The sequence below is a fragment of the Haliotis asinina genome, chromosome 6 (assembly GCF_037392515.1).
Source record: "Haliotis asinina isolate JCU_RB_2024 chromosome 6, JCU_Hal_asi_v2, whole genome shotgun sequence".
In the NCBI taxonomy this organism is placed as follows: domain Eukaryota; kingdom Metazoa; phylum Mollusca; class Gastropoda; order Lepetellida; family Haliotidae; genus Haliotis; species Haliotis asinina.
Window position 1 is genome coordinate 21,029,763 of NC_090285.1, and position 60,948 is coordinate 21,090,710.

Here is a 60,948-nt window from a genome sequence, read left to right on the forward strand (position 1 = left end):
TCAATGTTAGAATCAAATCAATCCTCTTATTGAAAGAAATTCCTACATAGACCATGATAGAGTCGTCTCCGTAACAATTATGTTACTGTACCATGAGTCGCACATGACACTGTCATTAGCTTCGCAACACAGGCAATATTTCATCCTTTAATTGCAAACAAAAGTTGAATTCATCACATGTCACCGTGTTCCTTTAAATACCATCTTCAAATCTAGGGCTGTGACAGATTCACTTCTCAGAGCTATAGTTCTCAAACAGTTGTTGGGATGGATTTAGGATATTCTTCCTTAACCGCTCGTCATTTTACAGCCCTCTGACGGGAAAGGACACACTTGGACTTCCTTAACAAATGGGCAACACTATTCTGAGATAATCCACTCTTTATCATGCTAGTGGCCTGCCATTTCTGCATGTGTGACAGATACAGTGTTGAGGTGGCATTGTCACAAGAGATAGTGGGACACGCTTCCTTCAGTTTTATAGTCTAGAATGTATGCGTGGTGCATGATGCATATGTGTTATGTAAAGGGTACATTTTGCTCACTATGGTGTCAGCATAAGTGCTTTCCAGTCTTTCCAACTTTTATGTAGTGTTGTTTCCACTATAAATTCCACTTGGGGCATTCTTAATTTCTATTTTTGAAGAAAATAGAGGAATATTAAAAGAACAAATAGTCTACTATTAAAACAACTTCAGATACAAACATACTTTGAATGAAATGGGACCCAAGTCTCATATCAAGGTGTAAATATGAAACATTAACAGTGATGAATAAATATTAAATGTACATGCCAGAAATAACAGTTACAGTTGAATACGCGTATTTATTACAAATGTAATATTAACACTGCATCATGTTGATTTTTCCTGCTACTATGGAGAATATAACAATCACTAAGAATTCACCATCTTTATTGTTTTTGCTTCCTTCAGATGGCTGTTTGCTGGCGATTAATTGACTTTGATGCCACAGACCCACCCCCATGGGTGAAGGAAAAGGGTGCATCTGGAGTTCCACCAGTCAAAGAAATGATTGAAGATATCATAGTCTTTCAAAAGCGGTGGCAAGATCTGTCAAAAGAGGATCGACAGGAAAGTTTAAAGGATTTTGTTCCCACTTTTATTAACCATGTATGTGTTGAGGAAGACCTTGGTCTTCAGAACAAATCTGACACAATGACTCTTTTTCACAGAATGCAAAATGGTTTCATGGAATTTAAAGCCAAACCAGATGAAGAAAAAATAGGGCAACGCAAGTTTTCTGAATCAAATTCTGTGAGTAAGAAGAGGAGAGAAACAGCTAATTTGTTCAAAGCATGGAGGCATTTGTCAAAGTTAGATTGTACTAAGTTACCAGACAAAGATTCCCTTGCTGGGCTGGTGGACATTGAAGTCTGTATCCTAAAAACACATAAGATTATTATGGATGGTTTAGTGGACAAGGAAAACATGACTCCAGGTGGAAGCTTCAGCTGTAGGAAACGGCACACCACATACAAAGGGGAAAAACACAACTATCCTGAATTTGAGACTCCTGAAAGAGCAACGGAGGCAGTACAACTTATTTGTGACCGGTACAATGCTTTAATAAATGGAATAAAAAACCTGAAAGATCCTTGTGATAGGATGTATAAAATGTTTAAGTGTGCTGCATGGCTGTTGTTTAATCTAGTGTCTCTGCACCCATTTAGTGATGGTAATGGCCGCCTGTGTCGTCTGCTCTGCAGTTACGCATTGAATGTATCTACACCCTTTCCAAGTCCAATATACAATGTGTACAGTCCAACAGAGAAAAGCGATTACATAGACAGTATTGTCAGTGCCCGGAAAAGAAAACCTCAGTACCCCATGGAACTGACAACGTTGATAATAGAGTCAAATTGGTTTGCTTGGAAGGCTGTTTTCAATAGGAATGATACTTAAAGTGAAGATGCTGGTAATGAGAAAAAGCTTGTTGCTGAAGAGACAGAATATGCAGAGGGGCCAGTGCCTGCAACAGTTGAAAGTGACCCTGATTCAAGGACCTTTCAAGACAGTAATCTTTCTGGTTGCACTCGATGGTGGAGAAATTTCTACCGTCTGCAGTTATCTTAGTTATGCTAAATCCAGTGGTGCATTTTTCAGTTTTCAAATTTGCCCTGTTTGTGATCCTGGACCTTTCAGCCCAATAATGCACTACACATGAAGTAAATGTTGATGTAGAAAATATGGCAGCAAACTAGTCTGACAAAATGTAAACCATTCTATCATTGTTTGCTGTTAGATGATGCAGATTAAATCTGGTCGTAATAAGAATGTTAAAGGATAAACTTAACCTCAGTCAACGGACTTCTAAAGTCCGTTTGATTCATACTTTTACAATTACCAAAAACGTATTGTTGAGAAGTAGTAGAGGGCTGAATTTAAGAGATATTAACTTGGTTGCACGAGGTGCAACCTTGGATTAAAATGTTGTACCAGCCAAATTCAAATCCTGGTTGTTTTATTGGTATATGTAATGAAAGAAATATGCTACTGAATTATTTAGATGTTTTCCCAATAAGAAAATGACACCTTGTGCAAGTTAGAATAATAACTAGGTTTCATTTTCATTGTAATAGTGGATTGCACCAATTCAAGTATCAAAGCAATAAATTGAACCATGTTGTGTAATAAAAGTTATCATGCTTGTGGTGTAGTTTGATATTCTTCTTGCAATAATTTAATTCCAAAGATGGCAATACTCAGTGTTCATTAGTTGAAATTTGGAACAGCTTTTGTTCATAGTAATGAGTTGTTATGAAATTTGATTATATATTACTGCCTTCGGCTATTGTGATATTATATCAGAGCCTTGGGTTATTGTGATCTCATATCAGTGCCTAAGGTTATTGTGATTCTGTAGTATTGCCTTTGTCTATTGTGCTTCTGTGTGACAGTTTTAGGATACTGTTAATTAAGAAATACAGTTCATTCTACCACCATGTATAGTGTATTAAAGACACAAACTTCCTCGTGCTTTAACAATATAATAGTTCAGGGCGAAAGTGTGCTTTATTACACTATACATTGTGGTAGGACGAAATGTGTTTCTTTTCTAAGATGTGCCATTTAATCATTTCTAAGCCTAATTTTGATTGATCTATGGCAGAAAACAAACGACGGTGTCTGTTACCTAACTTAAGAATCCGCACACAGAGCTAACTGACGCGCTGTTCTGACGTGTCAGCCCCCTACATTAAGACAAACATTACTAGAAAAAAAAACAATGAAAAGTTTGGTGAAGGTTTATGTTCAGGTTAAATATCTTCTCTAGATCATTTTAATTACAATCTGTGTCTCTCTTAAACCATACAAGGCAAAATGACCTCCTCATTTCTACTACCAAGGAAAGTTTAGATCAGTACATTCAGCTGAAGCGGACTAGTCATGCGACATTCCACGATTGCATTGTGGGAATGTAAACATTGCAAACATTACCGTGTCTCTGTAAAGTTTTTAGTCGAACTACAAGTCATTTTAAAAATCCTTCGGAAAACAAACATAATGTTTCCACCAGTGATGTTAGCTGTGTCATGCAACTGCTAACCAAGAAACGGTATGCGGCGATGCAGTTTACTGTGGGAGGTTGTACGAGGCGATGGCACCTGACATCCATCGTGATGTCGGTTACATTGTGACGTAATGCAAAAAAAGTTTGATTACGACACAATACGAGGGGGCAGACTGGAATGGCGCAGCAACGTCAACACATTGTGACGTAACGCAAAAAGTGCACATTATCGTCTGATAAAGTATTGTTGGCCCTTTTGATCTTTCACAGAAGCATCATAGAATCTACATTAGTGCCATAGGTTATTGTGGTTCTATATGGTTGTATGACTGAAATATTGCTGATGTGACGATATTTACTGGTTTACTATGTTATTATCTGTGGTTATTGTGATTTTATATTAGTGCCCTAGGTTATTGTGGTTTAAGAACATGTGAAACATTGTTATTGACAACATGAAGCCACCCGTGAAGGTCCCAGGGTAGAATAGGCCTTCAGCAACCCATGCTTGCCATAAAAGGCGACTATGCTTGTCGCTGGAGGCGACTAACGGGAACGGGAGGTCAGACTTGGTTGACACATCATCAGTTCCCAATTGCGCAGATCGATGCTCATGTTGATGATCACTGTATTGTCTGGTCTAGTCTCAATTATTTACAGAAAGCCGCCATATAGCTTGATTATTGCTGAGTGCGGCGTAAAGCTAAACTAACTCACTCACTCACTCACTCACTATTGTGATTTCAGAAATACTGTTTGCTCTACCACTATGTCTAGTGTATACTGTAATATCGCACACTTTCTCCCTTTAACTATTATAGTTAAAGTAAGAGGAAGCTTGAGTCCCAAGTGCTTGAACGTTATAGCTCAGGGCAAAAGTGTGCTTTATTACACTGTACATGGTTATTTTCACAGATGCCAGGCTTAATTCTTTCTAAAGATAATTTCCATTAATCTAAGGCAGAAAACAAACGACATTGTGGGTAAACTAAATTAAGAATCCTCACACAGGGCCAACTGACACTCTGTTCTTTTCACGTGTCTGCCACCCTACGTTAAGACGTTCTCTCAATTACTTTAATTTTATCTGTGATTACCTAAACCATATAGGGCAGAATGAACATCATACTTCTACTAGCAGTGTAAGTCTAGATCAGTACATTCAAATGAAGCTGAACAGTACAGCAACATGCCACAGTTGCATTGTGGGAATGTGAACATTTCGATCATCACTGTTTCGCTGTAAAATCAGGAGTCAAACTATGAGGCATTTTGTCTGTCGGAAAACTTAAACATAATATTTCCACCAGTGACCTTAGCTAAGCAACGTAACTGCAAACCCAGAAATGGGATGCAACAGAGTAGTATACTGTAGGGGGCTGTACAAGGCAATGACAACTGACATGCATTAAGTCATCAGTTATATTATGACGTTACGCAAAAGTGTTCAATTACAAGGGGGCAGATTCGGGTGGTGCAGTGACACCAACATATTGTGACAATGCAAAAAGTGCACATGATGCAGGTTTTATGAGCTTGTTATCTCTGAGAAAAAATACCTTACCTGAACAAACATGATGAAAGCTTGAAATATGTGAGACATCATTTTGTCAATAATGATCTATTGACACAAGTAAAACTTCAGGAGGGTGAAATGTGCCTTCTTTGTATAAACTGAAATTTAGTACTTTTCCCCCTAAAAGACATCCATATGACTTTTTATCATGAAAGATCATTGTCAAGCTTTGGTCACTTCATTGTACCAGTATCCGCTGGTTCAGCATGAATTCATACCTGTGGTTTACAGGTCATTGGCCAGTGTCACTACTTGTGTTCTCCCCAAATTAGGATTGTTGGTCAACATTCTGTGATACTTTTGAACCAACATTAACACAACTGACTCCAGACAAAAATTAGAGGGAGAACACAAAGCCTTGTCTATCTGTATAAGTTTAATACATTTTTTCAGACAAAATTCATGGACATATTTCCTGAAATCTAAAACTTAAGTGTCAAATAATATTTTTTTAAAATGTTACGTTCTATTAGCTAAAGTTTGTGAGCTACATCTAATTATGTAATTTGTAAATACCTTCAACACCGCTGTTTACTGTAATTCACCCAAACCTCTATTTCGCATGTTTAAACTTGGTCGCTGTGACTTTAAGATTTGTACTTTTAACAATGTACAGGCATAAGTGATATGTATGTCTGGTAAATTATGTATATAATAACATGTAACTATGGTAACTGCCTTATGCTGAAGGATTCGTTTAGGGTGTAGGATGTAGGTAGCTATATGGTTTAAAAATTAATGTAAAATCGTAACTTGCTCATTGTCACGCAGGTCAATGCATTCACATGTTTATCACAGCAGGGAAACTGGATCACAAATAAATTGCAAACATCAAACAAAGAATATGTGATCAGTGTCAGAATTGTGTGTATAATCACATGAAAATCTATACATATGAGGCAAAAAAGTAGGGAAATGTGGGAATAGTCAATACGTACCTTCTCATCCATATGGTACTTACAACTGGATGATGAACTTATCTCCAGAGGAAAATCCTATTAAATCTAATGGGTAAATGTCTACAGTGATGGTGGTCAGGTAAAAGCACTTCAGTTTGACACATGCATCTCATGAGTTCATCAACTAATGTCCTGGTGACTCGACTTTGAGTGGACCAATGGAGCAGATAAACATTCATGACATTCACTCAACTGTGTGGTCCAGACTATGGCATTATATAATCTAATGAGTCAGACAGAGTGTTACATGGGCTTTTATGACTTCCCAGACATGTTCATTGGGGTAAAGGTCAGGATTGAGTACCAGCCCTGACATGGATGTTTTGCAATGTCAGTTATCTAGGTGTTTATGTCACTGAAACTCTTGATTCAACAGAGTTGTTCTAACCTGAGTGTTTGGTTCCAAGAAAACAATTTGTGTCTGCATGTTGACATGAGTACTTCAGTAAAGCTCCTTAACCTAGAAGAAGGCTTCCACAGAAGTTTTATATGAGCGCAATGGCAAATCAGTCAGTTGAGTGAGTGAATTTAGTCTTATGATGCTTTTAGCAACATTCCAGTAAAATCACAGTTAGGGACACCAGAAATGGGCTCCATACATTGTACATATGACAACTGACTGAATGCCTTGGGCCGCAGCTTTGGGCAGACTCGCATTTACGTGTTTCGTTTCCATTAAAAGAGAATAACACTTTATATGATCAGAGTTCATTTAATAAAATATGCAAACACAACAAAACATGACATCACAGATGTGAGGCTTTAAAGTGCCACTAGCAGAATACTGGACGGATTTGTCTGAAAGAACATATACTATAGGTCTAAGCATTACAAAAAACAATAAACTATAAATATGAACGGTATATTTACAAAGCTAAATCACATAATCAAAATGAGATGAATACAAATTGCAATCTCGACAGTACAATTTGTGTTTATTCACAGTATTTATTCAGAGTTATGTTAACAAATGAAACAATGTTGGCGAAACAGACCTTTGTGCTGCGAGTGACCTTCCATATCAATAACGATACTGGATCACTCATGCCTAATCTTTTAACAAGGGAAATAACTCTAACTATTCATTTATTCTTGTTAATCAATAATATTCAAAAGTTATTCAGTCAAAAATTAATCTGAAATATTAAAATCACAGCATTATGTTTTGTATATATGTAAAGTTCATTTGAACACGTAAATTCAGCTGCACCTGCACCTGCACTCTATGTTCAATGATGTGTTAATATTGTGTACTGTGGGTAACTTACATGACAAACAACATTTTGTTCACCGATTTATTTCATTTCATGTGATGCACGTTCAGATTATATTTCCCAATCTTTCCTATCGAAATAAGCAATGCAAAGAAATATAGGAAAAATAGTCAAAAACTAACTAAATACATGAACTATAAATAGGCTATAATTATATAAAAATATAGCATCGAAAACAGAAGCAGCTTAAGGCCACATATCACAGATGGTAATTGGGTACAGATAGGAAACACATATGCCTTCAAACAAATTATTTCGGCTATGCCTCCTTATTTACACCTGCAACAGTGCAGTCGTTTCCATACTGTATGAGATTAGCGTTGCCGAGTTTGGGGAATTCTGTTGTCGACTGATCACGATGTTATTGTCAAGGAGCCCATGCCATCACTATTTTGTTGAAAGCAACAAAAACGCCTTTGTTGGGTTTGCTGGAAAACAAAATAATTTAACAAATTGAAATCGCTTATTGGTTATTGCGATTATAATGTTCATTGTGGAAAGTAAGTTGAGGACTACCAAAGGGATCAAATACGAAATTGAACATCAACCCCAAACAATCTTCTTGTTTGTTGCATCTTCGCATTTCGTCATTATCTGATATTTCAATGGAAATAGGGGAGGTGGGGTAGCCTAGTGGTTAAAGCGTTTGCTCGTCATGCCGAAGACGCGGGTTCGATTCCCCACATGGGTACAATGTGTGAGGCCCATTTTCTGATGACCCTCGCCATGATATCGCTGGAATATTGCTAAAAGCAGCGTAAAACCAAACTCACTCACTCACTCACTCACTCACTTCAATGGAAATATAATACAAAGGAGTTAAGAGTTAGGGCACTCGTATATCAGGTTTGCTCATCTGAAATTTTCAGTTTGCATGTACAAACTGGCAGAGCATCGCTGCTGTAACCACTGTTTAGGTACTGGAGAGGTATGTAGAAGTTGGTATTCAAGCGTAAGACAATATTATGGATGCCTGCTTCTTTGGGCTTTTCCTTGTCTTGCCATTTACTTGACAAAGAGGCATAGAAAAGCCCAGAAACATTGTGTATAAAATAAAGAAGTTGGCCTCCATTGTCTTATACTTAACCGCTGTTTGTTTCAGTTTGTTGAGTTGAACAAATATTTGAAGTTTATCAATAACTTAAAAAGTATGGTTATCTTCGAAAACAAAATAAAAAAAGTATTCAATAGTCATCGGAATTTGTCCAGCATGGCTGAGAGCATGTTATTATTTTCACTTGTGTATAACCTGTTCATGACATCCCTATATATTAGTGAGTGAGTGAGTTGTTTTATGCCACACTCAACAATACTTCAGCTCTATGGCAGCGATCTGTAAATAATCGAGTCTGGACCAAACAATCCAGTGATCAACAGCATGAGCATTGATATATGCAAACAGGATACGATGATATGTGTCAACTCAGTCTGCAAGCTTGACCACCCAATCCATTTAGTCACTCTTATGAAGATCAATTCTAACCCGCATCTTCATGGATACCCTGGACATTTAACTGTGAACAGATTCAGTGGATTAATTATCTAGCATACGAAAAGATGGGAATCTTCTTCATCAGCTGGTACTTCTGGACAATACTATGACCAAGGGATATTACAGTCACCACCCTCAACATATGAGCATACATACCATTTGAAATAACGGATTGCTTCAAACGTGCCATCATGTTTTCCCTCTGCAAACAGAAAATATATTTCTGACTTTCTTTGAAATGGCACAATAATACATGCACAAGTCAGGCATGCTAATGTGAATTAAACAACTCAACACAAATAGATCTGGTAAACTGTACAACAGACCACTGCTTGAAACTGGGTTCATCATGGGTCGTATTTCTTCATACAGTGGAAGCTGTCTTACTCGGACCCTCAGTAAACTCGGTTTTCTATATAATTCGGACTAAATTGTTGGTCACTGGAGAAGTTAACTAAGTTATCATTACATATGGGCTAACTTCGGACTTCATGTAACTCGGATTTCAGACTGAAATCTCCACCCTTCAAGGTAATTATGAAAACATCGCTAATTAACTCAGACTAGGACTGCCTGAGCCGGAAGTGGTTTTTAGTTGCCGATTCAAATGGATTATCAGGTGTGATGATAACCAGTTAACAAAAGGAATTCACAAAGCAGTTCAGCAAGCTGACATGACTCATTCAGTGTCATTCTTACATCATGCGATTTTGTCATAACTTCCATACAAGGGCATTACCCTACAAAATAGCGAGTAACACGAAAACATGGCACGTCACTTCTAGCGCTCAAAATGTATGTTGCTTTGGAAACCAGCGGACAACAGAACATTCTAACAATGAATTTATAAAAGGTGAGGTGATATTTATTTACAGAATTACAGATTTTGGTTATCTACTGATACGCAATAAAGTTCATGATCATTACCCCTATAACCCCGAAAACACGTTACACTATGGTAGTTGTCCTTCATCATAAAAGTACCGTGCATTTGTATCTCCTGGTGAAGGGAGCTAACTCTTGACTCTCACCAGTCTAATTCGGACTCCTCGTAATTCGGACACAAAAGTCAGTCCCAGTCAAGTCCGAATTAGACAGCTTCCACTGTATATTCATTCAGTCCTGAAAATCACTTCTTTCCAACCAATAACTTACAACAATACCGTCCAAGAACGAAAATAAATACAATAGTTACTGCCTTTCAAGTTTTCTATGGACTGTTTACACAGGTACTTGGTGCACTTAATAAAAAATTTCCTCAATTATCAATTTGGGGATGAAGGTTAAAATAAAATCGTCACGTTAAAAATTTAATGCTTAGAGGTTTCCTAAATTATAGGAAGAACATAAAGTGAGTGAGTGAGTGAGTTTAGTTTTACGCCACACTCAGCAATATTCCAGCTATATGGGGGCGGTCTGTGAATAATCGAGTTTGGACCAGACACTCCAGTCACCAACAACATGAGCATCAATCTGCACAATTGGGAACCGATGACATGTGTCAACCAAGTCAGCAAGTCTGACCACCCTATCCCATTAGTCGCCTCTTACGACAAGCATAGTCGCCTTTTATGGCAAGCATGGGTTGCTGAAGGCCGATTCTACCCCGGGATGGTCACGGGTCCCTGAACATAGATGCCAAGGTCATGTCCAAACATTTTGGGAACTTTCTCATGGCATGAAGGTAGGACTTAGACTTAGAGAACCTTGGGTACCACTGTATCATGCCGCTAGGTTTGTTTATTTGGCTGGATGTATGTAATTGAACTAAAAGGTTGTGGAACATTACTCACACATCAACCACTGGCATGTCTGTCTCAGATATGATTGTGTACTGGCATCAATACTATTGCTAGAAAAATAAGTGGGGCGGTGGGGTGGCCTGGTGGTAAAGGCATTCACTTGTCACACCGAGGACCTGCGTTCGATTCCTGCATGGGCACAACGTGGTGAGACCCATTTCTGGTGTTGCCTGACGTGATATTGTTGGAATATTGCTAAAACTAGCTTAACACTAAACACACTCATTCACTCACTTTCTAGAATATCAATAACTGAATACTCAGTTTAAAATTACAGGTACCCACCCTCCTTATCAAGCTCCACACCGAGGTAGACATCACTGCGGCCAGGAAGATGGCCAATGAACTTGACCGTTCCCTGGCTGAGCTTGCCACCCTGACGAGAGAACTTGACTACATCATCCAGTTTCATGTCGCCTGGACTGAGCGGGGCAAACGGACGCATACCTTGGGTCAGGGAGCTGCAGCAGAGTAGCATATCATCATTATCTCAATAGTCCCACTTACCAAACAGTAGTAGCAACAGTCAAATTCTCCACACAAAGAAATATTCTAAAATATTTTAAAAAACCCATAAACATGCCTCAGCTATTTCACGGAATGTACAATGGATGAATCAACATGATCAAGGAATATAAGATGGGTCAATATCTGATGAGAATGCTTTACACCTACAAGTTGAAAATGATGCACTAAAATGGCACTAATACCCACCAATGTAAGTTGATTTCTATCAGAATATAAACACTATTTTCATCTTATTTATCCCATCCCCAGTTGTCAAGGGTATTTTTACTCTGTGCCAACAGACTCTCTAATTTGCCACCTTACCTTTGTGTCAGAAGTGATGGCACCACATCTATTGCTTGCAGCCACGAGCAGATAATTTATTTTCCATTCGAGATAGTAATTTCATTTGTAAGCTATTTTTAGTGTCATTCCACAAAAAAACAGGTTTAACACAAAGGTATGATGGAGAATAGCTGAAGGATACTCTGCAAAATGGAGATACAATTCCCTAGATATGCGAGGATGACATCCGTGTAATACCTTGATAGTGACACAATATTTCCCATCATGCCCTTGTTATGTTGAGTAGCAATCGGCTGAGGTGTGACACTCCGGAATCCAGCAGAGTTTTGTGCAGGTGCATTCTGGGACAACCTCTCACTGCTAGCTGAGATTCTCATCTGTACGGCGGGAGTTGTGCGAGAAGGACTACCAGTTGGGGTACGACGAGCTACCCAGTCACCTGAGAAAAAAATTGCCACTGATAATCTGAATCCCTGTTCATCATTAGGATAACTAGGATGCATGAGTGAGTGAGTGAATGTGAGTGAGTCAGTCAGTCAGATTGTTTTTTTGGTGCTGTTAGCAACATTCCAGCAACATCATGGTGACACTCTGACACCAGACATGGGTTTCACATTATGTGCCCAAGAGAGGAATCTAACGTGGGTCTTCAGCATGATGAGAGAACGCTTTAACCACTTGACCAGCCCACCACCACTCATAAGTGAGGAACTTGGGGTTTCATTCTGTTTCCAAACTCATGGACATGATATGAGTTTTACTACACATTAAAAGTGTGTGTGAAAGATAAACGATGCTGTTTACAAATGGTGAAATCCATGAGGAATCCTTGTACTGGTATGGTTCTGAATGAACGAGGACAAAGACAACCTAACAGCCACCAATCTGAAGCCTGAGTGAAATGTTTTGACCATCTGGTAGGCTCAGTCTATTATCATTAATATTGTCATCAATACTGCCTTGATGTATTAGTTGCCATCATGGGCATGACGGTCATCATTCATGGTAATCCTGAGCCTGTGTATGGGCTCTGTTATTGTATATTATTTAAAGACTCATATGCTGAAACTAACGCCAAGATCAAGGGGTAGGTTACTCGGTTTAGCAGGCTTAACGTGTGCAACAGTCTGAAATAATTAGCATGCTGCAATGCATTTCTTCAGTTAGAAGAAATGTTAGAAAAGTACTGGACTGCTCTGTTTCCATCTTGTCCAAACCCAGCCATTAGACTCAATATGTTTGATATAGCGTTGCTTCATCTCCATGTCGGGGCGGTGAGGTAGCCTGGTGGTTAAAGAATTCGCTCTTCAAGCAAAAGACTCAGGTTTCAGAATCCCCACATGTGTACAATGTGTGAAGTCAATTTATGGTGTCCCCCGCTATGATATTGCTAGAATATTACTAAAGAGGGGAAAAACTGTACTAAGTCAGTTTCTCCAAGTCAGAACTGTTCAGTGAGTAAGATGTGATCTAGGCCTCACTTGACCAACTGCAACAGCTATATAACAGTGGGAGGTGCCCCAAATGAGCTAATCACACAATCTGCCATTTGGAACATCTACATTAAGCAACTTTGACCACTAAGCTACCCCTATGCTCACACTCCAAAACACAGTCCACCGGAAACCATAAGCACATTCTCATGCAACACTGAGACATTTCATCAAAACAAAACTTTAACTTGTGCCATAGTAACTCAATATTTTGAATCAGTTTCATAAATCTTCCTGGCCACTGTGAACAAAGATAATGCTGTTTGGTAACTTACATGTGAACATTTACATTCGGTTCATTATTTACTCTTGCAGCAACCATAAAAACACTGGTACTTGTGAATGACATATAGCATGACAAGTCTGAATGGCATGGGGGCATTGGTGTAGCCTAGTGGTAAAAGCTTTGTTTGTCACGCAGAAAATCCAGGTTTAATTACCAAACTGGGCACAATGTGTGAAGCCCATTTCTGATGTCCCCTTCTGATGCGATATAAAAAGTTTTAACTCACTCTGAATGACATGCAACATGACACATGGATTCAAATGAAACAGGATCTTAATTCCACAAATGCACAATCACAAACATGAAACAATTACAAACACATAACAGTGTTAGCAACACAAGCTGTGACATAATAACCGCACCAGTCATCCTACTAAACATGGTCCCGCCAATCACACACACAACACCGATAAATATCTACCTAGGACCTGTGTCTACCTGTTGTGGACCAGTTATTGTGAAAACAGGCACTGACTATTGACTGAGACTTATCACACAATCCAATCTACCTAGTGATATCGAGTGTGAGCCTTATGTACATATAAGGTTGACCAGGCAGTGCCATGTAGGTCAGGACTGGCAGTAAGGGCCAGGCTAATGCTTAGACAGAAGGTGTTGTGAGGAAACAAGTATTGCTCTGAAACTGAGACAAGTGAAGGAAAGGTACAGTCATTTGAGGCAGTGTCCGACTGAAGTCAGTTGTGTTTCCACACATAAGTACAATGTGTGAAGTCCATTTCTGGTTTCCCTTGCCATGTTATTGGTAGAATATTGCAAAAAGCGGGATAAACCTAAACTACACTCACTCGATAAGTAATACTAGTGACTGGTTGTATGTGTGAAGGAGTTTGTAGAGCAATGTCAGTAAGTACATTCTGTAATGATGACACAATGTATCAAGGCATCAATAACAGACGAAACATTAGGAATATAACCAAATAGCAAGGGATGGACTATGTTAGAACAATGGGTCCTATTCATATAAACATACAGTATTATCATTGTTAATTTATGTCACATATACACTTTACAACATACAAAGATTTAACCTAAATTCTGTTCTAGTCTTTTACTAAATGGTATTGACACTCAAGGTTTATCTGAATAGACTACTAACTTAAATTAGACGTCCTTATACTGAAAAATAGGACAGGATATTGAGTAGGTTTCAAGACTTATAAATGGTGTTGATATTACATCATTTATGCAATATGACATGAGAAAAATCATTAAAAACTGCAGTGAGTCATGATATGGAGCACAAACAACCTCTACTGTTTACAGTAGATCTACTGTTTAGAGTTGAGCTATTGTACATTTAGGAGATAAACATCATGTGTTGGCCAATTTCTGGGTGTTATTGAGTATTTGAACCACGGGAATGCATTTGGAACCGATGGCATCAGGCATCAGGTTTCAAATGAAATATTCCTGTGCTTCATATACTCAATAACACCCAGAAATACATCCTCGATATCTCCAGGGTATACGTTCCGAAAAGTCTCCACTATACCCTGGATGCATCTACGGCTCATCCCGATAAATTTATTACCTCCCTTGGCTGGCTTTTTATCCAATCAGGTGTCTACGCTGGGAAGTTGAGCGAACCAATCACAACTCACTTTCGCTTTTTAACCGATTAAATTTGGCAAACAAACCATGCGTAGGTTCTCTGAAAGAGGTAGATGGATTTCTTGCATATGTTTTAAAAAAGGTTTCGGACTTATAAAGTTGCATGTATGATTTCCCCAAATTGTGAGTCGCACGCCGAGCAAACATTCGCAGTTGCAACTGCTACCTTTGTTGACACTGGCAAGTTCGGTTATAACGGCGACCACTCTGATTGGCTACTGTGAGAAAGCGGAGCCAGCAAAGGGAGGTAATAAAATTATCGGGCCGACCCGTAGATGCGTCCAGGGTATAGGGGAGACTTTTCGGAACGTATACACTGGAGATATCGAGGATGCCAGAAATAGGCCAACACATGATGTTTATCGACACTGTAAACAAAAAAGTAAACCAAAGGGTTTTACTGTCTGCACTTGTTTACATCAAGTACAGGTGCAACAGTGAAGTGTCATCAGTTGGCCGTTTCAGATGGTTCTTACGGTAGCATCTGGAGCTGGTCATTTGTGGCGTCATTTTTACTTTACATCACAATATGCTTTGAATGACGTCACCACTGCTGATGACACAACAAAAGAATTGTTTGCGATGTTCTACATGTCAATACAACGCGAATAGTCTTTCAGTCTCCGGGAATCGAATACCATTTGATCATGTTTTTCAACCAATCAGATTACAGAACACAATGACTTTTGGTTTACAATTGTTTTTAACCAAAATACATGCCCAGGTAAACTCTTCATGACAATCTTTTTTGGCTTGTAGAAGTACTACATATGGTACTACATACCACCAGAAAAGCAACATTTTCCTTTCAGTTCAGAATCCAAGTATGGCTTTGTATCTAGGTTCAAGATGATGGATTAGGGATTTGGATTAAGGAACATTATCTTACAGATTAGGTCGAATCCGTTACGTTAGCAAATTGGGATTAACAAGATCAAGGCAGAAGTTAAGCAAATACTTTTTCTTACACCTGTGGAATCAAAGTTCTTGTTTGTTTTTCCTTGGAGATTGATAACATAAAATTAATATGTACAACTTTCTTGAAAGCAATTCCTTCATAAGTTACTGATTTTTTTCTGTGTTTGATTGACGTTCTTTGATCTCTAGTTAGCATAATCATGACAAATGCATCTAAAGTTCAATAACACATAATGTCTTTAGCCCTGTTGCTAGTGCAGTGACACCTAGTAGCAGGTGTTTGTGCCAGAGACCAGAGGTGATTACTGTGATTGTGTGAAGAAAACTCACATTGTATTCCTTTCAGAGCATACTTTTACCTTTCTCATTCGCCACAAATCCTTTTTCTGTTAATTTTTCTACCCACTGATTCTTCAAATGTATCCAAACCCCAGGGATTGGGAAAGGCAGGGACTATATGCCATTTTGCACATTAGAATGAACAATATTTGTGAACATAGTCAGCGAACACTGTTCTGACATCAGAGGGAACGATGATAACTTTTTCAATGGGTCCTAATCACATATGCGTACAGACTATTGGGAAATATGTACAGTAGGAAAAACAAAACTACAGGTGAACAAATACAGGGAAGGAGAGCTGACACAGGCATTCTACCTGACATCATCTTTAGCCAGGAGATCACGCTGTCCTTTAGGAAATCCACTGAAGCAGCACAATAAACACAGCAAAGATGTCAGTAGAACGCAACCAAAATATGCAAAAATATTTGGGATCAAGTTTCCATAAAGTAAAAAGAAAATCTGAATGAAATAAAAAAGTGATTCTAAAACTGTTTACTTGTCCCAGTTCAGAATATCCTGAGCCTTCAATAGCTATCAAAAAAATCTGTATCCTAAATTTGTTAGTTGCTGTTTAGATCATAACAATTTATTTCGCCCAAAACCCCTTTTCACACTCAAGCTGCAAACATTTTCACAGCTATATAAACAGTCAGAAAATATACAAATGTAATGTATATGATTTTTTTTAAAAATCGGGGGTGTGGTTTTAAGGAAAATTATTTATATCTTAATTTTGCTCAACGATCAATGCTTCACAAGGGACAAATTAATAGACATATATTCGAACAAGCAGATAAGATCAAAATACAACAGAATTTTCAGCAAATCACATATCATGGCTGTGAGGACCAAGAGGAGAATCCCACATTCTTCTTGTTCCAGTAATGGCTGTTCAGAGGATACCTTGCTACCTTCTCCTAATCTCTTTTTTGTTTGTCTGTTTGTTTGTTGTTTAACCCGTTACAGCTAGATGATGGTGGTCTGTTAATAATCGAGTCTTGACCAGACAGTCCAGTGATAGACATCATGAGCACCGATCCACTTAATGGGTTACAATGACATGTGTGGTAGTTTGGGCTCTGGCAATGCTTTCTTCATCAATCACCTACATATAGCTTTGTAGTTGCTGAATAAGCCTTGTATCACAAGTGTTATCATACGTAGATTTGTAAAGTATACTGATGGAAAGAAATAAAGTATCACATGGAAGCACAAGTGTTCCTATATTTTTTCCCAGGTTTCTTCACAAGCTTTGTATCGCACAGCTTGTGAAGAAACCTGGGAAAAAATGAAGGAACACTTGTGCTTTTGTGTGATCCCTTATTTTTTTCCCTCAGTATACATGAAATTAGGTATAACTGTCAAATCCTTACTAAGACACAGGAGAGAATTTTGAGACATGGATATTAATCTTTCCCTCATTTGATTTGTTTTTCAAACAAACAATGTTCTTGTGTGACTGAGAAGGCAAAAATCAGCTGTTGAATGTGAGCAGCAGACGTAGCTAATATCATGTCAAAACTAGGACAGCAATAGAAGAAGGCTTCTAGCAGCATAACTGAAGCACAGAAAAGAACATCCAGTAATGTAACCTTCTTTAGCGTGATATAATAAGAGGGTGGGTAAATACTACTATTTTGTTGTGCATTTGAACAACAAGAACAATCAATCATTTATCCAGAGCTGGACAAAATCCACAGTTTACAGAGAACCTGTGGTTCATTCATTGATAGTCTAGGTATACACATTGTAATCAATATATTCTTTGCATCAGAAATATCGTCTGTATCGAATAATGACAGAAACAAAAGAAAATGTTTCTTGGGCACTAGCTGGTCATGACAAATCCTTTATGTCAGTCAGGTTTTGTCGCCTGTATGAAATATTGTTTAAATTTAAATGTGTCAGAAAATTGTATGTGGGTTTTTTTGTGCAACAAATAACACTTAAACAAATTTGGAGCTTCTTGGTCTGCCCAATTCCCAAAACTGGTCACGATTTCAGTTTACAGTGCTTTCAAACAAACATTTTCACAACAGACATTGACAAGAAACATTCAAATATTTTACAGGCATCCAAACTTAAACCTCTTGGGAAATCTATCTAAATGAGTAACATTCAGTATTTAAGCACTACCAACCTCTAGCATCAACAGACTTTGACCGTCTTCGCCGAGATCCATGATGTTCATCTTCACTGGCAGAGGACATAGATTCTGATTCCACAGACTGTCTTCGTCGACGCCGATGTGATCGGCTAGGTTTGCGATCTGTGAAGTCGCTGCTTAGGAGTATATCCGTGGCTGTGTCACTTAACTCTCCATTTTCTTCTGGGTACAACTTCCTCTGTGTGTCATAGGCACCTGTATCAAGTGACAGCAGCATCATTATTGTCCTATTAGTATTCACAAACTTCAACAATGCATTCAGAAAGAGTTTGGGGTATAAGGTTGCATAAAACAATTAAATGTTTCTTGGGCACATTTTTTTTTCAAAAGTGATGAGAGCGGTAGGGTATTTTTTTAATGTTTGGATAGAAAAAAATTGATGAGGGAGGAAAACATTTTTATATTTTTTCTCTCTCAGAAATACAGCTTAGGAAGTATGGCATGTGTTAATGAGTTGTAGATTCAGTCGCACTTGTTCTCATAGACACTCATTCTGATAGTGGACAAATGGATGATTGGGACGTGGCAAAGTCAAAATTATTTTTTCTAAATGGCAATAAAATGTGTTACGTGCACAAATAAAAGTGACGCGCAGATGCCCGAGAAACATTTCACTTTTTATATGTACCCTAATTATGATACATTAATAAAATTTGAAAACATGAGTCAATTATTCTTAGACAAGCCACAGAAGTTACAGTTACTTGTACACTGACACTGTTACATCAGGTATCTATGTTACCCACAAATGTTGAAGGCTAAAAGTTATTTTTTTCTAATCCATAAGTTAATTTTTTTACCCTGTTTGATCAGAATGTAATGTCAGTTATGAATAGAAATACTGATAGAGGTTGTGAAATAAGCACAGGTGTGGTGCTAACAAGCCAAGATGGGTTATATCTAACAAGCAGCAGATCACTGAGATCTATGGGAGACAACTCTGTATTTCGAGCTGAAGCTTCAAAGAAATACACCTGGGCATTTAACTTACACTGCAACCTGGCAGGCAAATTGAGAAAATCATTATTTTCTTCAAATATGTCATATTTTTATAGCTATTTTTGTCCTCATCTCTGGTATTTTGCCGGTTTTTAATTGCTGCAGACTATGAGACAAACCAGCAGAGAGGGTCCAGATATGATGATAATATTTCTATTTTGATTTAATACAGAGATTAAATCATTACGATATAATAATCATAGATATGTCAAAACTAACAACTTCCCCTATTATCAGAAAAACTCTAAACACCTCAAATCAATTTCCTAAAATCTCTTAAATAGCATATTATGAAATAAATTTTAAAGCTAATATTCACTAAAATACCAATTAAAGCATCAAATCAATGCAAAAACATTCTGATAGTTTCTCTACCTTTTAAACCATTCAGAACACAAAATGTTGTGTTGAAACAAACGTGTATTAAACATAAAAAGAGTATGATACATTGGTTTAGATAACTCAGATATCTGTGCAAGATGAGAAAAAGGGAAATGCTCCTCTTGAAAGATATTACCCTGCATGGCTATAAACTACTTTTTATGAAAACAACCTAACAGACTGTGAGTTTCACTAAAGGTATGGTCATATTGTCTTATCCCCTAACCTTTATAAGATCTCTCATGACTATAGAAGTTCTCATGACTGCTTTGTTGCTTGCGGTGTTGAGTTTCATAGTCACGTGACTTCCCAGCATGCACTGCAGAGTCCCTGACATCAGAGAAATACCCAGTCCGTTTATGTCCACCCTCTCTCCAACCTAGTATATAAATGGTTATGTTTAGGAAAATTTCAAATTCTGACAGTATTTATTTGAATAATAATGAGATTGTCAGATCTCAAAGTCAAACCAAAATCAAATCACACACAACATCAACATAAAGATTTTCTTGACAGCAACAAATGCATATTCCTACAACAATTTTCACAAATTCATCAAAATCCTGTATTCTCAGCTCACCTGACTTACAGCTGATGTGATAAATTATTGTTTCCATTACTTATACAACATAAACGACTTGTACATTCTCAAAACAGTTTTCAAGTTTTCAAGAAGTATGCAATATATCTATTGCATTTTTTCTACCAGTCAGATAACACAGTATCCACTCAGATATAAAACGATTTCTGCTCCTTAAGAGAGTAGCAGTTATGATTAATAATAGAATCATAAAAATTGATTTTAATATTTAGCCATAGCCATTGAATAATTCATAACATGGTGTACTGATAATTATGTATTTGTTGCTACTGTACTTTCATCTTCACTACATTCAGCATTGATCTTTATGACTGATAAAAAGGCCTTAAAACATACAGTTTTCGCGGTAGGTTTTGTACGAGTGCGTGAAGAAATAAAAAATTATTCATATGCAGTCCAAATGTTCTGTGCATGAAATGTTCAATATGATTTTGAAATATTTTCAAAATTTACTGGTTTTTTTATATGTTGCTGTCTTAGGGTACTTTTTAAAATTAAGCAGATCAGAATCTGTGCGTGTAAAACATGCACACAAAATATTGTTTGCATGTTGTTTTGTGTGTTCAGTCTTAACATGAACACTGTACAAAACAGGTCTCACAAATATAACAGCTTTTGATAGGTACATGCTGAGTTCCCTCAAATGCTTACAAGCCAAATGAACAAACTGTGAAAAAGTGTCAGCTGATTTTCAGGATCATCCTCACTAGTACAGTGTATTAACACCACCGCACCATGATAAATTCCCTGGTTCCATTCCTCACATAGCTTTGAGAAGTGATGTTGCCCAAACCCAGACAAGACACCCAGCTGCTGGACATGACATTACGATATTTATCATGATGGTACTTCTTCTCCATGTCAGGGCAGTGGGGTAGCCTACTGGTTAAAGTGTTCACTCGTCACATTAAAGTCCGGGTTTGATCCTCGACATGGGTATACTGTGCTAAGCCCATTTCTGGTGTCCCTCAGCCGTGATATTGCTGGAATATTGCTTAACGCAGCATAAAACAATACTCTCTCACTCTGTGAGCTTCTCTGTCAGGGTCCCATCCTCAAAGCGCTCGTAGTGCTATGACTATCGTAAATCTGTGTCAAAGTATGGAAGTTACGATCCCCTTAGTGCTACAATCGCTTTGAGGATGCGGGACCCAGGCTCAAGCATGAAATGTCAATGACTATCAAATTCCTTCTTCTTAAGCGAGCTTGACATGCATCTGTACCACACATGCAGCCTTGTCTGTGCATGTCTCCAGATATTTTATGCAAATATTTAGATGCAAAAGATGAGTACTTCGCAAGTCACAGGGCATTCTATTTTTATTTGAGACAGTGCACAAAAGTCAAGTTGAGAACTTGATACTTCAGCTTGTCTAATTGTGAAAGAACGGTTTGCTTTGTTTGGGCACGTATTTCTAGTATCTGGTCATATGAGGGAGGGAAAAAACACAATAGCAAGGTTCAGCGTGAGAAATAGCAAGGTTCAGCGTTTTTCCAAATTTTCCTAGCCAGTCGGGCTAGCTATGTCTGAAAGTTACTAGTCCTCACAATAATTCACTTGCCCAAAACTTGAATGTAGCAAAAAATTACAAAAAAGGTAAAATACTTTGATCTATCAGACCATAGTCTTGCATGAGTTACAAGTATATCATAACAAATTGGTGAGAGTGATATATTTAAAAAATAACACAATAAGAATTCACTTGCCAGTCGGGCCAGTGATTGTGGAAATGCATAGACCCAACTGGATTTTTACTAGCCACGGTCTAGCAGGTCAGTGGCTATTTTGCACAATGGGCATACAAATCAAGCTGGATATTTGAGGATGTGGAATAAATAAGGTCCTGCCAGGCACTCAGAATGTGCCTTTCACAAGTTGAAACATAGAATGAGTGAGTGAATATCGTATAAGGATAAATGAGCAAGTATAAAGATCATCAACACAGTTAGAGTTAACATTCATGCATGTAAGAGACAGTTTCACAGTTAGAGATATCGGGAACATCATTACACTGGAAATACAACAGTACACTCCATCAAGAACAGCTATTATACAGATGTTGACAAATAGGTAAGCTAGCTGTACATGGCAGAGAATATGACAATCTAAAATTACACAGGCAGATCAACCACTAGTAACCAGTACATCAGGATGGACACACAGACAGACAGAAGGGGTGATAAGCCTGGCACAGAGCAGAGACAATACATAGAGTTACAGACATACAGACAGCTATCCCCTCACTCACTACACCTGGCACTGTCTCCTGCAAACCACTGTGCTTCTAGTCTGTATGTGACCCTGGTGTTAGCTATTCTGCACCTGTTTAACCTAGTGTCTGATCATATATTACAAAAGCCAAAGATATATGTGTGAACTCTGCAAATGTCATTAATTGTTTCCGAATAAATCTGCCATTAAAGAAAAGCTCAAGTAGTCACACAATCAATTTTTTTAGGTTAGTTTATTACATAAATATATATTATTTCACAAATGACATAAGAAATTCTTTGATGACAATAACTGTTACGAACTGTTGGGAGAAAACACTTACTATTTGTACTGCCATGATTCCCTTCTGCCATGTTACATAAAAACACTATCAGTGGCAGTGAATGGCCTGGACACATCGGTAAATAGCAAATTTAGTATTATGACAAATTTTGTGATTCTAATCTAACAAACGTAATTTTGTGAATAAAGCTTTAATATGGTGAGAACACTTCAGCTAATGGTATACTCATTTGGTCTCTGAGGACCCTGGGCCCCCATGTCTGCGAATTGACACATCAAGGTGTGGCTAGGTGTAGTGCATAGAGAGGACAGAGTCTATATGTGTGTGACACCCCTGTCTCCACCTACCATCCAACTGGGGAACTGAGGGGGTGAGGATACTGTCCCTGGGGGTGTCAGTGGCACTGTACCCCTGGGGTGAGGTCCGACCCAGGGAGGTGACAGTGGTGATATAATCTGGGCGAAGTGAGGCACTACTCCATGGATTCTGCATGCGTTCTCGCACCAGTTTGTAGATTACTACATAGGGCCACAACAAAAGGTTTACACACTGTAGTTCCAACTACAACTGGTTTACAAAGAAAAGGGCTACATCACTTATACTCTTATCAACCCTGCATACCTATTCAAACACTCAAATGCCAAAAATAATAGATCAACCTTTCAAATTCAGAAAAATTAAATCTGTAATAAAGTAAAAGCAAATTATCATTCAATCAATCACAAAAATGAAACAAAATGAAATTCATATATAAGATTATCATATATAATTATTGAAATGAAGAACTAGTGTTTGGAAAATTATGTTTATATCATGTCAACCATTATTACTATCAGACAGCTTAAACTGCTTGTTTCTGATCGGCAATGTATAATAAGCACTCAAAAATATAATGGTGTCTTACATATAACATGAGGTGTAAATTAACACAACACACAGTTACCTACCTCTTGAATCAAGCTGTGATCCTCCAAAAGGCCTCTGATTCTCAAGATGGCTGTGTTCTCTCCGATCTCGCTCTTTACTCCGATCTGATGAGTAAATATCACGTGACAACTGCTCCCTCTCTAATCGAGTTCGTTCATAATGACGACTATATTTACCAGTGTCTGTGACTAGTTTTTCTGCTACCTGTCCATCAGGAAGTGGCCTGTTTGGCCGAGTCTCAATATCTTGCTCTGACCTTGACCTTTCAAGACCTGCTGATAACCCTCTGCCTGTTTTGTAATTATCAAGATATGTTCCATCTATTCGTCCACTGCGAGTATATTTATAGTCTCTGGACTCTTTGTCAGACCCAAAGCTTCTTTCAAGTGAGGAAACATTATCTCTCGTTAGGGGAACCTTTTCAGGTGTCCTTGAACTTGGTCGTCTCAAATGGTCATCTGCAAACAGTTAAAATTTTCTTTCATGATCTCCATTTGCAAGTCCATTCACAGCCATCATAAATTGATAATAACAAATTCAAAACAAAGATGAAAGGAAAACACTTTGATCTGATCCTTTCCTTACCTGCTCTGAGAGTAGTTTCCCTTGAAATTTTGATATCATGATTGTACGACAGCTCTCCTGGACGCATGCCTCTTGCTACATCTGATCCTTCCTTCAAACGTATATTCTCCTCGTTCAGCTGGTAGTTACGATCTCGTAATGCCCTGAGGTCATCCTTGAGTTGCTGTAGTTCTATTCTGGACCTGTAATCCCCTTCTCCATCACCCAGTCGAGATATCTGCAGAGACAAGGTTTCCTAAATTTGGAATTTTGTTAGCAGTTACCACTTGCTTTTAATTCGGACCATTAGTGCCTCCATGAGCCAGGGCACATGCAGCATATTTATTTAAATCACCACCATTTGCTGTGCAGAGATGCATCATTTGAGCACCAAAGAAACCCATCATTGTACAAAACCTGGTTTGCATCATAATGTTTTTAGGTTTGTAAGAGACGACTAATGGGATCGGGTGGTCAGACTCACATGACATCACATCCCAATCACGCAGTACAAAGCTCATGATATTGATCACTGGGTTGTCTGTTCCACAGTTAATCTTATTCCTGACTGCATAAATATAGCTGGAATACTGAGTGCTGCATGGAACTCACCCACTCAGGTTTGTCTCCCTCGTGCCCATCAGACACAGTTTTTTGGTGTAAGCCCAATAGGTTGTAAAGCTATATATTCAGGTAGTTTTGAGTGCTTGTTTTGAGAGCCATGATATAACTGGAATACTCTTAAAAGTGGCATCATACCCAACACTCTATCACATTAGCCTGTACCTTCTGGAGGCGCAGGTTGTCCTGTTCCAGATCATGGAAAGACTGGACTGGATTCTGCTTCAGAGATTTGTTCTCCTGCAGCAGCTCCTTCACACGTTTCTCCGACTTAGTAAGCTGCAACATCGCCGTTTCATTTGCCTCTTGCATGTCTTGGATGTGACCTTCAAGGTCATCTGAAATAACACATCACATGGGTTATGGCATTTTTGATGAATGTTTCAAACCTATCTGTGTTAGTTGTCAGGAATGGTATGAATATGTGATAATGTACCTCTCATCATTTGCAAAGGACCACAATTTTGTCTGAAGATGTACATTAAGCTAAATCTTAACAGATATGCAGACTCAGCAGTATTCACATCATGACCTCCCACTGAAGTTTGTCATTTGTCTGGATGACCTTCTTTAAGGGTTGAAAATTATTTTTGGCAAATTTATTGATATAGAGGCAACATATTTGACAAATTCTGGCATAATTTCTGCAACTACTTTCAACAATTAAAGAGAACACTTCCTACCAATCTTTCTTTGTAGTGCCAAAGGGTTGTTGGGGGAGTAGTTGTCGATGCCAACTGAGTTCCCCTTTGCCCCCATAAGGGTCAGCTGGTCCTGTAATTTGACCACCTCTGCAGCCAGAATCTCCTTCTCACTCAGTAATTGGTTGTACTTCTTTTCATACTGAAACACAAGCAGCAGTGAAGTTATCATTGTTGACATATACTGAACAGCAAAAGAAATGCAAGTACAGAAAAAAGTGAAATCTTATATAAGTAAGTGTTCATGGTCATGTCTTCTTTTTAAATCCTTGACAAAAAAACATTTGTGTTTCTAGTGCTATTCAGTATATGTACTGTGGGAAACTAATAAGGGAACACATGAAAACACAAGTGTTTATTTATTCTTTTCCAGATTTCTTCACAAGCATTGGATTGTACTGTGGGAAAGAATCTGAGCATAAATACAAGCATTGGATTGTACTGTGGGTAAGAATCTGAGAATAAATAGGAGAACACTGAGAAGTGATGTTCCCTTTTTTTCCCTTCAGTTTACATATACACAAAGAGAACTTACTTGCGTAGAAAAAACCTATCATACTCTCACTTTTCCCTGCTCTTACAACAGGCATTAGCTGCTAGCACCCCATTTGGTTCCAACCTTCAGAAGAGGACCAACCTTTAGATGCCTGTTTGACTGAAGTGGCACAATGCTCTCACCTCCCTACTGGTGCTGCTCTGTTCCAAGTTGCCCTTGGTGTGTTCTAGTTCCTCCATCAAAGATCTATTGATGTCCTTCAGATCCTGCACCTGCTCTGTCAGCTGGTGCACCTCCTTCTCGCGGCTGCTCAGGACCTTCTGCACATTCATTATCGTGTCCTCATAGTCATCAACCTTCTTGGAATCCTGTCCCGAAAAGTAACAAATTCATCACAGTTTCAAGAAGTGTTGAGGTCATGCTACAGCAATTTTATGGTTAGACACAGTGTTCCATGAATGAAACATCTGGCTTCAGTCCAAGTCTGAAACTGTTACTTTTCTTTACAAAATTCAGCATTTACAGAGAAATACAGTCTAAGTAAACTTTGTCTCAGTGTATGTTACACTCCACCACTGAGTCTAACAAAACCTAGTAGAAGATCGCGTCTGGTAACCTTTGAGCAACCAATCACAGTCCAATCAAACGCGAGACGGTTAAATAGATTTAACCAATCAAACAATGGCTACTATTTAGGGATCGGAGGGACTTTCAAAATATTCAGGTCACCGACACAGATCTCTCCTCAAACAAAAATCAGCATATAACACAGTTATTTGACCTACAGTATATACGCTTTGGAGTTTCTGTTGACATGGATACCATTAGCTAATATTTCCGCAAGACAACATCCTTGAATATTGTCACAAACACTATTTTCAGCGACTGTTTACTCACCGTTGTCATGGCTGTACGTACACCGTGTGCATCACCCGGAAGCTATCGTACGCTAAATAACATTCGGAATCGTTCGGATACGAACCTTTTCGAGATAAAAAGTTCAAAACGTATGTGCGAATGTGCACTTTCGCGATTTGGTAAGCTGTGTTCTGATTGGTCAATCTCAAGGGTTACCTGATGTGACCTCCCATAAGGTTTTGTTAGACTCAGTGGTGGAGTGTAACAAAAAGTACTGAGGATAAGTTTACTTAGACTGCAGAGAAATACAAATTCTGTTGTTATCCATTTATTTGAAAGCCTCTCCAAGTCATTTGAACGTGCTTGTTTTCTTTCCACTCATTTCTAATGATGCAACACCTTAGAAAATGTTTCTATTAAACTTCTGCAAACATTATTATACAAACTGAGCTCAAACATTGTGTGTGTGCATATCTAAAAATAAACATCAAAATTCATCTGCAACATTACCACATGTTTCAGTTTACTAAGTAAAATGTAATATACGCTATATGTACCAAACCCAACCCAAATAGATCTGAACCACATTCCATCAAAGAAAACAGAACACTTGCCTCTCTGAATCCATTCTCTGTAACGGCACCTGTTACAGATGCAGGTGTAACAGTTCTGCTACTTGCTCTGGATACAGACCCTGACCTTGTCGTGACGAGAGGACTTCTGATGTGTGGAGATGAACCTCCTGCAGGATGCCGGATGTGATTGTCTGGAGTTGAAAGGTGTCTGTCCATGATCTGTGTGGAGAGGGGCGGCATGCTGGATGTACTACCGGGGCGATCCTGCAATATTGGTGGCAGCAGTGGGTCACTCTGGTGGAGTCCTGTTAGTGATGCAGCTCTCCTTGGCCCTAAGTCACCTCGTTGGTAGTCAAGGTACTGCGACAGCTCCTGTTCGCTTGTGACGCTGTGTGGTCTGCTGGAACCACTGTGTTGACTCCCACCAGCACTGCCAGGTCGAGCTGAGACTTCAGTGCTGCCTCGAATCTCCTGACTTCCATAAAGTCTTTCTTGACTGCTTCTGAAGGATTCTAAGATGGCTTCATTCTGTGGTGTCTGCCTTTGAGAACCTGGCAAACTGAGGTCTTCTTTCAGTAAGTCCCTCTGTGGTGTGTGCCTGACAGAGCTGTGAGCTGATCGAGAAGGCCTTTCAAGAACATCCTCAATAGATTCAGTTCTACTACGGTTCGATCCTCTTGAATATCTCTCCAGTATGTCATCCACAGCTTCAGTTACAGGTGTGTGGGAAGACCCATGAAGAGAAACCGTATTGGACGGTGGTCTGCTGTTCACGTCAACTGGCGTCTGCCGCAGTGAACCTTCCAAGGACTGTGACCCTGACCTTCCCCCTGACTGGTACACTTCTCCACTGAGGACATCCCCCACAATTGGAGTGTGTCTGTTTGAACCATGGTAACTATCCGAATGTTCACTACCTGGTCGTGAAGAAGGCTTCGAGTAACTGTTTCTCAGAATATCCTCAACCACATTGCTTTGTGGCGTTTGTCTTGCTGAACTGTGATGAGACCTGTTTGAAGCCACATCCATCTCATCGACAATACTGGGTTTGCCTCCATCTGTTGCATCCCACTGAGGAGTTTGTCTAGCAGATCCATGAGAAGATCCATGAACTGAGCCATGGTTGCTATGGTTACTGAGCACTGTGTCCTCGTTGTCAACATACTGTTCAGTTGCTACATCGCCAATTGGAGTATGCCGAACTGAACCATTTAATGAATTTGAAAGTTCAGATTTCAATGTCATGTTGACCTCATGCTCCAAACTAGTATCCAAAGTCTCCTTGTGCAGCATCTGTTGACGGACTAGATCTTCATACTTCGAGGTCACATGGATACCATTCTCTGCCCCACTATCCATCTTCGGCAATCCTGCAAGATCTGTGTTAATATCTCGGTACGTGTCTATGTGTTTGGCTTGGAGATGTTCTTGAAACTTTTCTTCTACTAATTGTGTTTCATTTGCCTTGACCACATCCTCAATGATGTCTGGAATACAGAATTAGTGTTAGGACTTGGTTAAAATCTCACAATTGATGACTGGTTCAATACATTCAATCAATTATGAAAAATAACTTGTTACCTCATTTAGCAGATTTTCCTAGTTAAGTTTATCAATGCACTAAAATTGAAAAAAAAAACAGCATATGTAGCTCTTTTGGGCTTCTTGTCAAATTCCACATCTTTAAAGGATGACAAGTATGTTAGGTTTATAAATTTCCTGGAGTCTTTAAGATGAATTTTATCAAGACTTGGAACAAACTTGTAGTGCTTATGACATGTAACAGACAAAACCAACCTTGTGAAAAATATCGTTAATGCAAACTAGTGTTCAAAAATTATGTTTGAACAACTCTAAATAGGATCTGTGCAAAATAGGTAAATATGTTTCAATAACCACCTCATTATGATGAATTAGTCGATACTGACTGTACTATTTTTCAGCAAATATGTAACTCAGCTGACTGTAAATTTGTCTGTTCAAAGGCACAATATCACTGGACAATCTTCAATTCAAGTGGGAATGTAAGCTTGACACTGTCCTATCCAATACTGACGTTGCTGACTGTTTTACAGTGATTAATGCTGTGACAATAGAAAATAAAGCTAGAAATTTTCAGTTTAAAATAATGTACAGAGTCTGACCAAAGTCATTTCTTTGTAAAATAGGTATTAATCAAGGTGACCTTCTTACTTTATGTGACTGAGAAATAGAAACACTTGAGCACTTATTCTTTCTATGTGAGAAAACTAAACATCCAATCTCTCAGTTTGCAAACTGGTACAGTTCGAAGACTACCACTCACCTCAATATTGATATCACAAAGTTTTTACTGGGGGACCCTCACTCAAGTGGATCAGTAACCAGTTATTTTTATCATTGCCATGCAATACATCAATACAACAAGATATACCTCTGTGGAATTACGTTTTGATCCACTTTTCTATTTCATAAAACATCACTACCATTTGGAAAAATATATCTTCAGTGAAGATGACCTAGATTTCAAAAGATAATTGTTTTCTCTCTTTCAAAATGACTTCAACTTCAACTTTTTTATTCTCATAAAACCGCCACTGGTGGTACAAGAGAAAAGAATATACAATATTAACAAATGTACACAAATATATGCATGCATCATGATGATGAGTTATTTACGCAACAATTCATACAAGTGAGAGATAAAAAGTGATAAACATTTGCTAAGTTTAAAATTTTAAATTACAAACTAACAGAGTTTTTTCTATGCTGCACTCTTTCCTTTTCTCTTTCCTTTTCTCGCTCTCCTTATCTCTCCTTTCCTTCCATTCTTTATATAAAAAAAAAGAAGAAAAACGAAAACAAAAGAAAAAATTGTTTCAATTAATTATTAAGAAATCAGATGCTTATTTGAATTTTGTAATTAATTATGCTTACCTAGATAGCATGCTGACATTGGCCCAAGGTTCAGCCAATGTCTGCCAATTTTGGCCCAACCATGAATGCTGAGATGGATAGTAACCAATCTACTACTGTATATCCTACAGCCAATTTTCCATTTACATATAAGTGTATACTTGTACAAACTTGTCCAAAAAGCTGGTCCAAATATCAATATTATGCAATAGCGCAGTTAAAATTTCAAATTGGGAAAAAATATATTTTTAAGTATCATGAGTTTTGAGATTTTCATGTCATTGAAAATAGTTTTGAAAAAAGTTGAAGTCGAGGGTCAAGTTTTCCCAAACTAATATAATTCTACTATTATTAATTCATTATACTGTACTGTTAGACGTTGGGGTATCTTGTCGATTCGTGAAATCTCTGGCCATTTTCAAGTTCCACTCTTGTTACATTATAGTGGGTTATCTTTACTGAGATAGGGAGATATAAATAGCGGCATAAATCGAACTTATCAACCACAAGAAACGTTAGCGTAACGAATGTGAAACATGATTAATATTTCAAACACAAGATGGCACACGAAAATACCTCTTCGTTTCATCTTACTGACCACTGTACGCGACCACGTCCGTGCTAAGTTCAATCTGACATTTAAGTAAACCCGACCACTGCTAACCTTGCCGACATGTTGTAACTAAGCAAGTTCTAACACGCGACTAACGCACATATATGCGATATTTCCAACATGACACAACACTGATATCATAATACACATTTTACAAATGAACTGTTACGTTTTTCACAACAAGCCTTACCTTCCTTCTGCAACGATTGTGAGATAGCTGAGCTATTTGTGATCGAGCCCTGGCAAATAGATTGTTTACAAATTACCGCCTGTCGTCACGGCATGTGCTTGCGGGTTGCTGTGAAAGTACCGCTTCTACGTACAGGAAACGGAATCGGATTGGTAAACTGTATCACGTAATCAGCTCCCATTGATATTCTAATTAGGTTGTATGTACCGTTAATGAACTGAGGTTTCAGGGCGAACTTGTACAAAGGCGAGTAGATTATTCCTTGGTGATCAAATGTCGCCCTGGGTCACAGGTGTAGTCACTGAGCTGATTATTGATTCAATGTTCGTATAAATGCATTTGAACACCAATTACCACCATGTAATTATTTGTATCTGTCGTGGAAAGCGAAAGCTGGATAAATGCGCTACATAAGCCTGCCTACCTACTCAAATGTAGGATTTCTTTTAATCGGCATGGCCATGATTGCTCAGTACTCACTCGGTTCTTTTATTTCGAAAGGTTTTAACTTAACGACTTTTAAATATATCCTCTGTTCGATTAAGTCGTGACCGGCATGTAGACATAACACCATAAATAACCTATTATTCCCGGAGTGAGGAAATGCAAGCTGGCGAAATTTAGGGTAAACTCTCAATGATCTAGTCGGCGCCAATCCGATAATCCACTGAACTGAACTGTGATAAATCTTTATAACTGTACCTAAATATCGTGGATCTAGCAGCTCGATCAGGGGCGTTTTCATTGTAGGATTAAATGGTATACAATGTATACATGAAACCTGGATCTCAGGGGCGTCTTCATTGCAGGATTAAATGGTACTATACAATGTATACATGAAACCTGGATCTCAGGGGCGTCTTCATTGCAGGATTAAATGGTACTATACAATGTATACATGAAACCTGGATCTCAGGGGCGTCTTCATTGTAGGATTAAATGGTATACAATGTATACATGAAACCTGGATCTCAGGGGCGTCTTTATTGCAGGATTAAATGGTACTATACAATGTATACATGAAATCGGGATCTCAGGGGCGTCTTCATTGCAGGATTAAATGATACTATACAATGTACATGTATACATGAAACCTGGATCTCAGGGGTGTCTTCATTGCAGGATTAAATGGTACTATACAATGTGCATGTATACATGAAACCTGGATCTCAGGATCTTCATTGCAGGATTAAATGGAATATGCATGAAAACCGGATTTGCCCAAAATGTTTAGCGTTACTCTCAACTGAAAACAAACCTCGAAATAAGGTAAACCGAAGATAGAAAATGCACCTATGCTACCCGTGCCAAATACAAAACCTTCGAAAAACTATGTCTTGTTTAGTCACTTCTATCTACCATCAAACATAGGTGTAAACTTCCTTTTCCCCTGTAGCATTTTCACGCTGTCATACAAGTGATAGAAAATATATACACTGACATCGGTTTCCCGAACTAAGAAACAGGTGGTCGCGTATATCATTTATTACCTACGAGGGCGAACATATCGGGGTTCATATTTTCATACGATGCCCAAGGGCAAAATACCACTTTGACAAGGTAACGTGACGTCACGGACAATGTCATGACGTCCTGTTTCTTCTGTGTCTTTGCGTTCTACATGCGAAGACGGCGGGTAGCCAACCCATGTTTGAAAGTACATAATAAACCTATCCCAAATTGACTTTAGACACTCGCCCATCCGGCGAGCATGTATGTCCTGTCTACATGAAACATCTTTCATCTTATTTGTGGTCCGCGTTTGCTAATTTGGTAATTCCTCGATCTATTGTGTTATGACCAAAATAATCTAAATATTCTAAAGATGACTCCCAAAAAGATGACACGAAACTACCTGTATTGTTCAGCATTCAGCAAGTTAACAAGATATTAGTTGTTGGACACTATAATGGCGGATTCTGTAGCACGTTTTTTTGTTTGGTTTATTATGTTTAATGTTTGTTTTTTATGTTAAGGGGAGTGTTAATGTATAGATAATTTTATCATTGCCATTATTGTTAAGGGAAGCGGTGCGTGCGTGTGCGTGTGTGTATGTGCGTGCGTGTGAGAGAGAGGGACAGAGAGAGAGAGAGGAGGGAGGGAGAGAGAAGGGGTGGTGGTGCATGTTCTAAAGAGGGAGCCTTACCGTCTTTGATGTAGAGGTCGATCTCGAACGTGTAGGGTCGGACATTGTGGTCCTCCACAGGGTAGGTAGTGCCTTCTACGACCAGGTTGCCATGGAAATCACCACTCGGCACCTGCATCTCCACGGAGTAGAAGACGGCTTGCGCGTCATTCCACGACAACACCACTGGTTCGTTCTGGGGACAAGTACAGATGTGACTTTTATATATATACTACATTGGTCACTATTCGTTCATATCCACCATGTAACAGAAGCACATAACAGTATTACACGACAAGCAAGGTATATCTGGCATGTTATGGCAATATGGAATGCTAGACAGACATAGAGATGGCAGGGTAGCCTAGTGGTTAAAGTGTTCGCTCGTCACGCGAAAGACCCGGGTTCGACTAACCGCATGGTCACAATGTGCGAATCCCATTTCTGGTGTTCCCAGTCGTGATATTACTGTAAAACTGCTAAAAAACAATTGCTGAATGTTTTTATGTAACGCCACACTCAGAGGTATTCCAGCTGTATGGCACTGGTCTGTAAATTACTGAGTCTGGACAAGACAGTGGTCAGCATTCTGAGCGTCTGTACGATGGTATATTTTAATCGCCCTAAAGCTGTGTTGGACTGAAAGAAAATGTGCCGTTTTTTTAAACATCGTTGTTAGCCAAGATAGTCAAGCTTAGCCTTTGAGCATCATGAAATATCAATACCCTTAACGATCTGGTATCAGCTCTAAATGATATGAAGACTTATTATAATTGCACACTCTCATATCTTCTCTTTGTAATAAAACCGATGACATAGCAATACCCCCTACTCCACGTGCATAACTGATGACAATAGATTGGTCTTTGTATTTCCGCTGTGGTAACGCGACTACATGAAGTGCAGCGACTGTAACGCCAAGTAGTAAGGCTATGAACTCCGTCCTCGGCAACGGCATACAGAGAACCTTGATCAGTGAAATCGGACATCTGTTAAGATTGACAGAGCATGTCGTTTGTGCAGTTGCAGGATTGAGCAGAGCATGTTGTGTGTACAGTTGCAGGTTTTTACAATCATTAAAGTCTAAATGTCTTCTTTAATCCTGTATCGCAGTTGCATACGTTTTTACACAGTCGATAAAAATGCAATCAATTAAAGTTTCAGTGTTTACTTTATAGACACTGTATACAGCTATACCTTACTCTGTATATATAGCTGAGGAAAACGCAATTAAAAATTCTGCATTTTCTGTGTTTTTTACACAAGTAACGGGGTAATGCCATAACCCGTTGCAGGGATACGACATTATTGGAGAGAAGCAGATTAATAGTGACTTTCTTATAGACTTCAGTTGGCACTAAAGAGCCATATTCCAATGTATGGGCTTGTCAGGTAGTGTGTTAATAGTTATATGTGGCCCACATTATCAAAGTTATAATATACTTATAGTTGTCAATATGGTTTTACAATTAGTTTTTGTTTATTATAAACGGGTTATCCACAAATTGATTGTAGGATCAATATATGCAATAACACGTCGGGAGCACCAGAAATTAGCATCTCATATTGTACCCATACTGTGGGAATCAAACAGGGGTCTTAGGCGCGACGGGCAAACACATCGTCCACCGCCCCAAAGTAGCACTAAACGGTAAACACCGTTTAGAATAGTGCGGCTCAGGGTATGATGATAAACACAGACTGAGCGATCACTAGTGCTCTACATCACAGATAAGAAACCCGTTCTTGGGATACAGGGTCGGGAAGAGGTACGCACTAATCTCTATATCCACCCTGTACAATACCGAGTGAGCAGTATATCACGCGGTTGATAACGGATCCATCTAACGCTACTTCTAATGACACGGGGGTGATATACCGCCTTCTTGTGGTATAACACACAACACAACATTCAAATTCTGGTGAGGCTCACGCTAATATGTGCCGGCAGCATGATTTATATCCGGGTGGTATATAGAACTTATCAAATAAATATATATGTACGCGGGCATTAGTCATACAATACCGACCTTTCAAATGTGTGCTTCATTAAAATGATATGATGTGAGCAAACCCAATTGTCAAAAGGATGTAGGCTAGTGCAGGTAGCTGTACACGCCTTGCTACTAGACTCTGACGAGATCACACGTGACCGTTGACAACCTGGGCTCCGTCGCACACAATGGCAAGCGCTGGTCGGGGGCACTCAGGCATGCGAATACCGGTCAGCTGTCAGGTCGGTGCTCAACTTATCCTTGTTTGCCAGTAAAAACAAACACAACAAAGCTGCCAAAAGCAGTTGGTGCTGATGTTTTATTGGCAGAGGGGATTCCTAATGCCTCAAGATCTTCCTGCAGGGTCAGTTCATTCAGGTTTTAAACTGGAGCGTCTCTCGCTGTCACATGACGACCAATCCCAACGGTATTCCTATTGCTGGTTTAGTTCTCTGCCATTCCTGGTGTTGTGGAATGGTGTCCGGACCGATTTTATTCAAGGTTAAACTGTACTAGTAACGTCTCTACCTCTGCCTGTCTTACGACCTTTGCCATGACTATCTTGACTCCTTTTGAAGATCCGGGTTAAAAGTGATCATCAACATCCCATATTTGTTGTACGAGGCGACTAAAGGAAACGGGTGGTCAGGCTCGCTAACTAATTTGTTACTCATTAGCGTAGATCGATGTTCATGCTATTTATCACTGGATTGAGTGGTCCGGACTCGATTATTTACAGACCACCGCGATGCAGCTGGAATGTTGCTGAGTGCGGCGTGAAACAAATAAAAAAATCAACTTTTTTGTCGAAACAACATTGAAACACGACTATATCAGCGATACGTTCTTAAAGACCCTCGACTGTCGTACTTACAGGCTTGTTGGATGAGAAGAAGATCACTTCAGCAGACGTGGTGGGGACGGTCTTCGCCCACCGGTATCTGCATACGGCAGCTGGTCGATTCTCCATGGCCGGAAGTTCTTCCTCTTCGGTCCTTGTGTCCTCCTTGCCCTCAGACACCACAGCCTCGGACGAGGCAGTTTCCCCAGCGTTCGCCCTGGGTCCGTCCTCTGTAGGGAAATACGTGAAGGTCATTAGACCATGAATGTATACTGAGGGAAGCAAATAAGGGAACATATGAACGTACATGTGTTCCTTTATCCTTTTCCAGGTTTCTCCACAAGCCTTGTATCGCACTGTGAGTGAGAATCTGACAATAAATAAAGAACACTCCGATGAAGTGGTGTTCCCTTATTTGTTTCCATCAGTATATTTACCCTTCTGAAACATCACGTTGATAAGGAAACAGCGTGTTCCGATTCCGTTCATACACGACACATAGTACTTCATTTATAAACTGATATCATATATATCATTTGTCTCTCTTCAGAAACCAAACATTTCACAGTACTGTTAACATGCATGGCCGACTGCATGAGTCAGAGTGAATTTACATGGCTAGAGCCTTAATCATACAAACTAGTGGTCGATAATGTGAGCAGCAACCAGGTTGTGATGGAGTAATGTCAGTCACAGAAGGGTGCTGTTATACAATGAAACGTGCTTGTAACGAATGCCAATAACTGGTTGAAATTTACTTGTGATACCTAAAGTTCATTTCAGAATTAAGGGCCACCTACGTTTTCGGGTAATATATATGCGCTACAATAGAAAATGACGGACGTGATTTGGTGTTTGAATTAACTACTAGTACACGGGACAGAATATACACGGCATTATGTGTTTCCTATATTCAGTATATTTAAAAGTGTAAAATCACAGGAGGCGGTTGGGGTAGCCCAATGGTTAAGGTGTTCGCTCGTCGCGTCGAAGACGGGGGTTCGATTCCCCACATCATTGGGTACAAGTGTGAAACCTATTTCTGATGTCGCCCGACCTGATTTACAGGAAAACTGCTAACCGTTCGTAAATCTGTTTTCACTCTTTCGGATAGCAAATGGTGCTATAATATTCAAGTACAGGTCATTCCATTGCCTCATCCCTCGTGAATTTTACATGCTGATTACTAATTCACTCTACTAATGATGAAATTAGGTGCTTATCGTGTGATGGTGTAAGGCTTTGAACACGTGGCAAGAAGCAGTGAAGCCATATAAGGGTTTGCTTATACAAATCATGTCAATAGTTACCAGAAATATCGCTACAGGGGACACCAGAAATTGGCTTTAGACGCTGTGCCCCTGTGAGAAATCGAACCGGGCCGTCTTCGGCATGACCAGCGAATGCTTTGATCACTAAGATACCCACTCACCCCGATGTCAATTTGAACGTGGTCTGCCTGGACACAGGTTTGACATACAGCATCATAAATATTGTGAGCAACAAATGAAAGGTGACCGAGTCTTGGATGTCAGTGCTGACATACTCTAAATTTTGAGTAGTCTGGTTATTGTGGTGAGCACCTGTTGAGGTGGCTGTAAAACAAACGCCCGTCACTGATGATGCCTCGGTGAGATCATATTACAAGGTACATTGGCTCTGCAAGCATAGAGGGACTGAGCTGGGATTCCAGTAATGGGTTTTACATGCTGCTATTTGGGAACCCATGCATTTTAAGATTCTTATGTATGCCCACAAGAGCTAAAAATCTAGCCCCGGCCTACCTGTGTGACCTTCATTAATCCTACACACCTTCAAGGACTCTTAGATCCCAGCAACATCTACTGACTGTCCCTCTGTAAGAATGAGTACCTTGGGAAAAGGGACTTTCCAATTTGTTGCTCCCACACAGTGGAATCAACTTCCAGACCACATGAAACTTTCCCCGAATGTGGCAACAATCAAAAGCAGACTCAAAACTGCCTCCAGAAGCCCAAAGTCCTAGCCAACAAAATGTGATTGCTGCGAAGTATTAGTGCAAATCATCATCACCAACATCTAGCAACAATGTAGAATCGAACCAGGACAGCAAACTTTTTACCACTGGACTACCTCATCCGTTGTTCAGTAAGCGAACCATCAACTCTTGCTTTCGAGCTACAAAAACTACAAACAGGAAAGTTCGTGCAGTGTGACACAAAGTCTTTTTATATAAATTCGTGATAAAACTAGTATTTCTTCAGAAATCAATCATTTTGAGTGTTGTTTTGAAACAAACAATACCGATCGCATGAGTCGGGGTGACTTTACTTGGTTTGAGTCTGAACAAGACAAACCAGTGGTCGATAATATGAGCAACAAGCAAGCTAATGTCCGTCTCAGAAGCGTGCTCTTAAATAGTGAAACATGCTGATAACGAATGCAAAAGGAACGTAGACATTTGTTGGTCATGTCCTAAGTTCGTTACACAATTAAGGACCAGCTACGTTGAAGTACATGCTAAAATAGAACTGACAGGCTGAGTTTGTTTTAACGCCGCCTTTCGCGATTTCCCAGCAACATCAGGGCGGAGAACACCAGAAATGGACGCGACAATAGAAACTGACAGATGTGATTCGTTGTTGAAAGCAAAAAGGGAGACGTAAAGTGACAAATAGAAGCCGGGGCACTATATGATCCCAAAGGTGTTCCAACTGGTTCAGTTCCGGTGTATCATTATTATCAGGAAGTGGAATTTGATAATATTACGCGTTGGTTATTTAACAGCTTTCGCATGGAGAAGACCAATACGATTAAGTGATTAATGCTATCTGGCAACAAATCATGACTTTAATAGCTTTAACTGTGATTCCCGTTGATATGAAACTCAATCCCAGTAATCTGTACTTAATATCCACAAACACAGTCTGGCGGAAGTCCATGTCGCGCATGTCAGATTAACGGGGTGACAATTACAATTTGTGCCGCGAATGAGTTACAGCACAGGTGTAGATAACCCGACTGCCATCCACCTGACGCATACTAATCGATAATCTTCTTTGTTGTGTTGATGCTGTGACACGTATTGTCTACAACGCGGGTGGATCATGGAGTTCTTATCGACTTATAAACACCCACCGTTACTGTTTAATTAAGCCTTACGTCCACAAAATTACGGCATATCAAAATATCGATTTCATAAGTGCTGTTCACATATCTGTCCCTTCTTTAAATACACGCTCAATGCAAATATTTATATTTGTTTTTATTGAATTATTATTTCGTTGCCAAGATACCGGTGCAAATATCGATATCACACCTTGGCATTCAACGCAGTATATTTCGAGTCTCGAGTTTTATGTCACATGTGTCTAATATCGAGACATTATAGTTGCTTGTCATTTACATCAAACCTTTTACAGACACAGTTAATAATGCTTGAATGATTTAAAGGATCTCAATAGAGTCAAGGGTATGTACAGACATTTCACGAATGCAACCAACAGAATTACCTTCATGACAAACAGTTATGCTGTGGATAGTTTTTAAAACTTTTTCATGTTACATAAATAATGAACAACAGCACCTACACAGATGAGATTGAAATCAAACTTTTGAATTTTTCTCAAACGGAAATACCTCCCGGGCATAATGTCGCCTTGGCAGCAACATAAATAATGTACGAAAACATGAGAAGACTACCGACCTTAAAATAATAAAATATGTGCAGCAGTATTTCGGATTGTGATTTTAAATTTGAAATAAATGAATATTAAAGATCTGGTGGCTAATGTAGTTTAATATACATCACAATTTGTGGAATATTACACCAACATAACAATGTTTGATTTTGACCCCAAAAGTAAATTGTGTATCAGATTCAATTGTTTTAAAAGCCAAGCACTCAACATATGAATATGTAACATACGCTATATATTGGGGGTTCACGTGTAAATATGGGAAAATATTTACCAATCAGGGACGTCATAACGTGAAGAAATGTCAGCATCGAAACCAAAACGCCTCGAAATCTGGGATAATCCGAAATGCGAACGCTGGATGGAGGAAGCACTTCTCTTTCAGTCTGTGCCGTATGCTCTATGCTGGGTCAGGGCCGGCGAACCCTTCGACAGCTAGCAGAGGTCGATACACCCTAAGTAAAACGCTAAGTGGGGAGACATATGCATTATCACATGACCGAGTTTGTCCGGCTCGTGTATGTCTCTATTGATCAATAAAACCCCAAGTCAAGTAACAATGATACGGTTAAAATATATATATCATATTTATTCATAACTGACAGATCACGTGACCATGGGTATTAATATTTATCACATGCTGAGCTGTCGAGTCATATTTCTAATGTAATTAATGTATTTCTTACATGTAGGTATATAACTGAATCGCGGATTTGCGAACGGTGAATAATGAGACACGCTTTGTTTTGTGTAAGAAAGATTATTGCGTTTTATTGTATCAACACTAAAGATATGGTGCAGCCTGTTATATACCATATAGTAACCCGGAACTTGCGCTAAGCAGGACAAATGCAGATTAACATATTAAAGACGCTGACAAACCACATTATACATTAAGTCTACTCTTTTCCATATACCAGACCCAGACGCTGAAGAGCTTTTAGCAATGACATATTGCATGGCCGTTACAGCAAACGAAATTCCTTTTAGTTATAAAGTATTTCATCTCCTGTAGCCCTGTTCGTTACAGCAGACCCGGTTACGGTTGTAGCTATAAAATATTACATGTCCTGTAGCACTGGCCCGTTATAGCAGACTCACTTACGGTTTTAGCTGTGAAATAGTACATGCCTTGTAATCCTGTTTCATTATAGCAGACATAGTTAAGCTTTTAGCTATGAAATATTGCAAGTCCTGTCTAGTAGCCCTGTTTCGTTATAGAAGGCCCAATGCAACTTTTAGCTATGAAATATTACATGTCCTGCAGCCTTGTTTCGTTATAGAAGACCCAATGCAGCTTTTAGCTATGAAATATTACATGTCCTGCAGCCCTGTTTCGTTATAGAAGCCCCAATGCAGCTTTTAGCTATGAAATACTGCATGTCCTGTCTAGTAGCCCTGTTTCGTTATAGAAGGCCCAATGCAGCTTTTAGCTATGAAATATTGCATGTCCTGTCTAGTAGCCCTGTTTCGTTATAGAAGGCCCAATGCAGCTTTTAGCTATGAAATATTGCATGTCCTGCAGACCTGTTTCGTTATAGAAGCCCCAATGCAGCTTTTAGCTTAGTCTGTCGTACAGACCCTCAAGTAAATATATCCGAGAAAGCTCACGCAAGTCTAGAAAATGTGGCAAGTCTAGATTATTGCTTTTCACTACGAACGGTTTTTTACGTAAAGTATGTTCATTTCAGAGACTAGTTGTTAGTCTACTTTCAGCTATGAAATATTACATGTCCTGTTGCCCTAGTCCATTAGTGCAGACCCAGTCTTTACCCTGCTCCATTATAGCTGGCACACTTCTAACTATGACAGTATTGCATGATCTGTAGTCCTGGCCCATTATAACATACCCTGTCTGAATTTTAGCCATGAAACACTGTACTGTAGCCCTATTTCGTTACAGCAGACCCAATTCAGTTTTCAGCAACGAAATATCCCATGTCCTGTGGCCCTGTTTCGTCATAGCAGACCCAGTCAAGCTTTTAGCCATGAAATAGTTCATGATCTGTCGCCCAGTTCTTCGTTATTTCTGATGTTTTACACTGTCTTTGCTAACGTTTAACAAAACGATGGCATGTAAACATTGCTTAGGCCCATCATTTATTTTGTATTGTCCTCGCCGTATCAGTGACATACGATGCACATGTGGACATACAATACAACACGCCCGATGTCGGAGATGTTGTAACATGTCCACCGTTGTCGACGGAAACAAACTGAAGTCGTCACTGATGTGTGTGTTCATGTAAGCTTGAATGAAGAGTTTTACAACGAATGTAAGACGTCCAGACGTCCAACTACAAATGATAATACTATTCGTTTGGAAAGTATGTAAAAGGCATCAGAAACATTACTCAAGGTCACAAACAGATGTTCGGCTACGTCATTGCACTCGGCTTACATATTCGCCCTCAGCACCGTATGTAATACCTCTACAGTACCTGCATTTGGCTAGTAGCCAAAACGGATCGGTTTCCTCCACATGAATGAACAGTATTGTTGACGTGAACACTTCCAGTCAGTCTGGGGTACCTCAAGCACAATAGCTATGTCGACGTTTGCCGTTTAGATTTAAAAGGCTGATCCCAGGATTTAAACACAAACCCCTCTGGCCAGAGTTACTCTTCAAAGGCTGATCATGTCAAATATTTTGTGATAGTTTACAAAATGAACTAATTTACAATTTTGTGTCGTTACACATATAGACATACCTGTACATAACACTCATTAAATATTATAACTGATCTCATTTGCAGATATAATTTTACAAGTATAATAGTATTGAGAAAGTGAGACAGGTCACATTCTCTTTCTTGAAATGAGCTCATATAGCAGCAACGGATTTAGTCGCAGGAGTCAAATAGTTTTTAGAATACACTTCTGAATAACAATTTTTAAACAGTTACTTGCCTGTACTGAACGCCATTTTGCAGAAACCGCGAGGCTGAGTGGGTTAGGTAGTTGACATTGTGTGCTGACCATTAGGTGTCTGACTCTGAAAGCCTGGATTCGAACTGGGATCGGACTAACCCAGAAAAAGCACTAGCGCCTATGCTTTACTGAGGAAGTGTAAGATGCCTTACATCTGACCATTTTCTACATGACATTGAGTATTCACGCCTTTTATAAAGTCGTTTATAGAAGTATAGTTCTGGTAATTATTCCGGGCTGCCAAAATATGATAGAGTGTACCTTTAATTACACTGCACTCTCAAAAGGACCCTCAGCCGAGTGGTACATATATTACATATATATAAATGGAATGGTAAAATTACCTAAAAATATTCTACTTGTCCGTGCGACTTCTAGTGAACCTTCATTTGGCTGGAGATGGATGACCCTGTATGCTTTATATTGAAATTTACATTACACTTGACACATATGAGTACACCAGGACAGCAAGACACATGTACAGCAGTTCCTTCGTTTCAACATCAACGCAGAAAATATAATACACCAGCACCGCCCGCGACCACGCCGACAATGCACACAGTGAGTAAAGCACCAGTAAAATGATCGATTACTGAGGCATTTCTCAAATTAACGTGTTTTGACTGATATGGGTGGAAATGTTTTCACAGATGGACACACTGATTAACGCACAGTATGTAACTCAGGCGTACGTCACGTAATACTGAACCATGGCGTTTCCCTGACCGTTGTGAGATAAAGACGTAGAAGGTCCGTGAGACACGCAAAGTCCTGGGCACCATTCACAAAGGTGATCGTAACTCCCATACTTAAACACAGACAACGTAGCGCAACGATCGCTTTGTGAAACGGACCCCGTATGTCTTCTCTGTGCGCCAATCCTCAATGGTGATCACACCTGTCATTTCGTACGTATGAGCGTTCTTATCAACAGTTCTTTCCTACCTGTGATTAAATCAGTATTACACGTGTCCTTCTTCCTCTATTACTACAACACTAACTTTTATTACACTACTGATTCATGTCTTTGTGCTAGATCATTGTTTTCCATGGCCAATGTTTCTTGTTTTGATGCAATAATGTATATTGTTAAAGTACTCAAGGGGTAGCATGATCGTAGTTCGTTCCTTACGCAGATCCTGTGTCGATTCCCCACACAGGTACAATGTGTGAAGCCTATTTCTAGTGTCCTCAGCCGTGATGTTGCTGGAATATTGTTAAAACAGTGTAAAACCAAACGCAGTCACTCAAGGACCACACGGCCGCGTTTCCTTCCACAAAAGGTTCTAAGCTGTATGATAGTCAGACGTCTATGTTAAACCATGGAATATCGTCCTTAAACTAAGATCCCTTGAGGAGCAATGCCCAGGTCCATATCTTGATCCAAAGGATCTGTATCATCAACGGAGACCTTATGTATGCAGTATTTTCACCAAATATAAAGATAAGGCCATGTCAAAACGGCTGAGCCTAAGCTGGGTTATTTCTTCGACTATCTCTAAGATGCTTCTATCGGTTACTAGTATTTTATTTTAGAAAAACATTCCTCGCCTTTCAGCAGAGGGATTTTCAATAATAGGTTTTCAAAAGGCCATTATGACTCTTATATACTTAATCATATATATCCAAATCCAAGAAACATGAAAGAACAGTGTGTCAGCCATTAAATATATTTATTTTGCTCAGATGCCCATAATCTCAATGACAAGTTGGTCATGTTGCTACACACCAGACACCCCCTGCTCCTCCGTGATCATAAACGCCAAGTCAAAATAGTTAACTCTCACCCATCGTATTCTTCAGATTCAGGTCATGTTTTATGTCTTGGAAAAGGCATTTGGTGAGCTAAAGAGTACCATGATCAGATCCTGTAAAACTTTCATAAGCTGCACGTTATTAATATTGCCACCTGTGCACAGCACGACACTGGGACAATGTGGTTTTATATTATTTACAGAATCGTTACCAGAGACAGGGAACGTGTGTGCATCAGCGCACATGCGGGGTTTCCGGGGCGAAGGTTAATTAGCATGGACAAAATCACGCAATGGGATCAATAACCGAGTTGTCGATAAAACTATAAAGAATGCGAAGTTGTCCGGAAAGTTAAAATGTTTGGAAAGGGTATGATAATTTCTCGGTGTAGAGATCGGCCTGTCTATTATGCATGACACCAAAACGCAGCATGGCGAGCAAACGGTTTCACAAGTTGGTGGTCCCCCCGCCCAAAATCTTACTTTAAAATCTCCACAGGGATTATTCAGACAGAGTGTCTTTCGTTGTCCGCGCAATCCTAAGTGAACCCAAATATACAGTCAAGAACATTCCTCTCTGCGTTCTTAAGTTCTTCATCGGTGGGATGTTTGTATTGAACTAGAACACATGTATACTATTAACAGCATGTTTCTACTTAATTTTCTCTTACTTAAAAGTCATTGTGTCGCCTTTTCGAACAGTGCAGCGTCTGTTAATGAGTAAAACAGGTTAGAATATTGTACATAGATGAGTTTTGACAATTGTGGAGATAATCTAGTGGATGCACAAATTGGCGGTTATGTGCTTTTGTTTCATAGGTCAGCTACAGCAACAATAGCATTAGTAGTACTAGTGAATGTAGTAGTAGTAGTAGTAGTAGTAGTAGTAGTAGTAGTAGTAGTAGTAGTTGGTCAACCATTGGTCAACTTTGTTCCCTTACGCTAGTGTCCTTGAAAATGCCCAGTGCCCTAGCAGTGTTGTCTGAACAACTGATCCGGAGTTACTCCGGTGACACTGAAGCCTGTCGCTCAGCATGGCGCAGTTAATGGCAGCAGTAGCCAGAGCGGGAAATGCTGTTTCTGGGTGATACACGAGACCAATACAACCACCACCAGAAACATGGGTTCCCCGTGCAAACATGGCACAAAGCAGACGTGACGTTAACCCTTGACCTTCGCCTGTAGCCGAGCAGACGACAAGTAGCACAGGTAGCGCAGGATGCACTCTGATTGAGAGAACATTTTCTAGAGACTTCTAAGGACGGGAGACCGTGGGGGTTCCATATTCCATTCCCAAATGCAACGAATGCTGACACATACATAACCTACTAGAAGCGGATGCTATATCAGTGTACGCCTTTCATAAGATACGCCTGATTGCAACGTTTTATCTCAGATCCGGTATATTGAGTACTAAACATTTTATGTTCATATCCAGCATGCAAACTAGTTTCCAAATCTAGCAAGTCCGGCCTGAAAGTTACTATCCCACAAAATAATTCACCAGTCCGAAATTTGAATGTAGACACGGGTCTCACAATTAAACTGCTGTCATGATTAATATTTTTTATAGGAATAATGTTCGCGGCGCATTCACAAGAACTTAAAATACTTTCTTTATTTTACCAGGATAGCAAGGGACTGGAAAACATACGCCATATGAGCAAAAGAAAAGCAAGATTATAAAAACACATTGAACTAAAACCACTTTCTTTAAAGAAGACCCCTTCCTAACTACTTTTTCACAAAACAGACACTATGCTTGAACATTCCCGATTACCATATTGAAGCATGCAGACTGATGAAATGTGGCCAGTGATATTTTGAATGTGGAGATTTACCCCATTAAGAAGAGAATGCGCCTTACATATGTCAACCCCAAGTGAGAGAGTTGAACTGCTGGTCTCCTAAAAGATCTGAAGCATGCATTGACAACTACCTGCCTTCTGTGGGGACCATGCTCAAGTGGGCCTCGAGAATGCATGGGACAACATTGGGCCTTTGCTCTCAAGGGCTATCATAAATCCCAAAGTTGTATCAGAAACGTTTCAGGAATAACATTATGCGTTTCTGAGTAGCGAGCCTTTTGATAACGGGTACGTGCTAAATACATTCATTGTCCTTAAGGACTTTCAGAGAAAATGCCAAGGAAGTCAACGATCGTATATCTAGCTGTCTACACATTCGTCGTATACTTACTTTACATTTTCTGTGCAAGTCCTTAAGAGAAGTGAACTTTTTCAGTTAGACTAATGCTTAGTCTTGGAATACATATAATTTTGATAGTATCAAACAAACTCATTTTCAGTGAAAATGAGTCCCAGGGAGAATAGAGATCCAGAACTTGAGGAAATCTAGACTTGCTTCATTAGGGACTTAGCACTGCAGAGAAGGCTTCGCAGTAGGCAATTTAATGTTGTACGGGGACTGTGAGACAGACTAGCTTTCAATGTCTCTTTGCAGAAAAAATAACCATAGCGAAATTTCACCTGAGGTAAAGTCACGCCTACATTAGAATATAATCCACCTCGTCCAGAGAGGGTAACGCTGTGCTTAAATAAAGAATGTAATCCACCTCGTCCAGAGAGGGTAACGCTGTGCTTAAAGAATGTAATCCACCTCGACCAGAGAGGGTAACGCTGTGCTTAAAGAATGTAATCCACCTCGTCCAGAAAGGGTAACGCTGTGCTTAAAGAATGTAATCCACCTCGTCCAGAGAGGGTAACGCTGTGCTTAAAGAATGTAATCCACCTCGTCCAGAAAGGGTAACGTTGTGCTCAGATTAAGAATATAAACCAACTCATCCAGAGAGGGCAACGTCCTGCTTAGTTTAAAAATGTAATTCACATTGTACAAAAAGGGATTGTAGTACCCTCGTGGTTAAACAAAGTATTTGATCTACTTGGTCCAGAGAGGGTAAAGTTGTGCTTAGATTAAGATTATAATTCACCTCGTCTAGAGAGGGTAACGTTGTGCTTATTTTAAGACCATGATCCACCACGTCCAAAGCTTAAACCTGCTGTGTGAATGAATGAACCGTTACCTTGGCGTGAGGCCCACCGTGAATCTCTTGTGTAACAGTAACGCTCAGAACTGACAGGAGTTTTATTCTTATGGAAGAATCTACACAACAACTGGATTAAAGTGTTTCAGACTTTCAGAGTTTAACAAAACTTAATTTTAATAGAAATTAATGTGAATGTTATTCGACAAGCAGGAATATAACATCCCCCTCCTAACTCCCATCAACCACCACACACACACGCATACACGACACACACCCCATCCGCATCCATACCCACTCCCTTTTGTTTGGACAGTCTCCTGTGTGTTATATGTCAATTCTCCAAACACAACTAGACCTGCGAGGATCTGGGTTGATATGATCAGGAACCTATACTTGTCCTAAGTAGCGACTAACTGGATCGTTTGCTCAGACTCACTGTTGTCGTATTCCATTTGCGTGGATGGATGCTCATGCTGTTGATCACTGGATCGCCTGGTCCAGACTCGGATATTTAAAAACCGCTGCCATATGGCTGGAATACTGAGGAATGCGGCTTTAAACAACAAACCAACGAAACGCGTGTAGAACCTGACACCCTCAAACTGTGACTGTCCCAATATTAAAATGAAGTATGGAACATTCAGGGATTATCCCATGATTCATATTTATTCATGATATCTAACAACCCTGATGTCCATTTCACTTTTGTGAAAACCGACGTGCACGATGCCGGTCACGAATGACTTCATTATAATCACAGTGCCCAACACACCATGCAAGTTAACCAGTCGAATGATTTCATTATAAGCACAATGACTGCTACACTATGTACAGAAGCGGTGAGAAGGACCGCCGCCTTGTCGTTATTATATATGAGATCCCCTTAGTGGGATTTACAACCAGGGAATAACTACACCGGCTCCAGATAAACACTCCACAGCGAACAGACTGCCAATAACCAATTGTCCATATCGACAGGTCAACAGCCAAAACTTTCTTATTAATAAAAGACCGCGAGAGTGAATTATGTGCTGACGTGTGGTGTGTGTGATTGTTCTGTTGCCAACTGACAAGGGTTACCTAAGAATTATATATCATATGTGTTTGCTCAACTCTCTAGAAGTAAATGTTCTGATCGGTGACACAATGGGTGAGTGAGTGACTTTAGTTTTACAACGCACAATATTCCAGCTATGTGGCGGTGGTCTCTAAATTGTCTGGACCAGGCAATCCAGTGATCAACAGCATGAACATCGATCTACACAACTGAGATACGATTACAGGTGTCTACCAAGTCAGCGAGCCTGATCACCCGACGCCGCTAGTCGCCTCTATGTGTTACTGAAGATCAGTTCTTATCCGGATCTTAACGGGCACTGACACGATGGACAAAAGGAATTGTCAAGAAAATTAGAAAAAGATTAACTTGCTGTCATAATATTACCACATGTGGCGTGGCCTAGTGGTGAAGGCGGTGTCTAGTCATACTGAAGACCATGGTTCGATTCCGCATGGATACAATGTGTGAAGCCCGTTGATGTTATCAGCTGTCCTTTCAGGCTGGAACATTGCAAACTACTAAATTCATCCATTCGCACTGTAGGGTATTGAATATAATTCTTAATATAACTTTGTGAACTTTGCATATCTTAGCAAAACAATTTGTTTCCCATGATAATACTTTGGAAAAAGAAGAATAGTTAACCATTTCTTAAATTTCACGTTTGCCGCAGATGAATGTACATTAATTCTCTCGTTTGTTACCTATCTGATTCGGTGGTAGTCATTCATACTATCATCCACTGGCATTCATGCTAACGTTCACTGACACCAGACATGAAACATTTGTTTCCTTAGCGTGACAAAATTAATCCACGTTTCAGCTTAAAGCGGCATCGCGTCCAGTACAGTTTGATTAAGTCAACTAAACACCACTTTCGGTCATGCATCAAAAACTAGGATATGTGTATGCTCACATGTGCAAAAAGCCAACAATTAAAAATCACTCGCAACACAGACACGATCAGTATCACATACTGCAAAACACACAGCGTCTACAGTCTGGCTGAAAATGGGGAACAGATGATAAAGCCACTGGCCGTTTAATATGCTGAGTGAATGAATGTGGTTTTATCATCTTCAGCAATATACCAGGTACATCAAAGCGAGGAAACAGAAATATGACTCACACATTGTACTGCTATGGGGAATCGAACCCGAGACTTCGGTGCGACGAGCGAGCGGTCTAACCACTGGGTATTTCACCACTCCCTTTAAATAGAAACGACATCATATATTCGGCTGCGGCGTCACGAATAGGCTCAGTCCTGTTCACAGTTAGGCCTTGCCTTAAACCACTTTGACGCATGACGGGCCACCCAATGAGACGTGAGCCAGTGAGTGAGTTTAGTTTTACTCCGTTTTTAGCAATATACCAGGAATATCAACGCGGGGGACACAATTTGTATTCATGTGGGGAATCGAACCCGAGACTTCGCCGCGACAAAGAAACGTTTTAACGACATCATACATTCGCTTGTGGCATCAGCAATGGGTTTAGTCTTGTTCAAGATGAGCCCTTGTCTTAAACCAATTTTAAGTATAACGGGTCCACACAAGAAGACCTCCGCCTTTTAGCAATATACCAGGAATATCAAAGCGAGGGAATGCAAAAATGGGATTCCCATACGGGGAATCGAACCCTACACGTTCCCGCGTCAAACGAACGTTGTAATCACCAGACTACTGCACCACTCCTTGTCATTATATAGAAACGACATCACACATTCTCTCATACACAGCTCATACACAGCTCACACAGCAATCGGTTTAATCATGTTAAGTATAGGCCCTTGTCTTAAACCACTTTGATGCCCACACAAGGAGACGTGTCAGACTTCGCAACTAAACGTGTGCTTGATTGATCAAACAATGCCCGAATTCCATTGCGGTTGTTGTCAATACTTGGTAAACAGTCCATTATGTACGACAACACTTTCGTATTCATGCTCTTATATAGCGCTCGGACAATATAGCCCTGAGTCTAAGTGAAACGTCAAACAAACCCACAGAGCCGGTTGATCGTATACTTGTATGATATTGACACACTGTACCTATTGGTGATCCATCAAACTTTGTTTAAGTCTAAATTGACAAGGAAACTGTCATTGAATCTCCAAAACCACTGTAGTGTAGAACGACTTCAGGGATCTCGACAGGGGGCACCATTCAACTTACATATGTACATACAGTATATGTTTTTATCAACTTCTTGTGCACGAGAGGGTGATAAGAACCTTTACACACATGTGGGTTTTTTCAAAGTGTATGATCGCACAGTGAATGCTTTAAATGATTTTATGAACTGCACGCCAATCTTAAGCTTTCTGTTTACTGACGGGGTGACACACAGATTGGTATCTAAATTCAAATTCAACTTTTGACGGATTGACCCCTTGTGACACATGGCCTTTTTCAAGGGGCCACTGGCTTGTTGAAATCAAATCTTGGGCCTCACGACAACCGTCGGTCTGTGTAAAGTTATACGAGTTCAGTTCACCTTAACCTACGACCACTTTCAGGAAATCGGACCTGGTGTTCGTATCCAATGCTTTAACACACACATGATAATCTAAGCGGGGACATCACTTTGTGGAACGAGACACAGAGCTCTTAATTTGTCTGTAGGGTGATACCTTGCATACTGAATGTCTTAGAAACATGCACTGACACATAATACACATTGCTGGGAAAGAAACACACACACACACACACACACACACACACACACACACACACACACACACATATATATATATATCCCAATACATGTCAACGCATCTGTATTCTATATGTTGGGTCTACCATATGTGATAAAAGTCACAGGGTATATATGGGGCATGATAGCATAAAAGAACGTATAAAACTGATGTTTTAGTGATTGTATAGTATAGTACGTGAATTCTACACGATTAAACAGACATTTCATTGTAATATACTCCACCAATAGTTAAAACCTGAGAATGAACTGTTATAACAAGCTTTTTATTGCTTTTAAGGATGTTTTATGCGCCAATATCTTGCCGTCCGACAACCCAAACACCTTTAGTAAACTCATTAATCGATTGCACGTCCAGGAGGTGACCATTAATCTTAATTGACGTCTGCCGCCTACAGAAACAGAGGGTCGTAGCAGACGACATTTCTCCATCTCCAGAGCCTAAAACTATTCGATACGACATATATCACACCTCGTAGATAAACGTTTTAATACATACCTCAACGTTACTTAACACCAGATGACAGATAATCCAAGGATTCCCAAACAAAAACACGTCTTTTCACACGACAGACCAAGGACAGTACCCACTGTCTTCTGCTGCAGCGAGCAATCGCATATCACGTGACCCTTCATTGAACTTTCTGTCATAGGGAACAGGCATAAACAGGTTCAGTAGGATAGCATTGGAAGATTGCGCTAGGGACTTGACAAAGAGATCTCGTACGAGACTAATGGTGTTTAGCGTTGCAATGCCGTGATGCCCTGCCCTTAACTGAACCGGATAAGTATTCCGAATGCGCTCGCAGACCCATACCTGTAGGATATGGGAAAGTTGATATCTTAGCGAGCTTTAAGAGAGGGATTTTAAAACTCATTCCCTGTAGGTTATGGCATTCATTACAACGCCAGGTTTGTCACTTCAAACATGCTGGATTATGTTCTTGGAGACACATGGTTGGTTGGAGACACATGTCGAAACCTCTAATATGACACTGGAGATTGTCACTGCACATCGTGTTATTAGGTTCAATATATACTGAGTCAAAAAAGAATTTTCACAATCTTTCTTTAGGGCACTATAAAAGAACAAGAGATGGTACGATGGTTGTATTGTTGTTCGTATTTCATTGTTGAGGTCTGTGTGATGTAATCGACACACTGACAGTGCCACAATCAGTTCCATTAGGCTACGCCGCCGTTTCAAGACATGGGTATACAGAATGTCAAGTCACAAGAATAAAAATTCGAAATTTCTCAGTTCAGTATTGTGTATAGCCGCCCCGCGCATTCACCACTGCCAAACACCGTCTCCTCATCGACTGCCTGATGCTTGTGAACACATGGTTGGGGATTCTGCGCCATTGCTCTTGCAAGGCAGCGCCATGTTCCTGCTAATTCTGAGGTTGGTTCCTAAGACCACGAAGCCTTCTACCAGGTGCATCCCACACGTGCTCTATTGGATTAAGGTCAGGGGACCTCGATGGCCAGTCCATGATGTTGATTCCAGCGTTTTAAAAGAAATTCCGTGTCAACATCGTGGTATGCGGCCGAGCATTGCCATGATGGAACTGTAGACATGGGCCATGATCCGCCATGAAAGGAACGAGTTCCGGGGAGGAACGGTCTGGAACGGCTGTTCCCACAGAAAGCACCCCACATCAACTTCCGCCCCTGAATCTGTCGACTTCCTGTACACAACATTGGGCATACCGTTCACGACGTCGTCTCCAGACTATCAGACTCTATGCCTGCTGTCCACGAATCTGAGGGTAAACCTGGATTCATCGCTAAAGACGACTCGATGCCAGTCTCTCTGGGTCCATCGGAGGTAACGTTGGGCCCACAGCAGACGTTAACGTTGATGAAACGGCGTCAATATTGGCCCACGAGAATATTGACGTCGAAAAGGGAGACTGGCAGCCCGCAACCGATTTCGAATGGTGTGTGGGGATAGTCGACCTCTACACATCTCAACGCTGGTTCGCGTAGTCGGCAGAAATCTGTCACGTAGGTGACGTAGGACGATTTGACGGTCTTCTACTCGTGGCGTCACACGTGGACGACCCGATCAGAAGTGGTGCCAGTTTGTTGTAGCCGACCTCTCAAGTCATACACAGTACGACGGTTGCATCACATTGCTCTTGAGACGTCAGTAACGGCACGTTCACGTTGCGCATTTGACAATCGTGGCATTTAAACACCGTTAAAACTGTGGTTTAAAAGTCTTTTCAATTTTTGAGGTCAATGCAAACATGTGCAAATGAAAACTTTGATGCGAAGATCACGTGATCGACTGCACGTGCAAAACTTGATTTGGCTCTAGCGTCATTTGCATGTTTTGTAAATGCTAATACGGAGTCGAAAGACAGCAATCCCATTTCTGATAAATATTCATTTTCTATAGATAGATAGATAGATAGATAGATGTAGATAGGTAGATAGATAGATAGATAGATAGATAGATAGATAGATAGATAGATAGATAGATAGATAGATAGATAGATATTGAAGCCTTTGCATATTTTTTAGTATTTCATGATTCTGTCATGCAAATGCCCTTTACATAGAACTGAATTCAGCTAATGTAAGCAGCACCAGGTAGTCTATCTGCAGGTCGCGGTTCTACATCTCACAGTCATGAAAGTTAATTAACATGCAAACCAATACATGATTCGATACAATAGTTTAACTTGTATGTAAACACAAGTTCAATAAACATAAATTTATTCCACAATAAATACCCAATGGAAAAAATATAGCAGTCCAAACGCTCATTAACTTTGAAGATACGAAATGTATTGGTAGTCAATTGTTGACGTCCAGAGTCTTAAGAAAATGTTTTGAACTGTTACTTACATTCAACTAATGCTTAAAAATTGAAAATCCGCCACAATATTTCGTATCATGATTACTGATATACAATAGACGGTGAAAGTTAAAGACCATCGTATTCTTTCATATTAAAGTAGCTAATATATTCACTAAAGCGTACGTATTTACTGTCATACCATGCTGTACGGCAAATGGTTGTGGCAGATTACTTACTGTAATAAGGGTGAGTGAGTATAGTTTTGCGCCGCTTTTAGCAATATTCCGGCAATATCACGACAGAGGACACCAGAAATGGGCTTCACACATTGTACCTATATGGGGAATCGAACCCAGGTCTTCGGTGTGACGTTTAAGCCACTAGGCTACCCCACGCCCCTGTAGTAGCATGAAAGAATCAGATAATCATAGTCTTTTTAGAAGAATATATGCAGCACTAGCAGAGAAAAAGAAAAAACTGGAGGTGTAACTTTACTTTCTACCCAAAATGTTTTCTAGGAATTGAAGCTACCCTGATTTCTGACATCGCTTACTGTCTGCAGAGTATTCATCAGTGTAGCAAGTGAGTGAGTGAGTGAGTGAGTTTAGTTTTACGCGGCACTCAGCAATATTTCAGCTGTATGGCGGCGGTCTGAAAATAATCGAGTCTGGACCAGACAATCCAGTGATCAACAACATGAGCATCGATCTACGCAATTGGGAACCGACGACATATGTCAACCAAATGAGCGAGCCTGACCTCCCGATCCCGTTAGTCGCCTCTTACGACAAGCATAGTCGCCTTTTATGGCGTGGGTTGCTGAAGGCCTTTTCTACCCCTGGACCTTCACGGGTCTCATCGGTGTAGTATGTGTGATCACATTCACCAGTTCGTTAGCAATGCACTCGTGTATGTTTAATGAGCAAAATCAGCATTTCTAATTATCAAAAACGTAACATATGCTTCCTGAAAATAACCAGTCTTTAGTTATTAATAAAACTGATGTGTGTTTATTAGGAATAATTAGTTATCACGAAGTTAGGATACACCTATTGAACATATTCGGAATTCATCGTCAATATATTGATAAGTGTTAAAAGAACATAATTTGCGCTCAGTTATCAATAATATATATATATGTGTGTGTGTGTGTGTGTGTGTGTGTGTGTGTGTGTGTGTGTGTGTGTGTGTGTGTGTGTGTGTGTGTGTGTGTGTGTGTTTTCAAGATAATAAGTACTCAGCTATCAGTTAAATAGTGCCTATTTGGCAGAATGGATATTGTTAAACTACTATGCCTTCATTAAACATAATCAGCATTATGTTACAAATAAACTAAAATAGCGTTTTTTGTACATTTTAAGCATTCCGTTATGAAGAAATACCTATAAGTTTATTGAACATTCCGTCATTCCGTTATCAATCAAGTAATATCATGACCATATTAAACAATGACTTGGCAGTGCAATAGTCAAACCTACGTTTCTGTTAGTGAACGCCGTGTATGTACATGGCAAGCCCAACAAATGGTGAAAGCAAAACCTTAAGAGTACTTAATGACTGGAGTTAATACTATGCTTACAGATTTACATGGGGATGTGTACACGTAATCAATGGTGATAGTTAAACCATTAAGTAAAAGATCGAATTTCAGGCAAAAGAAAAGCGTTTTGTTCCTATATGCCAACTACTGTCTAACGTATGAGTAATTAATAATTGTTAGACTCAAATTACGCCTAATTAATAACAATCGTTATAGGCGGCTCGCACTTAATCTCGTCTACTAGCCGGAAGTGCACAATGAGCATTCGTCAGTGTCACAGACCCAGAAACATATTAATGCCTCTTCAATCAGGCTTTGCTGTAATGCCGAGGCTCCAGTGAGGCCACATTGAAAATGGAGTTGTTTTTGTCATTAAAAGATAATATATTTTCAGACACTACGCGCCATGCATCTTTGAAGTTTTTGTTTGTCTGTTTGTTGTTTAACCTCGCATGCACTCAGCAATATTCGACCTGTATGACGGAATACTGGAAATAATCGAGTCTGAGCCAGACAATCTAGTGATCAACAGCGTTAGCATCGACTTAAACAACTGAGATATTGAAATATCTGGTGTCAAAAAAGTCAGGGAACCTGACCGATCTCTCAGAACAAGTATGATGTGGTGATGACCAATTCTAGCCCGGGTTGGCCTGTATGAATGCTCAGCAGGTCTGCATACACACGAGATCATAGCGTTACTTCTCAGAAACTCACCTTTGGGGGAAATGAAACAGAACCTCTTGTTGATTATATCATATATATATATTTCAGTTTTAATGTATGAATTAGCGATACTTTGTCTAAAACATTCACTTTAGTGGTATTAAATAATCACTCAAATCACTTTCTTCTCATAGTTGTATATTTCAAAATATAATTTGAATGAAAACTTTAAATAAAATAATTATGATCGCATATTACATATGAAATCATATAATAATAAATCCATCTATTGACAAAAGTAAGCAAAAGCACATTTAACTGTTACAATAACACAGATGACTGTTTTCACAAACTAGTGTCCCCAGCCATGATATTGCTGGAATATTGCTAAAAGCGGCGTAAAACTAAACTCACTCCCTCACAAACTGTTGCAGAAATGAGTGATTGTTAAAAAGGCCTAATTTACGTTAAGATTGTTTCATTTTTATAATTACCAATTATATTTTAAAACTCTTGGTATTTCCCCTCAATTCATAATACAACTGAGGGTGTAGGACCGGTTGTGCAAGTAGATATATATTGTAGAGATACATGATCCACTGTCATGACCTGACTGGAAGCACTTATAAAGGATCAGTGTACCCCATTCAGCTTTAAGCAACAATAGGCAATTATACGGTGGTAACCTCCCCCAGATCATACTGGCAACAGATTATGGCCCAACGACCTTGAAGGTGTAATTCTAAGGTGATTAGTCGAGTGCTTAAACATCTTGCTGGGAATGAGAGCTGCACCTTACACGCTTAAATTAGCTAGAAAGACGTAATCAGAAAAGATCACGCAAAGGCTAAAACCTGTTGGATAATGGCTGTAAATGTATGATAATGTATATTTTAGAGGAGATACATTTTCTAAGATAGCTTGTACAACAGCACCTTGGGTTCATATGCACAAACCGGCATTAACCTTATGATGATCCCAACTCTCACTCTCTATATAGGCTTAATATCGTGTTAGCTATACGATCGCTTTATGTAAGTTGGCGCTGACTAAACTGAGGATCGGGTGGCTACAATGCATGCACAGGGTCCACTTTAACAAAGTGATAGGGCTGTCGTAAGTCTGTATTAAAGTGGGGCGGTGGAGTAGCCCAGTGGTTAGAGCGTTCTGTAGTCACACCGAAGACCTGGGTTCGATTCCCTACATGGGTACAAAATGTGAAGCCCATTTCTGGTGTCCCCCGTGTGATGTTGCTGAAACATTACTAAAAGCGACTTAAAACCCATCTCACTCACAATATTACAGTTTTGGTGATACGACCATCCTAGCGCTATGATCGCTTTGTGCACTTCAACACTGATTGATTGTATGTCACCGTACCCTGGAGGAGTGGGTCAGTCATACTATCAACTGTTTGCCGGTCTGACCTCCATATGATTTAGTTGAAAACTTGCTGACTCAACATTCGTTCACAAGCACCCAACCTGTCCCGATTTCACCACAAAGGTGGTCCCTGATTCGAGTGTACGCTTATGCAAGCTTAATCGAACCTCGAGCACCTGCGTCGATTGTTTTGTCCAGGGGAACAGACACCTATACACAGCTCCAAAACTGTAACACTAACACACCTGTCTGAGCAAAAGGATCATTATCGATCTGCTTTATCGGCCGTGATTCATGGCGAGTAACCGGGGTGTATGTTGACAGGAACGCTGAAATTTAATGGGGAACATGGTGTCCTGTTGCCGTCTTGTGAACGGAAACGTTCGTGACACCATGACCACATAACCAATTAGTGCCGACTGTAAACACTTACCTGCGTCGTAGAGCATGTCAATCTAAACATCAACGCTTCTGGTAATATCAATAAATAATAATTGAATGCTTTTGTAGATTATACAAACACACACATGCCCAAATATATCACATTTGCTGTCTTCGTGACTGATCACTCTGCGGTCAGTTGTCATCATTCTGACGATCATGGAACATTTTTCAGGATATATTTTGTGTGAATGTTTATACTATAGAAGTCTATAAATGAAATGTCACATGTTATTTTATAATTTGAATACTGAAAAGAATAATACGGGTGTTAGTATAAGCGATGAAGTGGTGGCAGCAACACATAACTCGATGTCCTGTTGATGTCAAACTATTGTCGTACTGTCGTACCAAACACCTTTCGTCTAGTCCACTTATGAACCCCAGGTACTCTGCGTGTTTGGTGACCTTAATATTCCTATAAAGGAAATAGTTTCATGATAGGAAATATATAAATGCAATTAATTAATCTTTACTTATAGTCATTAGATTATCAGTGAACAACAGTTTCGCCATTTCCCCGCGTTTGTTTACCTTTAAGGTCAGCGCCGTTTACTGTTACAATATCTTCCAGGCATTTATTTCCCTCTGTGTTGCTGTCAGTCTGGCATCTGGTTCCTGCGGTATCCGACTCATCCATGTTTATTGCACAAGTTGATCCAACCAACAACTCAACACTTCTGCCGCGAGGAGCAGACGACACGTTTCCACACCAGGCCCAGTCGCCCGTCACAGCAGAACAGCAGGGTTAGACATGCTCCTCCTTAATCCGGTCCCTGTAAGCTTGTTAAATCCAGGTATTTGTAAGTATTAAGCAAGCAGAAACTCCAAATATTCAGAAACAAAAGTGATCCCTCTACACGGACTAAACCAGCACACCCGCAAAGACCAGACGATCTGAGACTCCTGATGCCCGTAACCAAGAGCTTATACTCATATCCCTTCACAAACGGGCCCGTCCTTATAGGTGTGTTGAGTGAATACTACTTCACTTTGTTAAAATATAGATCTTCTTAATGGTTTGGCAGGTCAACGCGCAGCCCCATGACAGAGTGTTTTTTCATGCTTATGACTGTTGTCATATTGTCATAAATCATTCAAACATAAACGCCGATTCCGCCGAGTCGAGAGGGCAGAAGATCGAAGATTCGTCATTACAAATAATTATGATGAAAGAAATCGCTGAACTGGTTTTGAATAGACCAATAATAAATTATGCATCGAGCATGGAGGGATGAATACGTTCCATTATTCCGTGCGTGTGTGAGTTCTGTTATTGGCAACGAGTGACGCAACACGCCTATAAGAGCTTGTAGTCACTGTTCATTATGTCTATGTTTAGTTTCATGGAAAGAACAATAGCGTGTTGAATGAACTTAGTTAATGAGAGTTAATGAAAGGTTAAAGAATCACAATGACTACACCTTCGTACGTTGCGCGTTTGGTCTGCATAAGTTCCAACTGGGCAGATTGATGCTCAGTGTTGATCACTGGTATGCGCCCTCTCTCTCTCTCTCTCTCTCTCTCTCTCTCTCTCTCTCTCTCTCTCTCTCTCTCTCTCTCTCTCTCTCTCTCTCTCTCTCTCTCTCTCTCTCTCTCTCTCTCTCTCTCTCTCTCTCTCTCTCTCTCTCTCTCTGATCCTTAAGTTGATACCTTTTGTTACAACAAATTGACGACATGAATAAAAGATGAGATAAGACAATTGCATGTCCTAACTGCTTGGAAACCAGAAACGCTATTGATAACAGAATGGAATTACCCTTTCACGGGAGTACAATGATATCAGATTTATGTAAAATGCTTTGCGTATTTTGTAGGCCAATGATACTTTTATTTGATCACGTGTAAAAAGTATTGATTACTTCTTTCGCAAAGAAATATCATGTTTGTTCTCATCCATATCCTGGATAAATGGGTATGTTAGCTGTAAAATTAACCTTATGAATTAAAAAAAACATGATCTTTTATTCAATAAAAACACCACTAGAAACAAGCAATTTTTGAGAACTCTTGTCTGTTTCGTGGTAGGATCTATATATGAGGATTCAGAATGGCTAAACACGATGACACCAAGCTTCCAATAACTCTTCTGTAACATTCAGCCTTTCGTGTCTTTTTCCCATGTCCGACCCGTGAAGACCCGAGGTCTTCCGCAACCCATGATTGCTGTAAAAGATGACTGCTTGTCGTAAGAAGCGACTTAACGGGATCGGGTGGTCAGGTTCGCTGACTTGGCTGACACACATCATCGTATCCCAATTGCGCAGATCGATAGTCATGATGTTGATCACTGGATTGTCTAGTCCAGACTCGATTATTTACACACTGCCGCCATATACTAGTAAGTGGACTATTGCTGAGTGCGGCGTAAAACTAAATTCACTCACTCGAGAGTATCTCCACTTTTGAGGTACTCTCGAGCATGCTCCTTCTTCGAAGGGTAGCCCAAAAGCTGTGTGATCATCCTGACAGCATCAAAGCCCTTTGCAAAACTCGCCCAACGTTTTATGGTACATAGACATATTTAGGTTATTTAAAGATGTGATGCACCAGAGAGAAAGATGTTCGATGTTCAGTTCCCTATTTTGATGTTTTCACGTGAACAGTGGACTTGCCTTTAAATGTGTTTGACCGCCGGTGGGGCAGGATACGCTCACCTCCTCGAGATCACCCTGAACGATCACTAAACCCGTGAAGATCCGGGTGAGAATTGATCTTCAATAACCCATGTTTGTCATAAGAGGCGACTAATGGGATCGGGTGGTCAGGCT

At 39.7% G+C, this 60,948-nt stretch overlaps 2 protein-coding genes across 6 annotated transcripts in view; one reads left to right on the top strand and one right to left on the bottom strand.

Moving 5' to 3' along the window:
* The window catches only part of LOC137287171 (uncharacterized), a 9,728-nt gene extending 7,056 nt beyond the window's left edge, over nt 1-2,672 (top strand). The window contains exon 3 of the mRNA XM_067819341.1: nt 936-2,672. Coding sequence (XP_067675442.1) covers nt 936-1,925 — 990 coding nt within the window. The 3' untranslated portion in view covers nt 1,926-2,672. The remainder of the gene's footprint in view (nt 1-935) is intronic.
* A 4,089-nt stretch (nt 2,673-6,761) lies between these two features.
* Nucleotides 6,762-59,076, bottom strand: LOC137286195 (myosin heavy chain, striated muscle-like). 5 transcript variants are annotated; one of them, XM_067817905.1, is made up of 16 exons: nt 58,712-58,817; nt 36,222-36,418; nt 33,375-33,549; nt 27,570-29,017; nt 26,280-26,465; nt 25,584-25,743; nt 25,066-25,238; nt 24,301-24,517; nt 23,736-24,173; nt 23,136-23,306; nt 19,898-20,050; nt 18,265-18,486; nt 11,688-11,889; nt 10,923-11,098; nt 8,992-9,037; nt 6,762-7,771 (listed from the first exon to the last, which is right to left on the bottom strand). In XM_067817905.1, exons 1-16 carry the CDS (start codon nt 58,815-58,817, stop codon nt 7,711-7,713), a joined length of 4,131 nt encoding a protein of 1,376 aa, XP_067674006.1. In that variant the 3' UTR covers nt 6,762-7,710. The 5 variants fall into 5 exon arrangements, with proteins under 5 accessions (XP_067674006.1, XP_067674009.1, XP_067674008.1 ...); XM_067817908.1 differs by lacking the exon at nt 58,712-58,817 and adding an exon at nt 51,835-51,949; XM_067817907.1 differs by lacking the exon at nt 23,136-23,306 and having other exon boundaries at nt 58,712-59,076.
* Nucleotides 59,077-60,948: the final 1,872 nt, after the last annotated feature.

Coding starts and splice junctions, on each gene's coding strand:
- LOC137286195 (XM_067817905.1), bottom strand. CDS start 58,817: ATGGATGAGTCGGATACCGCAGGAACCAGATGCCAGACTGACAGCAAC. Junction 24,174..24,300: donor GGAAACTACTCTCAGAGCAG/GTAAGGAAAGGA, acceptor AACTGTTTGCAG/ATGACCATTTGAGACGACCA. Junction 9,038..10,922: donor TGTGGAGCTTGATAAGGAGG/GTGGGTACCTGT, acceptor TTCTGTTTGCAG/AGGGAAAACATGATGGCACG.